The sequence below is a fragment of the Amblyraja radiata genome, chromosome 29 (genome assembly GCF_010909765.2).
Source record: "Amblyraja radiata isolate CabotCenter1 chromosome 29, sAmbRad1.1.pri, whole genome shotgun sequence".
Classification (NCBI taxonomy): domain Eukaryota; kingdom Metazoa; phylum Chordata; class Chondrichthyes; order Rajiformes; family Rajidae; genus Amblyraja; species Amblyraja radiata.
The window spans coordinates 11168529-11240617 of record NC_045984.1 but is presented as its reverse complement, the minus strand read 5'-3'; positions in this window follow the sequence as shown (position 1 = coordinate 11240617).

Here is a 72089-nt window from a genome sequence, read left to right as displayed (position 1 = left end):
CTTTCGCATCCACTCTCTACATGGTAGGTGCAATTTACAGAGATCAATTAACCTACAAACCCACATGTCTTTGGGATGTGGGAGGAAACCCGAAGCGCCCGAAGGAAACCCACATGGTCACAGGGAGAACATACAAACTCCACACAGACTGTGCCAACGGTCAAGATCAAACCTGCGTCTCTGGCGCTGTGAGCAGGCATCTCTACCAGCTGTATCTCTGTGCGAGGCATGGTTTTTTATACAGAGAGTGTTAGGTGCCTGGAACGCCTTGCAGGGGGAAGAGGTGGTAGCAGCTACGATAGCAATGATTGAGAGGCATTTGGACTACTGACTACGGGTGCTGTCTGTACGGAGTTGTACGTTATCCCCGTGACCGCGTGGATTTTCCGGTCTCCTCCCAAGCTACAAAGATGTACAGGTTTGTAGGTTAATTGACTTTGGGTAATAATGATAAGCCGTCTCTAGTGTGTCGGGTAGTGTCAGTGTATGGGGATCGCTGGTCAGCGCAGACACGGTGGCAGAGGACCTGTATCCTTAAACCAAACTAAACTAAACTAACCTAGACGTACACGTGGATAGGCAGACATGGAAGGATGTAGACCACATGCAAGCTGATGTGATTAGTTAAAATTGGCATCATGGTTGACACTGACATTGTGGGACAAAAAGCTTGTTTCTGTGGTCCATGTTCTAACTAAAATAGAAAGACTTGTAAAAAATCCCCTAAGTACATAGACATCTATCTGCATCATAGTCTACAAATTAAAAACTACCTGGAAGTTTAAAAATGTTCCTAAAAATACAAATGAGATTCACGTTCATTCAAGTCGCAGGTAAACGTAATAAACTTCCTTCAGGAGGATTTTGAGCTGTTTCATTTTTTTTTCTAACCTGCACAAATTTTCTCTTTGAAACCCCACTCTCACCTCAAGAGTCAAGTCAAGAGTCAAGAGAGTTTATTGTCATGTGTCCCAGATAGGACAATGACATTCTTGCTTGCTGCAGCACAACAGAATATTGTAAGCATAAATACAGAACAGTTTGGTCCAATACACACATAAATAAACAGATAAAGTGCAATAGGCTGTTACAGTTCAGAGTCTGTTTGTTGGCGAGTTAAATAGCCTGATGGCTGTGGGGAAGCAGCTGTTCCTGAACTTGGATGTAACAGATTTCAGGCTCCTGTACCTTCTACCCGATGGTAGTGGAGAGATGAGTGTGCGTGGCCAGGGTGGTGCGGGTCCTTGATGATGTTGGCAGCCTTTTTGAGGCAACGACTGAGATCGATCCCTTCGATGGTGGGGAGGTCAGAGCCGATGATGGACTGGGCAGTGGTCACAACTTTCTGCATTCTTTTCCGCTCCTGGACGCTCAAGTTGCCGAACCAAGCCGCGATGCAACCAGTCAGCATGCTCTCTACTGTGCACCTGTAGAAGTTCGAGAGAGTCCTCCTTAACATACCGACTCTCCGTAATCTTCTCAGGAAGTAGAGGCGCTGATGTGCTTTCTTGATAATTGCATCAGTGTGCTGAGACCAGGAAAGATCTTTGGAAATGTGCATGCCCAGAAATGTGAAGTTCTTGACCCTATCTACCCCTTCCAAAGTCCACAATCAGTTCCTTGGTTTTGCTGGTGTTGAGAGCCAGGTTATTGTGCTGGCACCATTTGGTCAATCGGTCGATCTCACTTTTATACTCGTCCCCATCAGTGATTCATCCCACAACAGTGGTGTCGTCGGCGAACTTGATGATGGAGTTCGCACTATGCCCGGCTACACAGTCATGAGTATAGAGTGAGTACAGCAGGGGGCTGAGCACGCAGCCTTGAGGTGCTCCCGAGCTGATTGTATCGAGGATGATACATTTCCACCAATATGGACAGACAGTGGTCTGTGGATGAGGAAGTCGAGGATCCAATTGCAGAGGGATGCGCAGAGATCCAGTTCTGAGAGCTTGGTAACCAGCTTGGAGGGGATGATTGCATTAAATGCCGAGCTGTAGTCAATGAATAACAGCCTGACATATGAGTTTTTGTTGTCCAAGTGGTCCAGAGCGGAGTGGAGAGCCAGCGAGATAGCATCCACCGTTGATCTGTTGTGGCAGTAAGCGAACTGCAGTGGGTTGAGGTTCTTGTCGAGGTAGGAGTTGATGTGCGCAATAATCAACCTCACAAAGCACTTCATCACCACAGACATTAATGCCACTGGTTGATAGTCATTGAGGCACATCACCTTGCCCTTCTTGGGCACTGGTGTTTGTGATGCCCTTTTAAAGCAGGTGGGAACCTCAGACCTCAGAAGTGAGAGGTTGAAAATATCCGTAAAAACTCCAGCCAGTTGGTCCGCACAGGTTTTTAGAACACGACCCGGTATACCATCAGGACCAGGCGTGTAAAGGTTTGTAAAACCTTTACGCTTTTACAAACTAGTAACCTTAGTAACTGCACACTTTGTAGAAACAAAGACAAACTTACTAACTGACCTATAAGGTGAAACCTCTACTTCATGTAGGAAGTGTTTCCATGGAGACCAAATGACTCAGCACAGCCAAGACGTAAAACTTACTTAGAACACTTGGGTTCTCAACCTCTGTTAGGTCTTTCTACACTAGTTACTGCCTGTAAATGAAGCTGTTTTTAAAAATCTTCCTGGCAGCCTTTTCAGGTGGGTTGAGCATATTACATGGCAATGTCTGAAGAGATATTGGGGCAGCATGGTGGCTCAGCGGTAGAACACCAGTGACCCAGGTTCGATCCTGACTACAGGTCCGGTTTGTACGGAGTTTGTACTTTCTCCCCTTGATGACGTGGGTTTTCCCCGTTTGCTCCCAAACTCCAAAGACGTACAGGTTTGTAGATTAATTCTTTCACACAGAGAGTGGTGAATCTCTGGAACTCTCTGCCACAGAAGGTAGTTGAGGCCAGTTCATTGGCTATATTTAAGAGGGAGTTAGATGTGGCCCTTGTGGCTAAAGGGATCAGGGGGTATGGAGAGAAAGCAGGTACAGGATACTGAGTTGGATGATCAGCCATGATCATATTGAATGGCGGTGCAGGCTCGAAGGGCCGAATGGCCTACTCCTGCACCTATTTTCTATGTTTCTATGTTTCTAATTGGCTTCAATAAAGATTGTTAATTGGCCCGTGTGTGTAGTGTATGGAGATTGCTGGTCGGCGCGGACTCGGTGGGCCGAAGGGCCTGTTTTCACTCTGTCTCTCTAAACTAAACTAAACTAAACTAAACTATAGAAAATACCCCTTGTTGGTAACAAGCTACTGATGATTGAGGGTGCTTGATGCTATGTCTTCTTAGTACATTCATAGTTAAGTGAAGCAACTTTTAATGACAACTCACTTGTGAAGGATGTTTCAGTGTCAGGGCAGGGTTATATAAGACACTCAAGATAGACACTAAAAGCTGGGGTAACTCAGCAGGACAGGCAACATCTTTGGAGAGAAGGAATGGGTGACGTTTCTGGTCAAGACCGTTGTTCAAACCCGAAACGTTACCCATTCCTTCTCTCCAGAGATGTTGCCTGTCCCGCTGAGTTACTCCAGCTTTGGCCCCATAACCGAAGCATCCACGTCGCGGGGCTGGAAACTGGAAGTATCCCGAGCTAATTCTGCTACCACCATCATCTATTGCAACAAGTGATGGCTGATTATCCCACGGATTGTCGCCGGAAGCTTGCGTCATTTTCAGGACGAATCATGACAGCGACGTCATCATTTGAAACATGGAAGATGGACACGAAAAAAGAACACTACATCTTTTTGTGTCTATCTTCGGTTTAAACCAGCATCTGCAGTTCCTTCCTGCACATTATATAAGACACTCACTATACACCCTGCCAATGATTCCAATACAAAGATAAATTATGTGGTGAGTATAGACACATCCTTGCCATTATTAACATTTGCCTCTCCACCCTTGGGAGTCTAACCTTGACATTCAATAAATGCGGAGTATTGCTTTGAATCAACTACATCCCCGGCTTCTTAGTTGCTTTTCTGCATTAAAGACCTTCGAATGTATTAATGTTACACAATATAAACATTGTACTAAAAAAGGAACAAATGCTTCCATTCATATAACGCCTCAAAATTTCTTGCTTTCAAATCACCTCACATGAAATTATCTTGACACACAGTCACTATTGTCATGGGAGCAAGAATGGCAGCTGTTCTGTCCTTGGACAAAAAAAAACCTTTAAGAAGTGTAAGGACAACTGAATACTTAGCCTTGTTTTTGTTGGCCATATCTGAGGGAGGAAAATTGACCAAGAAGAACTCCTTAGAACTCTCTGCACTCATCTCAACTGGATATTAATTTAACGCTTCTCTAACAAAGGAATTTTGGCTCAGTGTTTTTTTGGAGGATCAACTTGGATTGAGCCATGATGTGATATCTCTAAGTGCCCTGCACGACTGTCTAATTCACACAAATACTACTTGTGGAATGTGACAAGTACATGGTTGGGAAAAATTCTATTGACATTAATCAGCGTTCACTTGAAAGGATGTGGTGGAGTCGAGATTTTCATTTCTCTGGAGTTATTTATCTGGCTCATGAGAATAAAGGGTATAACGTTTAGTACACGATAAAGTCCAGTAAAGTCTGATTAAAGATAGTTCGAAGGCCTCCAGTGGGGTAGATGGGAGATCAGGGCTGCTCTCTAGTTGGTGATAGGATGGTTCAGTTGCCTGACAACAGTTGGGAAGACGCTGTCCCTGAATCTGGAGGTATATATTTTCAAACTTCTGTACCTCTTGCCTGATGGGAGATGGGAGAAGAGGGAGTGACCGAGGTAAGACTGGTCCAAGATTCTGCTGGTGGCCTTGCCGAACAAGCGTGATGTGTGGATGGAGTCAATGGATGGGACGTTGGTTTGGGTCATGGTCTGAGCTATGTTCACAACTCTCTGCGATTTCTCGTGGTCTTGGATCACAGCTGTTCCCAAACCATGCTGTGATGGATCCCGATAAAATGCTTTGGATCCCGATAAAATAACATCTGTGGAAGTTGGTAAAGGTTGTTGGGGATATGCCAAATTTCCTAAGCCTTCTGAGGAAGTACAGGCGTTGGCATGCTTTCTTGGCCATTGCTTCGATGTGGCCGGTCCAGGATAAACATAGAAACATAGAAACATCGGGAATAGGTGCAGGAGGAGGCCATTCGGCCCTTCGAGCCAGCACCGCCATTCATTGTGATCATGGCTGATCGTCCCCAATCAATATAGGGTTATTGATAGGGGACGATCAGCCATGATCACAATGAATGGCGGTGCTGGCTCCAAGGGCCGAATGGCCACCTCCTGCACCTATTTTCTATGTTTCTATGTAATAACTCGTGCCTGCCTTCTCCCCATATCCCTTGACTCCACGAGCCCCTGAAGCTCTATCTAACTCTCTCTTAAATCCATCCAGTGACTTGGCCTCCACTGCCCTCTGTGGCAGGGAATTCCATAAATTCACAGCTCTCTGGGTGAAAAAGTTTTTTCCTACCTCAGTCTTAAATGACCTCCCCTTTATTATAAGACTGTGGCCCTTGGTTCTGGATTCGCCCCACATTGGGAAAAAAAATTCTAGCTTGTCCAGTCCTTTTATAATGTTATATGTTTCTATAAGATACCCCCTCATCCTTCTAATCTCCAGTGAGCCTAGCCTTTTCAATCTTTCCTCATATGACAGTCCCGCCATCCCAGGGATCAATCTCGTGAACCTAAGCTGCACTGCCTCAATAAATTGCCAAGGCCACTGGACGTTAGTCATTAAGACATGAAATCTTGCATTTCCTTGGCATCGGTATGGTAGAGCTCTTCCTGAAGCAGGTAGGCACATCAGAACGGAATAGGGAGAGACTAAAGATGTGCATGAACACTCCTTCTAATTGGTCCACACAGTTTCTAAGGATGCAACCAGGGGCTCTGTCTGGTCCAGTTGCTTTCCATGGGTTCACCCTCAGGAAGGCCAATCTAACCTGCAACAGTGACCTTGGGAAGAGGCACACTTGAGTCTGATGGGTCTGATGTCAAAATGCTGTTGGCCTTCTGCTCAAAGTGAGCATAGATCGCAATGTTAATTGGATAGGGCCACACTATCACCAGCGATGCAGCTCGTTATAGTATTCAGGCCTTGCCACAGTCTGCGGGTGTCAGAATGATTATACTGGGACTCGAGTTTGTCCCGGTATTGTCTCTTGGCATCCATGAGGCAGAGCCACATGTAGCTGCTTGTGATGATGGGAAGGGGTGTACCCTTGATGGACCAGTTTACCTGTTGAAATAAAACCGTAGTAGGTGGCTGTTTTTTTTGGAAATGGCAAATGGGCAGATTTCTTTCTTTTGATGTCTATGAATGTAGATTGGACAATGGACACTGCCTAATAGGTGACTTGGACAATAGTGCGAAGATAGACACAAAAAGCTGGAGTAACTCAGCAGGTCAGACAGCATCTCTGGAGAAAAGGAATAGGTGACATTTCGGGGTCGAGACCCTTCTTCAGGCAGAATCGATCTGTCTCTAGACGTTCAATGCAAAACATCGCAAATTTATGAGACAAGAGAAAGAGCATTAAACGTGGCAATGAGCAAACGACATCAGCAGTTGAGGCCAGTTCATTGGCTATATTTAAGAGGGAGTTAGATGTGGCCCTTGTGGCTAAAGGGATCAGGGGGTATGGAGAGAAGGCAGGGGTGGGATACTGAGTTGGATGATCAGCCATGATCATATCAAAGGGCTGAATGGCCTACTCCTGCACCTATTTTCTATGTTTCTATGTTTCTATCAGTAGTAATGCCACACATTTTATTTTGTCAACATGCCCAGATCAAAGCTGGCCACGGTAGACTCCAGACCCAGCCCCCTCAAGTCTGAGCTCCTCAGATGCAGCACAATTTACGTAAGCTAACCGCTTTTCATGTCCCTGGCCAGACATGGAAACTGGTGGAGAAGGTCAAGCCAGACACAGCCCAGGATAGTGGGAAGACGTGTTGGACCGGTCCCAGTTTCCACTGTGTGGTCTGTGTCCTAGGATGAGAATCATTCAGACAGCTAGGGTGGAGGCTTGAGTGCATTCTGAGCACAAGGCAGACACAGCCTCGTCAATGAGACTTGCAAAGATTAAGCTCTGTCGGATTTTAAAAACATTTATGACTACACTCAACTATTTGTGGAACGTGTATTTTTCCCCACAAAGTGACCTTTCCGGAGTTCCTGTGGCTTCCCAAGAATTTCTGTCCTAATGAGTGCCTTGCTGTAAGAGACTTCCCCTCTCTGTTGGCAGGGGACGGCATTTGGAAAATGCTCCTGATTTCAACGGTTACTGCAGCCACTTTATTCACTGACTGGAATTGTTCCTTGTTGCCCGGCAATCGTTTTAATGCCACAAGTTCAGATATGCTTTTCTTTGCACAAAACTGAATGTTATCTGAGGACAGTACGGTGGCAAAGCAGTGGAGCTGCTACCTTACAGCGCCAGAGACCTGGGTTCGATCCTGACTATGGGTGATGTACATTCTCCCTGTGACCGCGTGGGTTTTCTCCAGGTACTTCGGTTTCCTCCCACACTCAAAAGACATACAGGTTTGCAGGATAATTGGCTTTGGCAAAATTGTAAATTGTCACTAGTGTGTTTAAATAGTGTAAGTGTGCGGGGATCGCTGGTCGGCGCAGACTTGGTGGGTTGAAGGGCCTGTTTCCGTGCTGTATCTCTAAATAAAATTAAATATTTTTTCCTTTTACTACCACCAGTTCTCTCCCTTCTACTTTCAGTCTGAAGAAGGGTCCTGACCTGAAACATCCGATACACACTAAGGACAATTTACAATTTTTTTCTACGGAAGCCACATCTTTGGAGTGTGGGAGGAAACCGGAGCAGCCGGAGAAAACCCACGTGGTCACAGGGAGTACCTGCAAACTCCGTACAGACAGCACCCGCAGTCAAGGTTTACCCATAGCTCTGGCGCTGTGAGGCAGGAACTCTACTGCTGCACCACTGTGCCACCCCTGAACAATCAGTTCAATGAATCAAAACAGCCTGGAATGCATATGTAGCAGACTTTCCAAAACTAAGAGAAATTAAAAGCTATCCCCTGCACTTGCTGGTTGGAGTGGCATTGGTCCAGGTTTGTGGCGATACCTTAAGTATATTTTCCCCTTCCCTCACTCTCCCACAGAGATAACAAGAGTAAGGCTGTTGGCCATCATGTGGTGTAGCAGCTGAATGTATTTGATCCATCTTGTGCGAGCCCAGACTGAGACAGTATTCAAATAAAGGCAGGATTACAGAGGCGGCTGCTCTGCCCTCATTTTCCAACCACGTGTCCTCTCTGACTAGAACTCATTCACCGGTGCTGGAGCAGGAAGGCTGGGTAGACCATTCACTTCCCAGAGGGCCGGTGATGGGAGCAGGGATCAAGGCAAGAGACAAGAGTGTTTTAATGTCACATGTCCCAGATAGAACAATGAAATTCTTACTTTCAGCAGCAGAACAGAATAAGGGCCTGTTTCCGCGCTGTATCTCTAAACTAAACTAAATGTACAAACTCCATACAGACAGCACCTAAAGTCAGGATCTGACCTGGGTCTCTCGCTCTGTAAGGCAGCAACTCTACTGCTGCATTACCGTGCCTGAACCTTAGTCTTTGATGCCTCAGTGTTCAAATGCCCATCCATAATACTTAAACCTACCTTCTCTAATTTGACAGGCCATGTGTCCAGATTTCAACCACTCTCTGGGGTTATGGCAGAGGTATTTTCGCTAGTGATATTTAAGAGACTTTTAAAAAGGTACACGTATATGCAGACGTTTAAGAAACATTTAGACAGGTACATGGATAGGACACGCTGAGAAGGATATGGGCCAAACGCAGGCAGGTGGGACTACTGTAGATGGGACATGTTGGCTGGTGTGGGCAAGTTGGGCCAATGGGCCTGTTTCCACGCTGTAAGACACTATGACTGGCATGGAGGGATATGAGTCATGTGTAGGCAAATGACATTGCTTTATCTTGGCATCCTGTTTGGCATGGACATTGTGGGCCAAATATCCTGTTCTTGTGCTGTACTTTTCTAAGTTCTAAGAATTCTTCTTCAGATCTTCACTAGACGCCCCACCCCCAACCTTAAACTTATGCTCTCTGGTTATGAGCACCACTGCCAAGGGGTAAGGTTTCCAACATCTGCTGCACATAATGTTGTACACCCCCACCAGCCAGCCTCGACCTCCTGTGCTCCAAGGAAAAGAAACTCAACCCATCCAGGTTCTCCGCATAACTGAAGCATTTCCATCCCTGACAACATCTTGGCAAACCTCCTCTGCACCCTCTCCAGTGTAATCACATCACTCGTACGTGGCAGAGGGGATCCGGGATCCTCCGCACGACAGTAGAAGTCTCCTTCATTGTGCTGCAGAGCTGGAACCTGCCCAGGAGACCCAGAGGTTGAATGAAGGGAGGCCTGTCAGGCTTTGGCCTGTAGAGGGGAAGCAGCCGAGCCCCCCCCATGGTCACGTGCGGGGGTAGACCTGGCTTGCCGCCATGAAGAAAGACCCGGCGGACCACGGCCTGCGGGGGGGGGGAGCTCGGAAGCCATCGGGCTCGGCCCCAACGACTGGAGAGTCGAGGAGGAGAGAGCAACGATGGATGCGAGGAGTGGGCTGGTAGGGTAGGGTCGGGGCTGGGACACAAAAGCAGACGGGCGAGGGGTAGTACGTAGGTTTGCTGGCCGAGCCGATCGAGGGCATCGGAGGAGGCCCTGAAGCAGCTCGGGGTTTACCTAGATCAGGAGCCGCTCCAGTATTCCGAGCGCGTGGACCGGACTTTGGAGTTTTTGTAAATGGTGCCAAAATATGGCGGCAATAAATTAATTCCGCAATGCACACGTAACAATAAAGCACGAATGATTCATTGAACCGTTGAGGCACAAGGAACTGCAGATGGTGACAAATACAAATTACTGGTGTAACCCAATAGGTCAGGCAGCATCTGCGGAAAGAATGGATGGTTCAGACCTGAAATGTCGTCTGTCCATTTCCACCGCAGATACTGCCTGACCAGAATACAGATACTGGCAACCAGAAATGCTCTGTGGCTGAACTAATGTTTGTAAAGTTGAATCATGGCAACTATGCTTCTGTACACTATGTTTAATTTAGTTTTGAAATACAGCATGAAAACAGGCTCTTCTACCCACTGAGCCCACGCTGACTATCGATCACCTGTTCACACTATTTCTATGTAATCACACTTTTGCATTGATTCCCTACTAAATTGGGAGGCGAATTGACTGACAAACTCCCACGTCTCTGGGATTTGTGAGGAAACTGGAGCACCCGGAGGAAACCCACGTGGTCCTTAGGAGAACATGCAAACTCTGCACAGACAGCAGCCGATGACAGGATTGAACCCGGGTCTCCGGCGCTGTGAGGCAGCGGCTTTACCAGTTGCGCCACTGTGCCGCCCACAGTTATGTGTTCCACAGACCTATGTTCTGGCTAATGAAGCCCAGTGTCCCATCAACACCAATAGTTTCTGGCCAACTGCGGACCTACTAATCATCCCTCCTGCATTCCACCATAGGATCTCAATGGCATTAAAAATAAAAGTTCTAAATGCAGAAGGTGTGCACGGACTGGATGCAGGGATGATGTTTCTTCTGGCTGCGGTGCCTAGAATGCGGGGTGGCAGTCTCAGTTTGCAGGGCAGAGATGTCAGTCTGGAATGACAAATGCCGAGACACAGTGGGTGATGAATGTCTAGATTTCACTTTTAGCCTTCGAATGTTTCTTCAATAAGCAGATGGATAAATCTCCAGACACAAAGAGCACCAAGAATCACGGAGCGAGTGGGAACATCGTAGAGAATGGGCTATGCTGGTATTGAACGGCAACACAGTAGAGAATGGGCTATGCTGGTATTGAACGGCAGCGCATGCTCGAAGGAGTAAAATGTCTTCTCCTGCTCTTACCTTATAGAATCAGAGTCATATAGCCTGGAAACAGGCCCTTCGGCCTAACTTGCCCACGCTGATCAACATGTCCCATCCACACTAGTTCTACCTGCCTGCTTTTGGCCCATATCCCTCTAAACCTACCCTATCCATGCATCTGTCTAAATGTTTCAGAAACGTTGCAACAGTACCTGCCTCAACTACTGTACCTCCTCTGGCATTCTGCAGCTTACATACGCAGCGTTACATACATCCCCTACATACACCCACTGTGTGAAAAAGTTATCTCTCAGCTTCCCATTAAATCTTTCTCCCCCTCACCTTAAACCCATGTTCTCTGGCTCTTCATTCCCCTACTCTGGGCAAAAGGCTGTGCATTTACCCAATCTATTCCCCTCATGTTTTTGTATCCATTTTAATTATTTATTTTATTTTAATTAAAAAAAATATTTATAGGCAGATGAAATCGGGACATGGATGTACGTAATCCATCCTTCTATGTTTCTTTGTTGCTCACCCTTGTAGGACCAACTGCGATCACGCAACGGACTCATCTGATCTCTTAGTGAGGTTTCTCCTTTTCTTATACAAAAGGTGGTGGGTGCATGGAACAAGCTGCTGGAGGAGGTGTTGTGGCAGGTACTATTGCAACATTTAAGAACCATTTAGACAGGTACACGGATAGAGTAGGTTTAGAGGGATCTGGGCCAAAAGTAGGCAAGTGGGGATGGTGCATGTTGGTCGGCTTGGGCAAATTGGGCCGAAGGGCCTGTTTCCACGCTGTATGACTATGACACTGGAACTCTATTACTTTATCAATCTCCACTTTAAAAATACCCAGTACCCAACCCCCAAAAATACCCAATCTACCATTGTTTGTGGTAATGAATTCCACAGATTCACCAAGCTCTGGCCAAAGAAATTCCACCATTCTACATGTCCATCCTTTTATTCCGAGGCTTTTGCCACTGATCCTAAACTCTCCAACTAATGGAAACATCCTCTCCACATCATTCCATCTAAGCCTGCATGGGCTGCATGTTCTTCCCACAATGATTCACCATGATCAATGAACCTTGTTCAGCATGGACATTGTGGGCCGAAGGGCCTGTAACTATGCTGTGCTGTTCTATAACCCATAAACCTGTGGCTTTCTTGTCCTGAGGCAGTGACTGCAGGAATTCCACAGTCTATGAATGCCTTGAAAAATAACAAGGTTGTGGTCTTTGTAAAACACACACTGCAGGTTCACAAGTGGGGGCCTGAATGCACCATTTCAAATGGCAAGGCCTATCCTCCTTTCGCGTTTCACTTATACATTTCTTGCCGTTACCTGATCTTCCTCCTGCTGGATTTTCCAGCCGATGAGGTCATTCCCCTATAATACCTTGTAAGAATTGGAAAATAGTGCACTAGTTAGTCATGCTTCCCTTCCCTGACTGAATATTTTCAGTATTTGCACAGGTGACAACCCTAACTGTCGGCAAATCCCCACGGCTGTTGGTCGGCACGGTGGCTCAGCGATAGAGTTGCTGTCTTTCAGCGCCAGAGACCCGGGATCGATCCTGACTACGGGTGATGTCTGCACGGAGTCTGCACACATTCTCCCTGTGTCTTGCGTGGGTTTTCTCCGGGAACTCCTGTTTCCTCCCACACTCCAAAGATGCGCGAGTTTGAAGGTTAATTGACTTGGTAAATTGTCCCTCGGTGGATGGAGGATAGTGTTAGTGTGCGAGGATCACTGGCTAGTGTGGGCTCGGTGGGCCGAAGGGCCTGTTTCCTCACTGTATCTCTAAACCAAACTGAATTAAACTGTTAGGATCTTTCCACACCCAGTTTTCCCTTTGGGGCAAAGTCTTGTGAAAGCACTCCTGCTCCCAATTTTCCCATCGGTTTTAATTTTTCCTTGCATGGTTAGAGAGACAGCATGGACACAGGCCCTTCGCTCCACCGTGTCCACACCGACCATCGATCAGCTGCTTATACTACTTCTATGTTATCCCGCTTTTGTTTCCATTCCCGACACACTAGGGGCAATTTACAGAGGCCAATTAACATACAAAGCTGCACGTCTTTCGGTTGTGGGAGGAAACTGGAGCAACCGGAGGAAGCCAGGCGGTCACAGGGAGAATGTGAAACTCCATGCAGACGTGACCCAAGGCCAGGATCGAACCTGGATCTCTGGAGCAGTGAGGCAGCAGCTGTAGCAGCTGCACCACTCTCTTGCAAGCACGTCATTGCAATGTGCATCCGGAATGTAAATGAATAGTCTTGTGTCCCAAAGTATTTCAAGGCATCACGGTGCTATAATTAATAGGGCAACACTTGCTCTGCACGTATGTCACAATCTCTCTGCATGTTTCCACTCACAGGGAGATGCGAGAGACCCATTTACAATCACTGGAGAAACAGTGTTGGCCATATCATCCATCGGCAGGTGGGAACATCTAATGGTAATATATTTTAGAGTCACAAGAAGCTGCAGATGCTGGAATATTGCGGCAAATACAAAGTGCTGGAGGAACTCATCAGACATCAGTGGAGGAAATGGACAGACGGCACTTCGGGTTGGGACCCTTCTTCTGAAGAATGGTCTGAAGAGTCTGAAGAAATGTCTTGACCAGAAACGTCATCTGTCTATTCCCTCCACAGATGTTGCCTGACCCGATGACTTACTCCACCACTTTGTTTGCTAATACATTTTACTTAATTTATATCCCTACATATCTGCAGTGCGCAGGCCTTCAGTAGACATATAGGTGTTGTGTATTCTATACCCATCTATTCCCCTTGTGATTTTATACATCTCTATACATCTCTATAAGATCACCCCTCAGCCTCCCGCCCTCCAAGGAAGGCCAAGCCTGTGCAACCTTTCCCAATAATTCATGTCCTGGCAACATCTTCGGAAATCATTTCTGCACTCTTTCCAGCTTAATGGCATCTTTCCTATATCAGGGCGAAAATGTTAATTGCAAATGTTAAAGTCCTGACTGTTAAAATTGTGCACCGGACAATAAAACGGCACGGTGGCGCAGCGGTAGAGTTGATGTCTTACAGCGCCAGAGCCCCCGGTTCGATCCTGACTATGGGTGCTTGTCTGTATGGTTCTCCCCGTGACCTGCGTGGGTTTTCCCCCGGGATCTTTAGTTAACTCCCACACTCCAAAGACGTACTTGGTAAAATGATGTCTTGGTAAAATTGTAAATTGTCCCTGGATAAGTGTGTAGGATAGTGTTAGTGCGCGGGGAGCGTGGACTCGGTGGGCTGATGGGCCTGTTTCCGCGCTGTATCTCTGAACTAAACGGACTCGGCGGGCTGATGGGCCTGTTTCCGCGCTGTATCTCTGAACTAAACTAACCGAAACCACCTAGTTATTTCAGGCTTGGATCGCAGCGAGACTTAAAAATTAAATCTTGCACCCTTAAACAAACCGGCAGCTGTTATGTAGCGGTGAGGCATTTTCCTCGCAGGAAAGCTGGCGTTCGCATGATTCTGTTTATACAATTTACACAAGAATTATCTGGAGGAAACGGAGATAAATATGCCACTCTGCGGAATTCTCTTTGTAGAGTTCCGTCAATACTTCTATAGGAAAATTAAACCTGTGCAAACATTTCCTGTGGGATCGGGTTAATGTTCCCCGGAAGGAGCCGTTGCCATGTTTTCTCTGCAAACACAGCCTTGCAATAATAGTACAGGGGCAAAAAATTTACTGAATGAACGGAGGAAGCTGCTCCTGGCAGGAAATTGTAATGTTGCCATGGAGACCCACACAGCTAAAAGCAACCGCCATTTGACGTCATTTCTCGTTGAGTAATTCTTACACGTAGAAGTAGAAGCACTTTGCAAAACAAATGATGAAACTCTTTGGCACGTTCTTCAACTCATTGCAGTTTTTGACCATCAATCTGGCTCTTGGGCTACTGAAAGGGGTTACAGTCGTGAAGTTTATTTCTCGTTATCATTTTTGACTGGATTTTTCAAATGAATTTTCATTTTAGCCTTAAAGAAAGACTTGCATTTAGTCAAGAATCATAAGTCAAGAATGTTTAATTGTCATATGTACCGGTAACGGAGCAATAACATTCTTACACACTGCAGCTTAACAGACAATTGATGCAACACACATAATCAATATTACAATAAATTAATAATCGGTAGTTAGTTAAGTTTAGTATATTGTCACATGTACCAAGGTACAGTGAAAAGCTTTAGTTGCATGCGAACCAGTCAGCGGAAAGACTACACTTGATATATATATAACCAAGTATAATGCGGTAAATGATTAATCAGTAGGTAGTTTAGTTTAGTTTAGTTGCTTTTTTGTTGCGTCGTTTCCAGTCAGCGGAAAGACATGATTACAACCAAGCCGCTGCAGTGTACAGATACAGGATAAAGATAATGACATTTAGTGCAAGATAAAGTCCAGTAAAGTCCGATTAAAGAAGAAGGGCATGGTTAAAGTAGGAAATGCTGGGGTTAGAGTAGAGCAGTAGAAGAGCGGAGTGATTGTAATGAGAGATTGCAGATCCACTTCTGGGACCATCACTCAGGCAGTCGCCTGGCTCGGGCGCCATCTTGGGTTGCACCTCTAGGGTTAATACTTGGTAACTGAAGTCCATAGTGCAGCCGAAAGCACAGTCTATAGAAGTTCATATTGCTGAGGTAGTGGTTAGCATGGTACAATGTTCAAGAGCCTGATGGCTGTTGCGATTGGAAGCTGTGTTTAGTTTAGATTCGAGATACAGCGCGGTAACAGGCCCTTTGGCCCACCAAGTATGCGCCGACCAGCAACCCCTGCACATTAACACTACCTTACATACATTAGGTGCAATGTACAGTTTTACCAAGCTAATTAACCTACAAACCTATACGTCTTTGTATGTCTTCTTGAACCCGGTGACAACACAGTTTCCAGGCTCCTGTACCTGCTTTCCAATAGTAGAAGCGGAATGAGACTGTGGCCAGGGTGGTGTTGGTTTTTGAGGATATTGGCTGTATTTTTGAGGCAGCGTCTCCGATAGATCCCCTGGACAGTGGGGAGGTCAGTACCTGCAATTGATGGGTATTGCCTAGTACTCTCTGCAGCCTTCTTTGTTCTTGGGCGTTCGAATTACTGCTGCAGGCCGTGAAGTAACCAGTCAGTATGCTCTCTACTGTACACCTGTAGAAGTTCAATAGAGTATTCAATGGCAGACTGAATCTCCTCAATCTTCTAAGGAAGTAGAGGCATTGAAGAGCTTTCTATGTGATTGCGTGAATGTGCTGCATACTGTGGAGGTTTCTCTTATGGGCTGTCAACTCACAACCTCCTGAGTTAAAAGGCTTGATGCCAAAAGGGCCAAGGCAGACACCATGAATCTGGAGTACATCTGAATGCTGGAGTAACTCAGTGAGACAGGCAGCATCTCTGGAGAGAAGGAATGGGTGACGTTTCGGGTCGAGACCCTTCTTGAGACTCAACCCGAAACATCACCCATTCCTTCTATCCAGAGATGCTGCCTGTCCCACTGAGTTTCTCCAGCATTTTGTGTCTATCTTTGGTTTAACCCAGCAACTGTAGTTCCTTCCTACACAAATATACAGAAGGCACAGATTGCTGGAGTAGCTCAGCGGGTCAAGCAGCATTTCAGGAGGATGTCCGGGTCAAGCCGCGGGTCAAACAGCATCTCAGGAGGCAATGTCTTCCTTTGTACTCATTAAAGGGCGAGACAGGAAGCTACCGACATGCTGGTCACTAATGCCAGCTCGTTGTAGGGGCAGTGATCCTCACTTCACAGTAAGAAAGATTTTAGGACATCAGAGCATGAGAAGAAAACCACATCCCCTCATCTATGACATCAATGCAGTGTACTGGCGTGCTGACGATGCTGTATTCGAAGGGGATGTGAAACCGTAAGTGAGTGTAGCAATGGGCTTGCAGCTCAAAGCACTGTATGTGTCAAACCACCAGACCAAAAGATCCCAGTTCGATTTCTGTGAAGTCGCAGGGTCAACTTTGTCACTCAGAGGGTCGGCCATATCTAGAATGAGCTGCTAGAGGAAATATAGAAGCAAATAAAATTATGACTTCTAATAGACATTTGGGCAGATAGATGGATAGGAAGGGCTTTCAGACTAATGGAACTAGCCCAATATGTCAACGTTCTGCATTGACAAGTTGGCCAAATGGCCTCTTTCCATGCCCTATGACTCTGGGACTCTATGACTCTGGGACTCTAAGTGATCTCAGCTGCACCAGCTCTTTGGGAACCTCAATTGCCTTCATACTGACAATACTATCTGTAGAGTAATGTTGTTGACCCAGCCATATAGTCACCCAGAGCACGCTAAAGGTCCTGTCCCACTATACGAGTTTACCCAAGAGCTCTCCTGAGTTAAAAAAAAAAATCAAACTCGTGGTAAGTACGTAGAATGTATGTAGCGGGGTACGTCGGAGCTCGGGATGTCTCTTAGCGACTCGCAACGGTAACAGCAGGCACTCGGGAAACGCGGTAAGCTCGTGAAGTTTTTTCAACATGTTGAAAAATGTCCACGAGAGCCCCGGGTACCTACGAGCGGCTATTACCGTAAATCTTTGAGTTCAAATCAGGGGAAACTCGGGAGAACTCTTGAATTACCGTGTACATTGGGACAGGCCCTTTAGTGTAAGTGTGGGTGAAATGCTATGAGGAAATACAGGTAAGTACAGCAATGGCATAACACTTTTATGTCTTTATACACTTTACTTAACATTTCAAAAGGACACCTTGATGCTGTTTGTGCAACATTTCCTGGTCTGACAGGGAACGCCTATGTGGGGTCTGAGAAACACTCATGACTTGCTATATGGAGCACAAAAAGCAATCTGGTTGAAAGAAGCCAGGCCGCGTCTGTGGAGGCATAAGGAAGGCCAAGATCTTTCAGGTTGATCCTGATGCCGAGTCTTGATCTGAAACGTTGCCCATCGTTTTGCCTCCACAGATGTTGCTTGATCCACTGAGTATCTCCAGCAGTTTATATTATGTTCATAAAATAACATATATTAGATACCAAGGGTTGTGTCCTCCAACTCTAGAGTTTACAACTAAGGGTCATAAGCTCAATAAGCTGATCACTTAAGACTGCGATGAGACGTTTCGTTGGTCACAGCTTCATGATTTTTGGATTGTAGACATCCATTCATTTGGTGTACAGAAGCCTGAGAGCGATAGGTTTTGAACAACAAGGGAATTAAGGGGTAGACACAAAAACTGCAGAAAAGGGCACAAAGTGTTGGAGTAATTCCACAGGTCAGGCAGCATCTCTGGAGAGCATGGATGAGCGACGTTTCAGGTCGGGACCCTTCTAAGGACCAGAAACATTGCCTATCCATGTTCCCCAGTGATGCTCAGGGTCCCACTGAGTTACTCCAGCACTTTGTTTCCACAAGAACTGCAGACCCTGGTTTACCAAAAAAGGCACAAAGTGTTGGAGTTACTCCAACAGTTTGTGTCTTTTAAGGGAGTTAAAAGGATAGTAATTCAGACCATAGGTAGACAAAAATGCTGGAGAAACTCAGCGGGTGAGGCAGCATCTATGGAGCGATGGAATAGGCAACGTTTCGGGTCAAGACTCTTCCTCAGATTCGGACCATGGTCGCCTTGAAAGGCAGGTCAGAGTTAAAGCCCTAATCCTGCTTCTTATTAGTTACGTCCTTGATTCTTAGACGGATAATATTCCACCTTCTACCAGGGTTATCTGCAAACAATGGCTGGTCATCTGCCTCAGATTCAGCCTATGGCGTCAGCATGCAACTACACCCTACAGGAACTGATCTCCACTTTATGCAACTCGGTGAGCGGTTCTAAGCAAATGTCTGTGCCTAACATCAAATCTTCCCACAAACGCACGTTGGAACATGATATGAGTTCAGTGCCAGCTGGTTGCAGCCTCTACCTGTGTGGTCTTGCAATCAAGGTGTGGTTTTCCACTCCTAGGCTCACTGGCGTATAGTTTTCCACCCGATGGAGGAAACATTAATCAACACACTGGGGGTAAGAGGGGTGAGCATGGGGAGGGGGAGTCACGAGTCAAGAGTGTGCTCTTGTCATATGTCCTGAATGGAAAAATGAAATTCTTACTTGCAGCAACACAGCAAATATGTAAACATATTATTCTGTAGACGCTGAAAAATACAATGAAAAAGTTCAGTATAAATAAACAATAATAGGGCAAGAAAAAAAAATCTACGCCCCCAAGTCTATGTAGTTCAGAGCTTATTTGGAGGTTGAGGTGTTTAATAGCCTGACGATTGCAGGGAGGAAGCTGCTGATGAACCTAGATGTTACAGTTTTCAGGCTCCTATATCTTCTTACCGATTGCAGCAGCGAAGTGAGAGTGTGGGTAGAGGCAAAATGTGAGTGTGATGGAAACCAGAGCATTTGGAAAAATCCCACATGGTAATTGGGAGAACGTTCAAACTCCATACAGACAGCACCCAGAGTTAGGATTGAACCCGGGTCTCTGGTGCTGTAAAGCAGCAGCACTATTGCAGCACCACCATGCCACCCCATGTTAAACATCAGGTGAAGAGGTTACAGTGGAAGGACTCCAACCCTGAGGACTGGATCCAGCACAGGAAGAGGTTTAATGATCTGATGCAAGCAGTTAAGGTCAGTGATATCTTGGCACTTTAAACTCTGAGATGCACACCTTATGCTCTGCTCAATGCAACCACCTTCTATTACTGCATATACTTTCAAACTGGGCTCAGTTGTAAGGCACCCAGACCACTATTACCATGCCACCATTCCAAGCCACACTGCCACCTCTCACAACTTCCACCACTCACCTGCATCGCCCAACACTCTTACGCTAGACAAGATTAGTTTAGTTTAGTTTAAAGTTACAGCGGAGAACCAGGCACTTCGGCCCACTGAGTCCACATCGACCAGCGATCCGCGCACACTATCACTATCCCACACACTAGGGGTAACTTACAATTTTTACTGAAGCCAAATTAACCTGCAAACCTGCACGTCTTTGGAGTGTGGGGGGGGGAAACCGGAGCACCCGGGAAAACCCACGCGCTCACGGAGAGAATGTATAAACTCCGTACCGACAGCACCCATATTCAGGATTAAACCTGGGTCTGAAGGAGGTTCCCAACCCAAAACAGCGCCTATCCAATTCCACCACAGGTGCATCACTGATGCTGCCTGGCCCACTGAGTCCCTCCATTACTTAGTGTTTTCTGACAGAGCTAGTTGGTATATCCTGTGTTTTTTTTCTAATAACTTTAGGGCGGCACAGTGGCGCAGCATTAGAGCTGTCTACGGGTTGACTACGGGTGCCGCCTGTACGGAGTTTGTACCTTCTCCCCATAACCTGCGTGAGGTTTCTCTGAGTGATCCTGTTTCCTCCCACACGCCAAAGGCATACAGGTTTGTGGGTTAATTGATTTGGTATAATTGTAAATTGATCCTAGTGTGTAGAATAGTGTTCGTGTGTGGGGATCACTGGTTAGCATGGACTCGGATGCCAAAGGGCCTGTTTCTATGCTGTACCTCTAAACTAGAAAAAACCTTAATATTTCTAAATATTCTCCAGCATTTGCCATTGGAATTGCTTCAAGAGAAATTATTCCTCGTTTAAGGACATCGCATGGATTATAAATAATGCAATGGACGAGAATGACCGAGTTCTCTTCCATTTAAACTGGTCCATATTACATATTCTGCAGCTCCACAACTTGTTGGAGCATTAACGAGCCTGGAGATTATGGTCCATTCATCAGGCTACATAGACGAAGGAATAAGCTAATGTTTTGTGTCATTGACGGTCTGGTAGACAATGAACATCCCAACATACTGCTAAGGCATGAAAAACCCACAAGAGCAGTTCAGCTGTCTGGTCCATGTGGGCTTGGCTGACCTCAGGGAGGTTGAGATATAAACTGAAATTATTAGTCAGAGAATCATAGAGTCATACAGTGTGGAAACAAACTCTTCTGCTCAGCTTTCCCACACCGACCAAACACTAGTCCCACCTGCCTGTGTTTGGTCCACTTCCCACTAAACTTATCCCTTCCTTGTGCCTGCCCAACTATTTGTTAAACGTTGCAATAGTACCAACCTCACCTACCTCCTCTGGCAGCTTGTTCCTTACACCCAGCACCCTTTGTGTGAAACAGTTATCCTCAGGTTCCTATTAACTCTTTCCTCCCTCACTTTAAACCTCTGACTTCTGGTTCACGATTCCCCTACACTGGGCAAAAGACTCTGTGCATTTACCCGATCTATTCCTCTAATGAATTTGTACACCATATAAGATCACCCCTCACCCTCTTGCACTCCAAGAAACAAGAGTTAAGAGTCAAGAGTGTTTTATTGTCATGTGGCCCAGAGAGAACAATGAAATTCTTACTTGCTGCAGCACAACAGAGCCCAAGCCTTCTCAACCTCTCCCTATTTTTCAGGCACTCGAGTCCTGACAACACCCTTGTAAATCTACACTGAACCCTTTCTGGGCTGACAACAACTTTCCTATAACATGGTGCCCAGAACTGAACACAATATGCGGGCACACGTTGATTTTTTCTCAAGGAAGCACACAGTACCTGCCTCTCTGGTTTAATAATGCAGTGCGATTTTTGTCTTATTGTTTGCCTTGATCCGGTATATGATGTGACCTCCAGAAATGTCTTTGCCTGAGGAAATGACACGCTTTGCTCTATATGACAATGCCTCTTCACAACAGCCTCCGGAAATATTCTAGCAATGTTATCAGTAAATAATTGGACATATCATCATGTGGCCACAACATCCACCAACACAAAGTCATAAGACAGGAGAACAGCATCCTATTGCTGGACAGAATGATAGGAATTTGCTCCAGAGCTGTCCCAGGTCAGAATGTGGTGAGGATACCGAAATCAAAGCAGTTTCATAAACAACAGAATATAATTTCTACACGTTTGAAAATGTACGACATCCATCCATCGATATGACTGTCCTGGATAGTGTAGTGTACACATCTTTAATAATGCAATCTGCAAAACATTTTGAAATGTGGGTTGCAGAAATCTTTAAACATATTAAGGAGGGATTTATTATATTGTAAAAGACAATTCATCAGTGTTGGTAATCTGAACAATAAGCAGAAATAAACAGCAGGTCAGTCAGCGTCTTGAAGTGAGTGTTACACTGTTTGAGGTTCCATTGTTTGGAAATAATAGTCATAGTCAGTGAAGATACAACAGGGAAACAGGCCTTTCGGCCCAACCTTTCAAAGCCAACCAAGGGGTCCCAACTAAGCTAGTCCAATTTGCCAGTTTGGTTCTTATCCTTCTAAACATTTCTTATCTATGTACCTGTACAGATGTAATTTGAATGTTGTTATTTACCTGGCTCTGCTACTTCCTCTGGCAGCTCGTTCCATATACCCACCAGCTTCTGAGTGAAAAGGTTGCCCTTCAGGCTCATGTTAAACCGTTCTCCTCACATCTTCAATCTATGCACTCTAGTTCCTGATTTCCCTACCCTGGGAAAATTATTCATCCTATCTATTCCCCTCCTGATTATATATGGCAATGAACTCCACAGATTCACCACCCTCTGACTAAAGAAATTCCTCCTCATCTCTTATCTAAAGGTACATCCTTTAATTCTGAGGCTGTGGCCTCTGATCCTAGACTCTCCCACTAGTGGAACATTACTGAAACATTTGACTGGGTCTGAATCTCATCGCAGTTTGTGGGAAGTGACTGTGTCCTGTCACCCGCATTACAGGTGCAAGTACAATTCAAATGTTCCCGACTCACTCTAAAGTGTTTTGGAACATTCTGGAAGGGGCGTGATAGGAGAAACGATGTGATATATTTTGGACAAAATTACAGAAGGGTTATTGGTATCTGTATGTCCACAATCAGCCCACACAAATCTGCATTTAAATTGTTAATTTGTCATCACAGCATCTAATAATATTGGAACAAGAATTCTTTCCAGCCCACTGTGTGCGTAGGGACATTATGGGCAATTTCAGACCATCAGAAATTGGCTGGAAAGGGAAAGTATTACCCGTGAGAGGGCATATCTCACTTTAATCTTGACACTTCCAAATTCAGTGCTGAATTATAGAATATTGAATAGTACACCTTGGCAACAGGCCCTTCAGTCCACTGACCATGAGCCGATCTGAACTAATTCCATATAGCAAGGAACTGCAGATGCTGGTTTACACTGACGATAGCCACGAAAATGCTGTAGTAACTCAACGGGTTAGGGTGCCTCTTTGGGGAAAAGGAATAGGCGATGTTTTTGATCGAGAACCTTCTTCATACTGAACTAATCCCAGCTGCCTGTCCATAGGACTCTATTCCCTGCTTGTTCATGTGTTGGTCCGAGTGCTTTTTAAACGCTGTTATCCTATCTGCTTCTTAGAGCACACTTATCAAAAAAGGACACAGTGCTTCTTTGGCCAATTGGTGCTAGCTCTTAATGATAAGGAAGAATCAAATAAGCCTCTGCCTGTCGGAATGTAGAATTCAATGATTCAATTATACATTATAGTCACATGTATGTACAGTAGGTATGGCAAAATGCTTTGTTTTGCATACAACCTGGTACAATCACACAGCAGACCTCACCAAGGCAGTACGCAAGTGTCGCCATGTTTCTGGCACCGACAAAAGTTACAAAATATGTCAGTAGTAATGTATAGGAAGGGACTGCGAATGCTGGTTTAAACCGAAGATAGGCACTAAAGCTGAAGTAACTCAACGGGTCAGACAGCATCTCTGGAGAAAAGGAATAGGGCCGACCCGAAACGCCACCTATTCCTTTTCTCCACCCGCTGAGTCACTCCAGCTTTTTGTGTCTATCTTTGGTGTCAGTGGTGATGTTGAGCTCTGCCAAGGTCCATCCTCATTCCAACGACTCACCAGTACTCACTTCAACCTCAGACAGTAACAACCAACCCAAGGAATTGGTTGGTTAAGTCCAGGAATGAACCTGCGACCTAACGCGACCTTACACCTCCAGGGACCGCCACGAGTCTCGGCAGTTTGCTGTTGGACATAAGTACTCGGTGGAAGAATGGGATTTGTTCGCAAAAATAGCAAACAATGTTCCCACAACTCCGCCACGAGTCAGACATCACCAGACAGGCTGGGGATCAGACCGGTTCCAAGGATCGCCTGCGTGGCCTCGGGGGTATCTGTCAAAATGCTCCGTATTCACCAGACAGAAATCAACAGCTGGAGAAACAGCCCCAGATCCCAGCACCAGCGATGAAAAATAACAAGAACGGAATAGCTGTGTTAAGGTACCGCTCTCAGGATCAGCTCCCCAGGCACACGGTTCATATAAAAAAAAGATGAGACCAATTTGCCAGAGAGATCTTGCTATGAATGGTCATGAATAAGGCAGTCTTGTACCAAACACAACATGCTGGAGTAACTCAGTGGGTCAGGCAACATCTCTGGAGGACATGGATCGGGGACGTTTCGTGTCGGGACCCCTCTTCAGACTGACTATGGTAGGCTGGGGAGCGGGACTAAGCCTGGGAAGCGATAGGTGGATACAAGTGGGGAGGGTGTGTCGGAAGGATCTGCAGATAGTGGTTTAGACTGAAAATAGACACAGAAACCTGGAGTAACTCAGCGGGACAGGCAGCATCTCTGGAAAGAAGGAATGGGTGATGTTTCGGGTCGAGTCTGAAGAAGGGACGACCCCAAAAGTCACCCATTCCTTTTATCCAGAGATGCTGCTTATCCCGCTGAGTTAATCCAGCATTTTAAGTCTATCTGCGAGTGAGGAGAGTTTGATTGGGTGGACAAAGGCTAAAGGGGCTAAAGGGGCTAAAGGGGCTAAAGGGTATTAGACAAGGAGGGGAGGAGTGTAATGTAATGCCAGAGGGAGGGATATAGGTGGAATAGGACAGGACAGGACGGGGGAGGGGGTGGGGGGGGGAGAGGGGAGTGAGAGAACAGGGGCAGGATAGTGGGAGAAATGTGCGCATATCAGGTTGGGGGGTGGGGGAGACAGGAAGAGAGGGGGGAAGGGAAGATATTACTTGACATTGGAAAATTCTATCCAAGTGGAATATGAGGTGCTGTTCCTCCGGTTTGCGTGTGGCGTCAATCTGGTAAAGCTATCTTGTACCTTGCCCGATATCCATTTTGAAAAGTGGTTGTAATGTGTTAAGGGATAAATGTCTGTAAATTAATGGCACGCATGTTACATGCGCACACAAACATGTATTGGCAGGTGACTGCGTGCAAGCAAAGAAGCATACATGCACGTACATTCATCTACTAATACGATAATGGTTGTCTCGTATCGCTCAGTTCAGCTCAGTTCAGTTTAGTATATTGTCACGTGAACCAACCTACAGTGTAAAGCTTTTGTTGCATGCTGACTTGTCAGCGGAACGACAATACATGATTACAATCGAACCATTCGCAATGTACAGATACAAGATAAGTGCAAAGTAAAGCCAGTAAAATCCGATCAAAGATAGTCCGAGAGTCCCCTATGAGGCAGAAAGTAGTTCAGGACTGCTCTCCGGTTGTGGTAGGATGGTTCAGTTGCCTGATAACAGCTGGGAAGAAACTGTCCCTGAATTTGGACCCGTGTGTTTCACACTTCTATACCTTTTACCTGATGGGAGAGGGGAGAAAAGGGAGTGGCCAGGGTGCGCCTCGTCCTTGATTATGCTGCTGGCCTTGCCGAGGGAACATGCTGCATGGTTCTGAGGCGATGGGGTGTACAGCATTGTCTGAAGCCAGTGATGCAAGCTCACATAGAAACATAGAAACATAGAAAATAGGTGCAGGAGTAGGCCATTCGGCCCTTCGAGCCTGCACCGCCGTTCAATATGATCATGGCTGATCATCCAACTCAGTATCCTGTACCTGCCTTCTCGCCATACCCCCTGCTCCCTTTAGCCACAAGGGCCACATCTAACTCCCTCTTAAATATAGCCAATGAACTGGCCTCAACTACCTTCTGTGGCAGAGAGTTCCAGAGATTCACCACGCTCTGTGTGAAAAATGTTTTCCTCACCTCGGTCCAAAAGGATTTCCACTCTATCCTCAAACTGTGACCCCTTGTCCTGGACTTGCGGGGCTGTGTCTGTGGCAGGGTTTTGAGGCCTCAAGCGATCTGGCATTAAATAAGTTGAGGGACCACCTTTTTTAAAATGCGTAAAACAGCTTGTCGGTTTAGCAGCAGTTTGACACTCTTTATCAACATGACAAGCTGGAAAGGGCGCAGAGAAGATTCACGAGGATGTTGCCAGAACTCAAGGGCCTGAGCTATAGGGAGAGGTTGTGCAGGCTAGGACTCTATTCCTGGGAGTGCAGGAGGATGAGGGGTGATCTTATAGGGGTGTACATAATCATGAGAGGAATAGATTGGTTAAACACACAGAGTCTCTTACCTAGAGTAGGGGAATCGAGAACCAGAGGGTATAGGTTTAAAGTGAGCGGGAATTGATTTAATAGGAACCTGAGTGGTAACTTTGTCACAGAAAGGGTGGTGAGTGTACAGACAATATCATTGAGTCATGTACTATAGCAACATTTAAGAAACATTTGGACAGGTACATGGATAAGATAGGTTTAGAAGGATATGAGACAAATTAAGGCAGGTGGGACTAGTGTAGATGGGACACTAGTTGGTCTGTGTGGGCAAGTTGGGCCGAAGGGCCTGTTTCCATGCTGTATGACTCTATGACTCCATGACTCTATGACCATATGAAATCAACAAATATTTGGGGGATCAGTGTAAAGAACAGTATTAAATTAAAGCAAGGGTTCCCATTCTTCCTCAATGTATCAATCAAAGTGTCAAAGTTCAAGTTAAAGTATGAGTCAGGCGAACACAGCACGGAAACAGGCCATTCAGCCCATCTTGTCCATGCCGACCAAGATGTCCATCTACGGTAATCCCATTTGCCCACATTAGCCTAGGTCCATATTCCACTAAACTTTTCTTATCCACGTATCTTCCAAATGGCTTTTAAATGTTATTGTACCAGTCTCAACCACTTCCTCTAGCAACTCATTCCATCTACGCATCCATCCTTTGTGCAAGATGCTCTAGCACTTTGTATCAATCTTCGGTATAAGCCAGCACCCGCTGTTCCTTCCTACACTCTGTGTGAAGAAGTTGCCCTTCAGGACCATTTAACATTTTTACCGTCTCATTTTAAACTTATGGCCTTTCACTTTTGATTTCTCTTCCCTGAGAAAAAAGACGGTGTGTATTATAAAGTAATGGAATCATACAGCACAGAAAATGCCCTTCAGCCCATCTTGTTCAATAAGAACCTATCCTAATCTCAGTTATCAGTGTTTAGTTTAGTTTAGAGATACAGCGCGGAAACAGGCCCTTCGCCCCCCCCCCCAGAGTCTGCGCCACTAATACTATCCCACACACACTAGAGACAATTTACATTTATACCAAGCCAAATAGCCTACAAACCTGTACGTCTTTGGAGTGTGGGAGGAAACCGAAGATCTCGGGAAAAAACCCATGCGGTCACGGGGAGAACGTGCAAACTCCGTACAGACAGCACCTGTAGTCAGGATCGAACCCGGGTCTCTGGCGCTGCAAGTGCTGTAAGGATGCAACTCTACCACTGTGCCACCGTGCCCCCCAGTGCTTGGACCTTTTCTTATTATGTTTTATTTAACTAAGTTTACACGCAAATATGCCACGTCAGAGTGACACTATTAAGGCTTAAGTTTTGGAAAAGCTCCATTCTGGCTCTTAAAAGTGTATTACTGGCAAACATTTTGTTGTAAAGGACTTTGTCTATATAAGGAAATGACAGCCATGTATGTTGTAAGGAAGGCACGTCAGCCACCATGTGGAAAAGTTGTGTTTACTTGTAAACACAAGGAAGCTGAAAAGACTTTGGCAGATGTCAGTGGCTTGGCGCCGGGGCCATAAAGGTAATGTGGAAACAGCAGAGAGGTGCCAACGGGAGCTCTTGTGAAAACGCTGCCAGAAAACCCAAGTGAGTGCTTCCATGTGTCTGTCCGGCAGCTGGGAATTTCACAGATGAAGTTTGGAAAATAGTTACATGCCGTGAAATACAGGTTCCATAAATCCTGAATCACTCACACCACCGGAGCAATAAATTTCCTTCAACTCAAGTCCGTTTTCCAATTTTGTAGTTGATCCAGTAAAGCTCATTTTTCCCCTGCCTTTAACTTGGAAGACAAGTTTCCAGGCCTGTGCATCAAACACTAAAACAACTCACATGCTGCCAGTCTGAACGACTGCCGGCTTTAAGGTCCCTATCCAGTTCCATGGTATGCCAGGGTAATTGGTTAAACTACATCCTGTTCTCATCACCATTATGCCATTGTTGCAGAACTTGGAAGAACTTGGAAGAACTTGGAAGAGTTTGGAAGGAGTGGAAGGTTGAGCAAAACACAAAATGCTGGAGTAACTCTGCGGGTCGGGCAGCATCTGCGGTGGTAATGGACAGACTACGTCTCAGATCGGGACCCTTCTTCAGAAAATTTGGAAGGTATTATTTTCATGGTAGAAACTCATGTATATATAGGAAACTGGTCCCTGCACAGTGACCATGCTATATTGAATAGGACAGTGCCCAGAACCATGAGGCAAGAAAAGACCTTGATAACTGGAGATCACCAACTTGCCACTTGTAGTCACCGCTTGCTTTCACAACCAAACATCCATTGGTGCGGAGTCTAACTGGCTGGGTTTGCTTCAGGCTTCATGTCCGTTCAAGAGTCAAGAATCAAGATTGTTTTATTGTCGTCCTGAAATGGAACAATGAAATTCTTACTTGCAGCAGCACAACAGAATCGTAATGGGCCTGTCCCACTTAGGCTATTTTTAGGCGACTGCCGGTGACTGTCATAATCGTAGCAGGTCGCCGAAAAACCGGCGACTGGACCCCCCCTTCGACATAAAATTTGAAATAGAATCATACTTTAGCAACAAAAAAATAACAAAGTCAGCACCGGCAACAACCTACGTCATCCTGGCATCAACCTACGACAGCACCTACAACAGGAGAAGTCAAGCTATGCTCATTGGCACCAAGCCAACTGTACATGACTGTCACCAACTGAGCAGGCTACTCACGACCATACAAGCAACACCCCGGCGACCATGTGGCGACAGCCTAGTCGTCTGTAGCCGCCTGAAAAAATGCCTAAGTGCGATAGGGGCATAAACATAATACTCTGTAAACGCCATGGCAGCCAAAACCTGTGCTCAGAGGCAGTTCTGATGATCAGAGTTTGTTTTCTTCCCAGACATTTGTGTCTTAATGTGATGCCAAATAATAAAACACCTTTGCGGGCTTGCGGGAGAGGCTAGATGTGCTGGGATCTTTTTCTTAGGATCACAGGATGCTAAAGGGTGACCTTACTGAGGTATACAAGATCACGAGGGGCTTGGATACGGTGAATATTCAGTCTCTTCCTCAGTGCAGGTGATTCTAAAACTAGAGGGCATAGGCTTATAACCATATAACCATATAACAATTACAGCACGGAAACAGGCCATCTCGACCCTTCTAGTCCGTGCCGAACACATAATCTCCCCTAGTCCCATCTACCTGCGCTCAGACCATAACCCTCCATTCCTTTCCCATCCATATAACTATCCAATTTATTTTTAAATGATAAAAACGAACCTGCCTCCACCACCTTCACTGGAAGCTCATTCCACACAGCCACCACTCTCTGAGTAAAGAAGTTCCCCCTCATGTTACCCCTAAACTTCAGTCCCTTAATTCTCAAGTCATGTCCCCTTGTTTGAATCTTCCCTACTCTCAGTGGGAAAAGCTTTTCCACGTCAACTCTGTCTATCCCTCTCATCATTTTAAAAACCTCTATCAAGTCCCCCCTTAACCTTCTGCGCTCCAAAGAATAAAGCCCTAACTTGTTCAACCTTTCTCTGTAACTTAGTTGCTGAAACCCAGGCAACATTCTAGTAAATCTCCTCTGTACTCTCTCTATTTTGTTGACATCCTTCCTATAATTAGGCGACCAAAATTGTACACCATACTCCAGAATTGGCCTCACCAATGCCTTGTACAATTTTAACATTACATCCCACCTTCTATACTCAATGCTCTGATTTATAAAGGCCAGCACACCAAAAGCTTTCTTTACCACCCTATCTACATGAGATTCCACTTTCATGGAACTGTGCACAGTTATTCCCAGATCCCTCTGTTCACCTACATTCTTCAATGGTGAGAGGGGAGGGCCGGAGATGACTTCTGGAGGTGCTGCTGCTGCAGACGCCTTCTGGAGGGGCCGCTGAGAAGCTGAGGCCGGAGCCTCGCGGGCCGGAGCCTCGCAGGTCGAATGTGGAGCCTCACGAGTCAACGAAGCCCGCAGCCAATGGACCCTGGGTCTGCGGAGCCCGTGGCTGGGGCTGGGCCGGCGTTATGGAGGCATCCAGAGAGGACCCGGCGGCAATAGTGGAGAGGTCGGGGCCGACCGACGGACGAGAACGGACCACGTGGATGTGAGGACATTTAGCCGCTGCTGGGGGAAGGGACAAAGGAGGACCCAGTGTGGGGGGGTGGGGGGGCGGGGGGACCGCCGTGAGGGAGTGGGAGGGGGGGGAGAACAAAGGAGGATCTGGCGTGGAGGTACTTTGTAACTTTGTAAGCGCCCTTTATGGGCGACTATTTGCATAACTTGGGTAAGCAAGCAAAGAATTTCACTGTGAGTTGTCACATGTGGCAATAAAGCATTCATTCATTCAGAGATTTAAGGGGCAACCTTTTCACTCAGAGGGTAGTCGGTATCTGGAATGACCAGCCAGAGGAAACGACAGCAGCGGATACAATTATGACTTTTAAAAGCGATATGGGCAGGCAAATAGGTCTAGTCCAATATGCCGACTAGTTTAGCATGGACAAGGGCCAAAGGGCCTGTATCCATACTGTACTGATCGATGTCTTGTGGGTCGGCCTTCATTCATGGTTGCATCAGTCATGGCAGCCTCGCCAACAGTCTGTCTGTCTTTTCGTCTTTTTTAGTGTGTTTTGAAAGTATGCGTTAATGTTCTTTGGTGTTTTTTATGTGGGGTGTGTGGGGGAGGGTGTCGGGGGAAAGTTTTTTAAATCTCTTACCTTGCCGGAGATGCGATTGTTTTCCGGATTGTATTTCCGATCGCACTGCGGCCTAACGTCATGGAGCTGGCAGCCTTCCTCAAGACTGACTTTGAGCCCCACTGCGCGGCTGTGGACTTACCATCGGAGCCTGCGATCCCTTGCCTGTGATCGATGCTCCAACCGCAGCCTGCGGATTCCAACATCGAGGAGCTCGCAGTGTCGGGAAGAGACTGATATCGGGAAGCTCCAAGCCGCAAGAGGTTCAACCAGCCCTGACTCGGGTCAGATCGCCCGGCGCGGGGAACTGAGAACCCCCCGATGCGGGAGCTTGATCGCCCCGATGCGAAGGGCTCGACCGCCAGCTGCAGGAGCCAAGATCGCCCCGACAACGGAAGGTTCGCGTGCCCCTACCGCGGGAGAACAAAGAAGAGAAGAAGTTGGAACTTTTTTTGCCTTCCATGACAGTGAGGAATGTGGTGGAGTCGCTGTGGTGGATGTTCATGTTAAACATATTTGGGTGTCTTGTCAATCTTTATTGGTATCTGTATGACAAATCATATGTTGCAAAACATACTTGGCTAATAAATTACTATGATTAGGATTATGACTATGATCAAATGAAATACTTTGGTATTGAAGCATAAAAATGTCAAACTTTGTGTTGACTGTTGCAAAACTTCTGAAATATTAAACATTAGAGGATATTGTTGGCAATTATTTTAATCAACAAATGAGGGTCATGGACAAAGTGGGCGGAAGATCCCGTTTCCAGGTCTATGACTCCCTGACCATTGAATCAAGGGACAATTCACTAACTTTTTCACAGAGGCTACTTTTCTTTAATCTGTGCTGTGTGGATCACTATGTCTGCCTGCTTGAATTATTTCTTGTCCCAGGGCCAGAAATGTTGTTGCCTCTGATGCAAATACCTAAAACTTCAGAAGATAATCTGGGTGGAGTTGTTCTTTAACACGTCAGGGCAGTTTTTTTCCACATGCTATCAATAGCAGTTTTGATTCAGTGCCAGCACGTAACAAATACATTTTCCTAGAAATTCATCCTAATCAGTAGCACTAATGGAGATATGTACATAGAACTGAAACACACTCATCTCTCCCTCATCAGAACTGATTATTGGTGCCAGATTGCAACGCACGGCCACGAGCATACATCACACTTTCTTTGTTACAGTCCAATTATTTCCATTGGATTCCATTTAAATGAACACATTCTCAAGAGGGAGGGTGAGCAGACAGAAGTTGTTCATAGCTGGGAATGGGTGACATAGGTAGGAAAAGCGTTGAGGTATTGCAGAGCGAGTTAGACACAAGGCTAAACAGTGATTTCTGGGCTCAGCGATCGTTTTGCTGAACACCTCCGCTCTACCTGCCTAGGCCTATGTGGTCTCCAGTTTGCTAAACACTTCCATTCCGACACTGACCTTTCTCCACTGTCAGAGTGAAGCCCAACGCAAATTGGAGGAACGGCACCTCATATTTCACCTGGGCAGCTTACACCCTAGTGGTATGAATATTGATTTCTCTAACTTCAAGTAACCCTTGCTTTCCCTCTCTCTCTGTCCCTCCCCACCCTAGTTTCTGACTAGTTTCGCTGTCCGTCTGATTAATTTTACTGATTGTATGCCACCTTCTCACCTTCCCCTCAGCTAACAATGAAACATTCTACATTTCCTTGACCATCGTCTGCTTTGATCTGTCATTTTCACACCTTACCCTTCCATATCTCTAGACTCCCTCTCCCCTGACTCTCAGTCTGAGGAAGGGGCTCGACCCGAAACATCATCCATTCCTTCTCTCCAGAGATGCTGCCTGTCCCGCTGAGTTACTCCAGCATTTGTGTCTATTTTCTGGATTACACCACTGGTGGACTGGCCCATTCCGGACTGCAGGAGTAGGTGCAGGGTCCATGGGGGAGGACCGCAGTCTGGGTGCATCCACTGCTGGACATAATAAAAGATGAACAAAAACATATTAATAAAAATAACAGGATTTGTTCTACAAAATTTGGATTCATTCAAAAGGCCGCACTTAATGGCCTAGAACGCCGTATGTGGCCTTGAGGCTGCAGGTTCCCTACCACTGGTATAGACTATTGGAAGTGTACACTGAGAATGTCCGTAGCATTTTTTTTGCACTATTTTTGTTTTATATCTTTTTATTCAGAATAAAGTTTATTTTCTGGGGAAAAAAACCACATGCTGGTGAGTACAGCAATAGGAACATTGGGTAGGAGTTGGTGCAGGGAGACGGGGTGAGGGAAGGGAATTCAGATTTTTATACCATTGGGATCTCCTGATGTGTATGCGTTGGTTGTGTGTGTGTGTGTGTGTGTGTGTGTGTGTGTGTGTGTGTGTGTGTGTGTGTGTGTGTGTGTGTGTGTGTGTGTGTGTTTGTGTGTGTGTGTGTGTGTGTGTGTGTGTGTGTGTGTGTGTGTGTGTGTGTGTGTGTGTTTGTGTGTGTGTGTGTGTGTGTTTGTGTGTGCGTGTGTGCGTGTGTGCGTGTGTATTTATGTCTATGTACAAATGTCGCGACAGTCAAGATATTTAATTGTCATATGGACCGGCAATATAACAATGACATTTTTATTTGCTGCAGCTTACAGGCCAGTAATGTAATAACACACAGATTAATATAAAATAATTATTAATACAATATATTAATAACTGTAATACTGGGTAACAATAATAGTGCAACTAAAGACCCAGTCCATAGGAGATCATAGCTGCTGAGGTAGTGGTCAGTGTGATGTAGTGCTCAAGAGCCTGATGGTTGCTGGGAAGATGTTGCTCATGAACTGTGTAGAAAAGAACTGTAGATGCTGGTTTACACCGAAGATAGACACAATATGCTGGAGTACGCGGGTCGGGCAGCATCTGTGGAGAGAAGGAATAGGTGAGGTTTTAGGTCGAGACCCTTCCTCGTGTGTATGTTTGTGTGCGTGTGTTTGTGTGTGCATGCACATTTGTGTGTGTGTGCGTGTGAATATGCCTGTTTTCCCTTAGTCAAAAGTGAACCAAGGTTCTCTTGCTCTTACTGAGCTCTTTCCAGGCTAAATGGCTCGCAGTTGGCGATGTTGTCATTGTTAAAACCCAACCTGATAGAGGACATATGAAAGACAGGATCATTTTAACTTTTTGTCCTGTCCATTTGAACTGATCTAAGCTCAAAAGGATCTTGACTTTGAAGCACTTTCGATATATCAAAGCGATCTTCTTTATTAGTACGGATGTCAGAGGATATGGGGAGAAGGCAGGAGAATGGGGTTAGGAGGGAGAGATAGATCAGCTATGATTGAATGGCAGAATAGACTTGATGGGCCGATTGGCCTAATTCTACTATCACTTATGATCTTATGATTTAAGTGATTGCATTTTAACTCCATCTTATCGGAACGTTGCATTAGAAATCAGTCCTATATGGGAACAGGGCAAAAGGGGCAGCTATAATGTTCCAGGGATAGTACCGGGGGCATTCCACAGGCTGACTAGACTCCCCACTTCACCAGGGATATCATTGCAGCATCTCTGTTATTTCTCTCTCAAAGTGCCACTAATAAAAACGTAAACCTACTCACAGTGTAAGAGCGGCTGCAGTGTATTGAAATGAAACATCACATTTAAAATTCCAAGTGCAGCTTCACACTCCTGAGTGTTACCAGAAATAATCATTTTGGCAACACACTGCAGAATTGTTCCTGTTTGAAATCTGTCAAGGGTTTCTCAGGTTATAAAATACGACAGAGACCAAAAACACCATTTACAATACAGATGGAATCCTTTGGAACAAATGCAATTAGGTGTATAATATAAAGGTCACTTCATTATTCATTGATTAAGTAATGATTGAATAAATAACATATAAATGTTAGGCATCGGCAACGCAATAATTTCAAAGATTAGGCCCTGTTTCCCGAAGGTCACATTTCTCTTCCTGCACAATTCCTGGAAGAGTGGCTAAGTTTCTGTTCTTCTCAAGAGAAACCTGTAGATTGCAGAGTTTGGATCATATTGACAACAATCTTCTTGCCCATGTTTATGGTGTTGTTATAAACACAAGCATAAAGTGGTCAAGAATATGTTTTTTTGCTGAAACCATATCGCGGTTTCTCCTTCTGCAGATGCTGCCTGATCTGCTGAGCATTTTCTGCATGGATCTTGTCTTTTTTCTCTCTCTCGGATTTTCAGCATCTGTAGGATTTTGCCTTTGCCATCCTAATCCACATTTCTGTTTTCTGGATTGAATGGGAGATGGGAAATGCAAATATCATAGTGCCCAGCTAACAAGGCTGGTGTGGACATTCTATTCATCTGGGCTGTCAGTTAAGCAACACTCAGATTCCATTAGATAGAAGGAATTGCAGATGCTGGTTTACGAAAAAAAAAAAGACATGGCACGGTGGCGCAGCACCATAGACCCAGGTTCAATCTTGACTGCGGATGCTGTCTGTATGGAACTTGTACATTCTCCCTGTGACTGCATGGGTTTTATCTGGGATCTCCGCTTTCCTCCCACACTCCAAAGATGTACAGGTTTGTAGGTTAAAATTGGCTTTGGTAAAGATTGTAAATTGTCCCTAATGTGCAAGATAGTGCCAGTGTGTGGGGATCGCTGGTTGGCCTGGACTCGGTGGGCCGAAGGGCCCGTTTCCAAGTTGCATCTCTAAACTAAATTGATCTAAACACAAAGTGTTGGAGTAATTCAGCGGGTCAGGCAGCAGCTCTGGAGAATTGGATAGGAGACATTACGGGTCAGGACACTTCTTCAGACCCAGGGCATGGAAAGAGAATTGTTGTGAGAAATGGTGGATTGATTAAAGGTACTCTAGTTCCTGTTTAGGCCCAAAGTGAAAACAGGGCCGGAAGCCACGTGGTACAAGATGGCGGCACAGGCAAGTGTTCAGGAAACACTTGTGGCTGTGGTGCTGAGTCCCGGTCAGAACATGGTTGGAGAACAGGAGAGCAGTGGGATTAAAGTGGGGGAGCAGTGAGAGAGTGTCTCACAGAACTCCCGTCCGAGGAAGAAGGAGAATCTCTTCAAAGTGGCCCTACCTCGAGGAGATTTTACGGAAGAGCAGTAAAATGTCAGAACTGCAGATGCTGGTTTACAAAAAAATACAGATTGCTGGAGTAACTCTGTCCATAAGGTCTGAAGTAGCTTATCAATAAAAAACATCACTTATCCATGTTCTGCAGAGAAGATCCTTGACCCACTGAGTTACTCCAGCACTTTGTGTCTTTTCTTAGATACCATTAGCCTAGTTTCGAGGCATGGGTGGCCTCTGGTAAACACAACCATTGTCATGAGTTAAGAGGCAAGAGTGTCTAATTGTCATATGTACCGGCAATGGAACAATGACATCCTTACTTGCTGCAGGTTAACAGGCCCATTAAGTTCATAAGTTCATAAGCGATAGGAGCAGAATTAGGCCATTTGGCCCATCAAGTTTATTCCGCCATTCAATAATGGCTGATTTCCCTCTCAACCACATTCTCTTGCCTTCTCCCCTTAACCCCTGACACCCGTACCAATCACGAATCTATCTATCTCTGCCTTCACACAGATAAATGTGTAATAATCAATAATGCTATAAACTAATAACCATATCGAAATCAAATTCAGTAGTGCAACTATTGAACAGTCCATTGAGGATCAAAGTTGCTGAGGTTAATGTTTTGCAGAGTTCAAGAGCTTGATGGTTGCTGTGAAGAAGCTGTTCTTGAACCTGGTGGTCCTGGTTTTCAGGCTCCTGTACCTTCTTCATGACAGTGGGTCAGGGTGGTGTGAGTCTTTAATGATATTGGCTGCCTTTTTGAGAGAGTGTTTCCTATAGATCCCTTCAGTGGTGAGGAGTTCAGTATCAGCAAATGGACCAGCAAATGCCACTCACTCTCTGCAGTCTCCTTAATTCCTGGGCATTCGAGTTAAGAAAAGAGGCAGGCTCTTCTTGGTGGCTCAAATCACTTAGAAGGGCTGGAGCCATGTGTGCTACATACACTTTTTAGTTTAGTTTAGAGATGCAGCACGGAAACAGGCCCTTCGGCCCACCAAGTCCGCACCAACCAGCGATTCCTGCACATTAAAGGCCCTGTCCCACGATGCGAGTTTACCCAAGAGTTCTCCCGAGTTAAAAAAAAAATCAAACTCGTGGTAAGTACATAGAATGTACATAGCGGGTACGTCAGAGCTCGTGGATGTCTCGTAGCGGCTAGTAATGCTAAGGGAAGGTACTCGGGAAACGGGGAAACTTGTGCAGTTTTTTCAACAGTGTGAAAAATTTCCAAGAGTAAAAAGATACTCGTGATGAAGTACCACGAGTTTGATTTTTTTTTAACTCGGTGGAGCTCTTGGGTGAAGTCACATCGTGGGGCAGGGACTTTACACCACCCTACACAAACTATGGACAATTTTACATTCTTGCATTTGTACCAAGCCAATTAACCTACAAACCTGGACATCTTTGGAGTGTGGGAGGAAACCGAAGATCATGGAGAAAACCCACGCACATCACGGGGAGAATGTACAAACTCCTTATAGACAAGCACCCATAGTCAGGATAACAGGGTCTCTGGTGCTGTAATGGGGTTGTCCCACTGTACGAGCCACTTCAAGAGTTCTCCTGAGTTTCCCCTGATTCGAACTCGGAGAATCACGGTGCTAGCTGCTCGTAGGTACTCGGGGCTCTCGTGGACATTTTTCAACATGTTGAAAAATCTTCACGAGTCTTCATGAGCTTACAGCATTTCCCGAGTACCTGCCGTTAGCGTTACGAGCCGCTAAGGGACGTCCCGAATTCCGACGCCCCCGCTACGTACATTCTAGGTGATTACCACGAGTTTGATTTTTTTTTAAACTCGGGAGAGCTCTTGAATTAGCTCGTACAGTGGGACAGCCCCTTTAGGCAGTAGCTCTACCGCTACACCACTGTGATGCCCTTTTTTTAATATGCTAAACATCTAGAAATTCACCCCTGGTCAGTGGCACTGAATATATGATTTTGCAATACAAGGTATTGTGCATTGCCTCTGAAATTTATTGAATTGAAATCAAAGGAACAAATTTTAAAATGAAATAGCTGAAGAATCTGTGGCAGATAGCTTTAATTTTATTAGTTTTAGTTTTAGAGATACGGCATGGAAACTGGTCTGCACCAACCTCCGCACATTAACACCACCCTACACACACTAGGGACGATTTACACACACATCAAGCCAATTAACCTACGTACCTGTAGGTCTTTGGAGTGTGGTAGGAAACCGAAGATCTCGGAGAAAATCCTCCCTTTCACGGGGAGAACGTACAAACTCCTTACAGACAGCACCCGTGGTCGGGATCGAATCGAGGTCTCTGGCGCTGCAAGCGCTGAAGGCAGCAACTCTACCGCTGTGCCAACGCACCGCCGCTTTTAGGGGCTTTAGACAACTTTCGCCAACCTGGCGAGTGGCTTCTTGCTGACACGTGCGGAGCAGAAACACTCCCTTCTTTGATCAGCTGCATTCCAATAATTGGGTTTGCTTTGGTGCCGGCACACCTATTTTCTCTGGAACTCATTTTCCTCTTGCAAGCTCAGGGAAGCTGAAAACAAATTGGCTGGCAGACTGCTGGAACGAGAACCAAGTGACTGAAGGTGGATAGCAAAGGAATACTGAACTTCAGGCAAGTTAGAGTTAAGGGCCTGTCCCACTTTCACGACCTAATTCACGGCCTTTTTTACTCATGGACATTTTTCACCAGGCTAGAAAAACGCTCCGACCTACTTGATGCCACGAGTACCTACGACTAGCATCACGGCCTGCTACGACCGACCTACGACCTCCTACGACCTCGTGACGACTATGCTGCGAGTATGAGTCAAGGGCAAACTCGGCAGAGGTCGTGAATTATTATTTATTTTTTAATTTATTTTTTTTAATAATATTTTTATTAGAAGTAGACATATTATAAAGTATAGTTACATATTATAGTAAAAAACTTTTCATATACATCAGTCATACATTATTAAAATTTTCAATTGTCGATTACTTCTGCTTCTAGTGTTTTTTTTATATAGAGAAAGAGAGAATAAAGAGTTACAAATATCAAAAAAACAAAAAAGGTGGAATGGATTACTTATAATACGTCATTGGAGATAGGTTCGTAGATTATAAAGTATGACTTTTCATCTAATCCTGAGTTCAAGTTTCAGTTGGGTTTTCGTGCTGGGCCAATCTATCCCGTCAGATAATTAATTAATGGAGCCCATATTTTATCAAAAAGTTCTTGTTTGTCCATTAAGACAAGTCTAATTCTTTCTAGATATAGGGTCTCCGACATTTCCACAATCCACATTTTAATTGTGGGTGTTGTAGGGCCTTTCCAAAATTTTAATATTAATTTTTTCCCGGTTATTATACTGTAGTCGAGGAAATTTCTTTGGCTTGTTGTGAGTGTTAAACTTTGCTCTGATATTCCAAGTATTATTAATTTTGAGTTTGGATCCAGTTTTGTATTAATAACCTGAAATTATTTCAAAAATATCAGTCCAGTAATTATACAATTTGCAAACGTATGTGTTAAATTAGCATCTAGATGTAGACATTTATCACAAATAGGAGAGATTTGTGGGAAGATTCTATTTAGTTTTATTTTAGAGTAGTGTAATCTATGTAAGACTTTAAATTGTATTAAAGCATGTCTGGCATTTAACGAACATTGATGTATATATTGTAATCTTTCGTCCCACAAATCTTTCGTTATAGGATGACCTAATTCATTTTCCCATGTGTGTCTATATGGTTCCGTCGGTGGTACCTCGTTGTTTAGGAGGGTGTTATAAATATAAGGTCGTGAATTAGGTCGTGAAAGTGGGGCAGGGCCTTTATTGCCACTCAGCAAGGAATTAAGTTTAGGTTAATTATGAGGTTGAATAAAACACTTTGCTTTATGTGCTATCTAAACTGATCAGATATACCATACTTAGATACAATCAAGTCAAACTCAAGCACATTAGAGCGAGCAAAAGGGGAAAATGCAGAGCACAGGTTATGGTTCCCATTATTGTTGCACATCAGTTCCACAGACAAAATCCAATTGGGACAGGTGAATTGGACAGTACCCTAGTTTATGGAAGGACTGTTCAGAAGCCTGATAACAGAGGTTAAGAATCTGTTTCTGAATCTGGTAGTACACGCTTCACATTGCTGATCAACCAATGCAGGTTACAGGTAGAACGCACAAACTCCAGACAGACAGCACCCGCCGTTAGGATCGAACCCTGGTCTCTGGCGCTGTAAGGCAGCAACTCTACCGTTGCATCACCATGCCGCCCATAATTGCCACTCTAATTGCAAAATATAATGAATAACCCATATTAGATACTCAAAAGGGGAATCGACCACCTCATAACTGGGAATACTCCGGTTGACAGTATATCGTGTCGTGATGTTGGAGGAATCCAGTACATAAGTTTTTTTTAACATGGGTGTTGTCTAATTGACCTTTTCCTGCTGATTTAATTACAGCTGGGCTTCCCAGTAAGAATAGTCACTGGTTTGTCATGAAATTCAAAATACTTAAATGCAAATGCCTAGGTTGCAAAATGTTTCAAAATCATTTACATAATATAACTGCGAAGATTCTGTGTGGGAAGTGAAAACAGGTTGTTCAGAATGAAGAAGTTTAGCAGCTTGCTTAGAACTTAGAACAGTACAGAAGACAGACACAAAAAGCTGGAGTAACTCAACAGTTCAGGCGGCATCTCCGGAAAGAAGGAACGATTTACGTTTTGGGTTGAGACCCTGCTTCAGCAGTCTGAAGAAGGGTCTCGCCCTGAAACGTCACCCATTCCTTTTCTCCAGAGATGCTGCCTGTCCCGCTGAGTTACTCAAGCTTTTTGTGTCTATCTTCGGTTTAAACCAGCATCAGCAGTTCCTTCCTACACATAGAACACTACAACACACGAACGGGCCATTTGGCCCACACTGTTTCAGTTGAACATGATGCCGAGTTAAAATGATCTCATCCGCCTGTATATGATCCATGCACTTCCATGTATTCCCTGCACTTCCATGTGCCTATTTAAAAGCTTCTTAAACACCGCTATCTGCCTCCACTACCGCCCCTGGCAATGTATTCCAGGCCCCCACCACTCTGTGGAAAAAACCTGCCCCACACATATAAATTAAACTTTCCCCCTCTCACCTTCTAGCTGACCTCTCTAGTGTTGGACATTTCCACCCTGGGAAAAAGGTGACTGTCTACTGAGGTTCTGACTGTGAAAACCCACGCAGTTCACGGGGAGAACGTACAAACTCCGTACAGACAGCACCCGAGGTCAGGATCGAACCCGGGTCTCTGGAGGTGCACGGCAGCAGCTTTACCGCTGCGCCACCGTGCCGCTTCTATCAAGTCTCCCCTCAGCCTCCGACGTTCCAGAGAAAATAATGCCTGACTATCCAACCTGTCCCTGTAGCTTCACAATGGAGAACAAAAATATGCTAAGTGAGAATTAAAGGTGTGGCAGGAGAAGAAATGATGATGTGTGTGTTACACTGTGCCAAACATGTGCATTGTTTGTTTTATGCAAATATTTAAGTATGCATTGATCTTTTTAATTCAATGCATTCATTAAAGGGATGTTTCAGGAAATTACATGGAAATTTATACATTGTAGTGTGGGCTCATCTGATGTTAAATTATGAGAACAGTAAACTGGAGAATTGAATTGTCAATTGGGATGAGTTCAAGTCCCGCCCTGGCAGGCAGGAACGAAAATCAATAAAGAACTGCAGACGCTGAAAGTCTGAAACAAAATGAAAGCGAGAAAATGGTGGAAACACTCAGCAGGTCAGGCAGGATCTGTGGAAATATTGATGCTGGTTTCTATTTCATTCATGCTGCCTGACCGACTGGAATTGTTTTGAAACCGGAGAACGTTACTTCAATTAATCAAACATACAAAAATAGTAAATAGACACAAAATGCTGGAGTAACTCAGCGGGACAGGCAGCATCTCTGGAGAGAAGGAATGGGTGTCGTTTCGGGTCAAGAAGGGTCTGAAAAAGGATCTCGACCCGAAACGTCACCCATTTTGAGTCTAACTTCGGTTGAAACCAGCGTCTGCAGTTCCTTCCTATACAATAATAGTACCAGGAATTATGACTGTAACAATCACATTTTCATAGAAGCCCAACTGGTTGCTTAAAGCCCTTGAGGAAGAAGAATCTGCTGTGTCTTCAGAACCAAGAACATGTAATTGACATAGTTACCCTTTAAAATGACTTATATGTCACTTAGCCTAAGAATAATTTGAGATTGACATTGAATAGAAGCCTCACCCATATTTGGCACGTAAATTAAAAAAAATGAGTGGGCCTCATCAGAAGAGTGCTCCAGGGTGTTTGTTGAAAGGGTGTTTGTTGAAAGGGAGTATGGACTATAAAAAGTATTAAGCTTCACCTGGACGTTACACCTACACAGGCTCCTGCACCTTCTTCCCAATGCTAGTAGTGAGATGAGAACAAGGCTCGGTTGTAATCATGTATTGTTTTTCTGCTGACTGGATAGCACGCAATGAAAAGAAAGTTTTCACTGTAACTCAGTACACGTGATGATAAACGAAACTGAACTAAACGAAATTGAACTGATCAGGTTGGTGTGGGTTTTTGATGATATTGGCTGCCTTTTTGAGGAAGCAACTCTTATAGATCACTTCGAAGGTGGAGTGGTCAGTGGCTGTGATGGACCAAGCTATGTCTATCACTTACTGAAGCCTCCTTTGTTCCTGGGCGTCCGAGATACCAAAACAGGCCTTGATGTCATCAGTCCATATGATCTCCACCTATCCCCCTGTAGAAGTTCGAGATAGAGTATTCGGTGACATACCAAATCTCCTCAATCTTCAATGGAATTAAAGGCGCAGGCGAAATTTCTTTGTGGGTTGCATCTTAAGAGGGATTGAGTGGACAGGGTGGACCTTAACGACTCTTTGAGACGGTGGTGTTTTGTGATATCGACAGTAGATAGACAGCAGCCATAGTCAGGATGGAACCCGGGTCTCTGGTGCTGTACGACAGCAACTCTACTGCAGCGCCACTGTGCCGCCCAGAACCGTAACCGTAACCTTAGACACCTTGACTAATCACGAACCTATCAATCTCCGCTTTAAAGTAGTTCTGGCCTTACTTGTAGTGCAGTTGTTGCCAAAGAAACTTTCAGAAATGTAACACAACACGGTGGGCACAGGCCAGAGGCATAACACTGTCACTGACTGGTCATATCTCAGGTTACTGCTGTGTTCTGCAAACCAACAACTGTAATCAACCACAAGTATAATCTTGACGTGGTTCCATTTCTCTTTTTATTTTACAGGAAGTACAGCCGCACGGGCTTCGCTGAACATTACTTTTGCACCACAGGAACACGTTGTTCTACAGGCTGCCAGCCCGTTGCTGCGATGTTGCCACTGGATTCACGTTTGTTGTTATAAGGGAAGCCTGCAGCAGTTGCCAATGTTGGGCAATAGAACAGAGGGGTGAAAGAGTGGCGCAGCTGGTAGAGCCCCTGAAGGGGAAAAGATTTAATAGGAATCCGAGGGGAAACGTTTTCACACAAAGGGTGGTGGGTGTACGCAACGAGCTGCCAGAGGAGGTGGTTGAGGCAGGGACTATTGCAACGTTTAAGAGACAATTGGACAGGTACATGGATAGGACAGGTTTGGAGGGATACGGGCCAAATGCAAGCAGGTGGGACTACTGTAGATGGGACATGTTGGTTGGTGTGGGCATGTTGGGCCGAGGGTCTTGATTCTACACTGTATGACTCTATGACACTGTGGAGTTTGTTGCCTCTGTGACTGCATGGGTTTCCTCATTGCAAGGATGTGTGAATTTGTAGGTTAATTGTTTTGTCATGTCCCACACTGACCAAGATCGCTCCCCGGGTAGTGCAGTTCGGAGGCAAACTTTCATGGCTTTTAACTTGTAGGTGGAATCTCCTGGTCAATGAACTATGATGGATTGAGTGTCCCTTTGTGACCCTCGCCCTTGGCCCTTATCTCTGTTTGCCCTTCCTCCTCGTGTAACATAACCCGGTGAGTCAATGCCTGCTGTGCAAACAATGGAGGCTTTACATGAAAGACCAGCGGGTACTCCGTCATAGTGTCCGCCCCATAACCATGACTCCAACTGATCCGCCAACAATGTTACGATATCTATGTTTAATTGAAGTCTGGTCATTCGGTGTTGACTTTGTCTGCAACATACGTGGTCACTGGATATGCCATTTCATGGAATGAAAAGGTCAGACCTGAGGTATTGTTTACCAGCTGGCTGCCCTCCATGCTAGCGAAGGTGACAAGTTTGACCATAGTGAAATCCCTGACTCTCCAGTGACCTCCACTCTTGTACCTTCGTTTTAGTGTTTTAGCTTCAGAGATACAGTGTAGAAACATGCCACCGAGCCCACACCACCCAGCGATCCCCGCGCCCTAACACTACCCTACACACACTCGGGACAATTTTACATTTATACCAAGCCAATTAACATACAAACCTGTACATGTATGGAGTGTGTGAAGAAACCGGAGCAGTCGGAGAAAACCCACACAGTCACGGGGAGAATGTAGAAACTCCGCACAGGCAAGCACTCATGGTCAGGATCGAACCCGGGTCCCTGGTGCTGTAATGGACTCCTGTATATACACAGCAATGCCTTTTCCAGACATTTTAAAGGAGTCGAAAGGACACAAAGTGCTGGGGTAACTCAATGGGTCAGGCAGCATCTCTGAAGATCATTCCATGTGTTGGTGGCTTATACGTGAAGGTGACGTTTCAGGTTGAGACTCTTCTGACTTCTCCTTGAAATGAACTGAAATTGAAATTGAATGAGTGTACAGGGTGATGGCTGGTCGGCGCAGACTCGGTGGGCACAAGGCCCTGTTTCCATGGTGTATCTCTATAGTCTAAAGTCGAAACTCCCTGAATAGACTTGAACCCCACTGTTGGCCAAATGCCAACCATGAAAGCATGGCAGAGCCTGTTATGCAACCTTAATCCCATGTAACTCACAGATATCTTTATTGTGCCATAAACTTTACAGAACACAAATGTTTGTTTTTCGAATTAAAACAAATGTTCAAGACGTACTGCCCAACAGACTCATGAGAGATTGATAGTCAGCATGAAGCAAACTTCTCAAATAAGGCATTGGCTTAGACACAAAGTGCTGGAGTAACTTAGCAGGTCAGGCAGCATCATAATTTAGTTTGGAGATACAGTGCGGAAACAGATCCTTCGGTCCAACGATCATCCCGTACACAAGCACGATCCAACACACGAGGGACAATTTACAATTTTACCGAAGCCAATTAAGTTACAAACCTGAGGTACACAAAAATGCTGGAGAAACTCAGCGGGTGCAGCAGCATCTATGGAGCGAAGGAAATAGGCAACGTTTCGGCCCGAAACGTTGCCTATTTCCTTCGCTCCATAGATGCTACTGCACCCGCTGAGTTTCTCCAGCATTTTTGTGTACCTTCGATTTTCCAGCATCTGCAGTTCCTTCTTAAACTTTAAGTTACAAACCTGTACGTCTTTGGAGTGTGGGAGGAAACCGGAGCATCCGAAGAAAACCCACGCGGTCACAGGGAGAACGTACAAACTCCGTGCAGACAGCACCCGTAGTCAGGATCAAACCCTGCAGGGAAGGGAGAGGGAATAAATGCGCAAACACTCAGAGCTTTGTTCATAACAAGCATTCATTCCATAGCCTGAGGGCTTTGTTTCTCAAACACCTTACTGCACCTCCACCTGCTTGTTGATGCAAGCCAGACAACTTCAACAGAGAACCTTTTGATTACCTTGGGAGGGGCCGGCCCTATTGTGCAAAGTTTTGAATACCGATGTCTTTTGTTACTTCACGTGCCTTAAAATGGCACACACGCAGGAGAAAATCAATCAGCTATCAATATACGAAAGGATAAATGTCAGGTTGCTGTGGATTACAAACAACAAAGCAGTGAATAACATGGGCTGCATAATCTGATTGCCACAGATGCAAGTAAATTATGTCATCTGTGTCAACAGAGGTTTAGTTTCCATAATCCAGCATTATCCTGGTGTGTTTTGGTTCACATTCCCTGGGGGTTCGTATGGTTAAATAAAGTGAAGGAGGTAAGAATTTGTGATTCACTTGGATCAGTATTTGATGGTGCTGAATGATATCGAAGATATGGTGGCTCAGTTTCTGCCTTGCAGCGCCAGAGACCCGGGTTCGATCCTGACTACGGGTGCTGTCTGTGTGGAGTTTGCACGTTCTCCCCGTCACCTATGTGGGTTTTTTTTTTCAGTTGTACCACTTTCCACCCACACTCTAAAGATGTACAGGCTTGTAGGCTAATTGCTTCGGTAAAATTGTAAAATGTCCCTAGTGTGTGTAGATAGTGTTAATGTGCGGGGATCGCTGGTCGGCATGGACTCGGTGGGTGGAAGGGACTGTTTCCGTGCTGTATCTCTAAACTAAGCCAAACACCGAGTCCATGGCAATCATCGATCACCCGTTCACACTAGTCCTATGCTATCCCACTTTTACATCCATTCTCTACACACAAGGGGCAATTTGCAGAGATCAATTAACCTACAAACTCGCACTTCTTGGGATGTGGGAGGAAACCAGAGCACCCGGAGGAAACCTAAACAGTCACAGGGAGAATGTGCAAACTTCACACACACAGCACCTAAGGTCAGGATTGAACCCGGCTCCCTGGCATTGTGAGGCAGCAGCTCTACCAGCTCTGCCATTTTGCTGCCCGTTCAGGACCAGGATTGTCATTGAAAACATCACTGATCTCCTCAAGATGAGACGGTACCGCCTGCATTAGGCAGGAGATGCCTCTGAAAAACACTTCAAACAGGCGCAGAGACTTTACTATATGCTGCATGTTGCACGGCCTTGCAAGCTAAAGCCAGCAGCTGGTGCCCAAGATAAAATAACAAAGGACATCAAGAGGCTGAGACTCTGCTCCAATTGTTACTACTAATGTCGAACACAAGTAATCAGACAGCAAGGCTATGAATAAAAATCCCTCACATCATTCTTTGTAGTTCTCCTACATAAATTCTAACATCTACGACCATGGAAGCAGAACTCAGCAAGGTACAGTGATCATCCTCCTTATGCCTTGTGATGGCAAGTAAAAGGTCAAAGAGTCAGACTGCAGATCAACATGCAGTCACCTTGCTCGAGAGTATGTGGATACAAAGAACGGCAGATGCTGGTTTATACCAAAGACAGACACAAAGTGCATCTTTGAAGGAAAAGGATAGGTAAGGGTTTTGGGTCGAGACCCTTCTTCAGCCTGAAGTTGTGTCCCGACCTGAAACCTATCCTTTTCCTCCAGAGATGCTGCCTGATCCACAGAGTTAATCCAGCATTTTGTGTCTAACCTTGCTCGAGAGGTTGGATGAAGTTGGGGCAGGGCCAGCAGTAGGTCACGAGGCTTCTTGCCCATTCATAAATTCATGTTCATAAATGATAGGAGCAGAATTAGGCCATTTGGCTCATCAAGTTTACTCTGCCATTCAATCATGTCTGATCTATCTTTCCCTATTCCCCCATTCTCCTGTCTTCTCCCCATAACCCCTGACACCCATAACAATCAAGAATCTCTCTATCTATCTATCTATCTATCTATCTATCTATCTATCTATCTATCTATCTATCTATCTATCTATCTATCTATCTATCTATCTATCTATCTATCTATCTATCTATCTATCTATCTATCTATCTATCTATCTATCTATCTATCTATCTATCTATCTATCTATCTATCTCCTCCTCAGCCTTCTGTGGCAAAGAATTCCACATATTCACCACCCTCTGACTAAAAAAATTCCTCCTCATCTCCTTCCTAAAGGAACGTCCTTTAATTCTGAGGCTATGACCTCTGGTCCTAAACTCTCCCACTAGTGGAAACATCCTCTCCACATCCACTCTATCCAGGCTTTTCACTATTCTCTCAGGAGGATCAAGGCCCATCTAATCTTGGTTACGGAAGAGGGATAACATAGAACTAGGGTGAACAGGTGATTGACGGTCAGTGTGGACTAGATGGGCCGAAGGGCCTGTTTCCATTCTGTATATTTCAATCAATCAGTTCAATCCTTGACTTCTCATAGTCCAGGTACCTGTCCATCGCAGGTTTGAATATTTTCAATGATTCACCCACTTTGGGAGTAAAGATTTCCTCGACTCTGAAGAAATAATTTCATCCTCATCTGCAAGTTAAAAAGGTGAACCACTATTTGAAACAATGGTTCTGCATTTCTGTTCTTGAAATAATTATCTTGGCATCTGCCAGTCAGGTCACATCATAATTTTCCATATTATATTCCTCACCTATCCTGTCAGTACTCAACACTAGCTCCATATTTATAACAGCCACTTATAAAATGTATCGCAAGACCCAGTGATATATATTTAGTTTAGTTTACAGTTACAGCATGGAAACAGGCCCTTCGGCCCACCACGTCCACACCGACCTGCGATCCCTGCACATTAACACTACCCTACACGCACCAGTGCCCATTTTGCATTTTATACAAAGCCAATTAACCTACAAACCTTTGGAGTGTGGGAGGAAGACAAGGATATCGGAGATAACCCACGCAGGTCATGGGGAGAATGTACAAACTTCGTAGAGACAAGCACCCGTAGTCAGGATCAAACCCGAGTCTCTGACACTGCAAGGAAGTAGCTTTACCGCCAAGTCACTGTGCCGTCCTAGATACATATATATACAGTATATCACCACTAACTGGAGAGCACGCAACCAAAGCTTTTCCCTGTACCTCGGTACGTGACAATAAACTGAACTAAACTAAACAGTAAACGCTGATCCACCACATTGAAGAGAGCAGTGAACGGTGGGATCATTTGATTTTGTGTAAAGAAGGAATTTTAAGCTGGTTTGGCAATGTTACACCACAATTCTATCATTTTCTGGCAAGCCTCCTGAATCTCCACATGTGTTGTATTAAAAAGTACTAATAAAGAATGCCAGCATTACCTCAGTGTTTCATTTGTACCGCCATCATCAAAAGCATAATTACAAATTTCAAATGGCTGCTGGATTATAAATGAAATCCTGCGTAAAATAAAACAAGTTGAAGCAAATCCTTAATTAAACATTATTCTAATCGCTGTCCCATTATGTGCAACTGCGCTGCAGGGGTGGATGGAAGGAAAGTAATATTGATATGTTTTAGTTGTACGAAATGTAAAGTGAAAGTGTGACAACTTTAGCCTGGTCCGGGAATGTGGGCCCCACAGGAACAAATGAAAGTTGGCAGTTGCGGGTAAAATGAATTGGCAGACACTTCCACATCATGTTTTGGCCACAAAGTTGCTGAGGCCAACAAACAATGTGGGGGATAAATGTTGAACCAAAAGTCCCAGAGCTTATAACAGACAATTTTTCCCACCCCTCGTGCTTCCAAGGTGCTTTCTGTTCTTTATTGTCCAACCCAACTAGTGTAAGGTAGATCATTATCATTTACAGTTAACAGATGTTTTGTGTTTTAAGGTATTGATTACGTTGGAGGGAAATGCTCATAAAGACAAGAGGGTGAGTGGGTGTGACGTGGTTCCTTACAAACTTTCTTGCATTTCCTCACATGTGTACTTGGATTCAGCTCTCAAAAAAAAACGGAATAAGAGTTTACGAAATGTGTAGGAAGGAACTGCAGGTGCTGGTTTAAATCAAAGATAGACAGAAAAAGCTGGATTATTCAACGGGTCAGACAGCATCTCTGGAGAAATCTCTCGTTTCCCTTTTTCCCCAGACTGAGTCTGACGAAGGGTCTCGACCTGAAACGTCACCTATTCCATTCCTGAAGAAGGGTTTTGGCCCGAAACGTTGCCTATTTCCTTCGCTCCATAAATGCTGCTGCACCCGCTGAGTTTCTCCAACATTTTTGTGTACCTCCAGAGATGCTGTCTGGCCCGCTGAGTTACTCCAGCTTTTTCTGTCCACCTCCGGAATGAGAGTTTAGTTTATATTAGAGATACAGTGTGGAACCAGGCCATTTGGCCCACCGTGTCCAGCGATCCCCGTATACTGACACGATCCTGCACACTGGGGACAAGTTTACATTTTTACCAAAGCCAATTAACCTGCAAACCTGTACGTCTTTAGACTGTGGGAGGAAACCGGAGCACCCGGAGAAAACCCACGCTGTCACAGGGAGAATGTACAAAAACACCGTACAGATTGAACCAGGGTCTCTGGTGCTGTAAGGCAGTAGCTCTACTGCTGCACCACCGTGCACCATTATTTTAAACACATTTTTTTCTACCTCCTGCAAGCTTTGTGTTTCAGAGCTAATGGCTTGCAAATTCAAACTGTGGGTGAGAGGTGGGCTTTATCAGCCCTGCTATCCATTGTACTGATACTCAATGGAGTTGAACATCAAAGGAGTGATTTACAGGCAACTGAGGCCATGATGTCTGTTTATCACTACTGCCCCACATTAATGCTCAGCGGATCAATAAGAGGTTGTTTTTGCAGGAACTCAGACAGGTTTTGTTGCCTCAGTCCAACAAATGGTCTGGAATCACAAGATAAGTGAGAGTGAAGCGTACTGAATGGTTGCATTCACAGCCTGGTTCAGCAACTCGAAACCCAAGAACAAAGGAGACTGCAGAGGGTTATACATAGCCCGGTCCATCGCAGGAACTGACCTGAGGGTGTGCAGCGTAGGTTCACCAGGTTAATTCCCGGGATGGCGGGACTGACATATGATGAAAGAATGGGTCAACTGGGCTTGTATTCACTGGAATTTAGAACGATGGGAGGGTTTCTTATAGAAACGTATAAAATTCTTAAGGGGTCAGACAGGCTAGATGCAGTAAAAATGTTCCCCATGTTGGGGGAGACCAGAACCAGAGGTCACAGTTTAAGAATAAGGGGTACGTCATTTAGGACTGAGATAGAAACATAGAAACATAGAAAATAGGTGCAGGAGGAGGTCATTCGGCCCTTCGGCCCTTCGAGCCAGCACCGCCATTCATTGTGATCATGGCTGATCGTCTCCAATCAATAACCCGTGCCTGCTTTCTCCCCATATCCCTTGATTCCACTAGCCCCTAGAGCTCTATCTAACTCTCTCTTAAATCCATCCGGTGATTTGGCATCCACTGCCCTCTGTGACAGGGAATTCCATAAATTCACAACTCTCTGGGTGAAAAAGTTTTTTCTCACCTCAGTCTTAAATGGCCTCCTCTTTATTCTAAGACTGTGGCCCCTGGTTCTGGACTCGCCCAACATTGGGAACATTTCTCCTGCATCTAGCTTGTCCAGTCCTTTTATAATTTTATATGTTTCTATAAGATCCCCCTCATCCTTCTAAACTCCAGTGAATACAAGCCTAGTCTTTTCAATCTTTCCTCATATGACTGTCCCGCCATCCCAGGGATCAATCTCGTGAACCTACGCTGCACTGCCTCAATCACAAGGATGTCCTTCCTCAAATTAGGAGACCAAAACTATACACAATACTCCAGATATGGTCTTACCAGAGCCCAATACAACTGCAGAAGAATGTCTCGACTCCTATACTGAAATCCTCTTGTTATGATGTCCAACATTCCATTAGCTTTCTTCACTGCCTGCTGTACCTGCACGCCAACTTTCAGTGACCGGTGCACAAGGACACCCAGGTCTCGCTGTACATCCACCTTACCTAACCTAACCCCATTGAGATAATGAGATGAGGAAAAACCTTTTCACCCCGAGAGTAGTGTATCTGTGGGATTCTCTGCCACATAAAGCAGTGGAGCCCAATTCACTGGATGTTTTCAAGAGAGTTAGATATCGGAATCAAGGCATATGGGGAGAAAGCAGGAACGGGGTACTGATTTTGGATGATCAGCCATGATCATATTGAATGACAGCTGGCTCGAAGGGCCGAATGGCCTTCTCCTGCACCTATTTTCTATGTTTTTATGTTTCTATGTTTCCTCATCATCGAAGGGATGTGTAAGAGGCACTGCCTCAATAAAACTGTCACTATCATCAAGACTCATCAACCTGGCCACACTCTCACTTTGCTACTATCATCGGGAAGAAAGTATAGAAGCCTGAAAACTGTGACCTTCAGGTTCAAAGCAACCATCTTGAACAGTGCATAACACTAACCTCACCAACAATTATCTGCTCAATTCTCAAAAAACAGATCTCTCATTTAAGCCCTGATTACCAGCCACTTGCATTTATTTTTGTTCAGTTTAGTTTAGTTTAGAGATACAGTGTGGAAACAGGCCCTTCGGCCCACCAAGTACGTGCCGACCAGCGATCACCCCCACATTAACACTACGCTACATACATAAATGTAAATGGACAATTTACATTAATACCGAGCTAATTAACTTACAAACCTATGCGTGGAGCGTGTAAGGAAACCAAAGATCTCGGAGGAAACCCAAGCAGTCACGGGGAGAAGGTACAAAGTCCGTACAGACAAGCACCCGTAGTCAGGATCGAACCGGGGTCTCTGGCGCTGTAAGGCAGCAACTCTATCGCTACGCCACCGTGCCGCCTACTTTTCTTCTTGTCTTCTTTTACTTACTGGGCCTCAGCATACAGGAAGTGGCTAAGGTGAGAAGTCTTGAAAGAAGATATTCAACATTTTGGACTTCCCTTGATCAGCTTGTTTACCTCACACATATTATTTTAATCACCTACTTGACACTTGACCAAAATTGGCCTGCTGCAAACAGCAGCACTCTCTGATCTCCTTCCTACCAAACATATAGGCATCTTGGAGATGCTGGAATCTTGAACAAAACACAAAGTGCTGGAGTAACTCAGTGGATCAGGCAGCATCTGTGAAGTTGAATGGATAGATGACATTTTAAGTCGGGATCTTCTTTATCAGACTGAGGCAAGAGAGCTTGAAAAGAGAGATGGGGGACAAAGCTTGGCAAGTGTAGGTGGATACATATACGAGAGGGTTTAGTTAGCAGATGGGTGGAGTAAGTGACATTTTTAATGGAACCGAAATGCTACAATGCTGCAAAACTATTTTTTGCACTGGTATTTATCTTGTTGCATTATCTACTGTACTTATGCATGGCTTGATTGCACTCACGTATAGTGTATAGACCAGTCTGAAGAAGGACCTCGACCCGAAACGTCACCTATTCCTTCGCTCCATAGATGCTGCCTAACCCGCTGAGTTTCTCCAGCATTTTTGTCTACTCCCGTATAGTTTGTTCTGATTTAATTGGATAGGCCACAAAATGCTTGTATCTCGTTAAAAATCACAATAATAAGCCAATACCAAGACTGAGACATTGGTTTTCTGTCTGTTAACAAATCTCTGCTGCCCAGCACTTGCTTCTATACCTAGACCTGCAAACAAATTGCAGAAAGTTAAAATAAAAATGCATGATGCAGGGACTAATGGAAGAAAAGACCCTGCTCAAAATATATTAAACTTGAATAGTTTGACAATTAGGTTGAATAGGTTACAAAAACTCTGACAAAATCTAGGTCAATGATTTTGGTTTTCTTTTCCCAACACAATGCCAATAAAAACGCTGATCCAAATTTCTGTTCTGCTGTTGTAGAGGAAACAAAACCAAGCCAAACCTAACTCTGCTTGCCTCTGTCTAAATATACCATTCAAATTCAGTGAGGCTTGATTTCAAAGGACATTCCTATTCCTGGTTCTGAGTGCCATTTGGTAGCGAGAAACGTAATTTGCTCAAAGAAATGAAAATAAGGAATTATAAGGAAAATAAGGAATAAGGAGCCTGAAGAAGGGTCCCCACCCGAAACATCACCCATTCCTTCTCTCCAGAGATGGTGCCTGTCCCGCTGAGTTACTCCAGCATTTTTGTGTCTATCTTCAGTGTAAACCAGCTCCTGCAGTTCCTTACTACACATGAGGAATTATATGTTGGCTTGGTTTTTATCTAGGTGCTTCTTCTGCTTCTTGCATATGGCGTGCACAGCCTAAAGTTGCAGGACAACTTGTTCGATTTGATCTTATTTGATGGTGCACGCCGGGTTGATTGCATTTGTCGAAACAGGGTGGACCACTTGAAGGTTGCAATCTTCAACCCTATCCAGGAGCTGAGGTGCATTATATCCCTGTAGTCGCCTTCTTACGCCCTATAACATCAACGTATAGAGACATAGAGTCATACAGCGTGGAAACAGGCCCTTCAGCCCAACTTCCCACACCGCCCAACATGTCCCATCTACAGTAGTCCCACTTGTCTATGTTTGGCCTGTATCCCTCTAAACCTGTCCTATCCATGTACCTGTCTAATTGCTTCTTAAATGTGTGATAGTCCCTGTCTCAATTATCTCCTCTGGCAGCTCGTTCCATACACCTTTCACCTTATACCTTTCCTCTCTGGTTCTTGTTTCTCCGACTCTGGGCAATAGACTCTGTGTGTTTCACCAACTCTGGGCAAGAGACTCTGTGTGTTTTGTACACCTCTATAAGATCACCCCTCATCCTCCTGCGCTCCAGGGAATAGAGACCCAGCCTGCTCATCCTCTTCCTATGACTCAGATTCTCGAGTCCTGTCAACATCCTTGTAAATTTGTCCTGCATCCTTTCCAGCTTGACAACATCTTTACTATAACATGGTGCCCAGAACTGAACACCATACTCTAAATGCAGCCTTACCAACGTATTATATAACTGCAGCATGACCTCCCACTTTTATATCTCATTTAATATTATGAGTTATTATTGGTTTTATTATTGCAACAGGAGACAAGGGACAACAGTGGCCATAGTTTTTCACTTGGATAGCTTACAACCCAATGGTACGAGCATTGATTTCTCCAATTTCTCCAATTTTAGGTAACCTCTACAAACACATCCCTTTCTCCTTCAACCCCCACTCCCCTCCCTCCTCCACCTCTCTCCCCATCCCTTCCCCCGTACCCCACCTGGACTCACACCATTTTCTCACCTCCCCCTTCCCCTTCTCACATATTCCTTCCTCTGGCTTCACAATTGTGGAGGGAATGACCAGGGTATCAGTGGTCCTTGGTTATGTTGCCTGCTATTTGAGGCAACGTGAAGTGTAGATGGAATCAATGGGAGGTGGAGGCTGGTTTGTTCGATGGACTAGGCTGCATTCACAACTCTCTCCAATGTCATGACATCTTGTGCAGAGCAGTTGCTTTGTGATGTGTGATGCATCTGTATAGAATGCCTTTCAATAGAAATTGTTGGAACTCATTGCAGACATGCTGAATTTTCTTAACCTTTAGACTTTAGAGATACAGTGGGGGAAACAGGTCCTTCGGCCCACCCAGTCTACACCGAATAGCGATCACCCCATACACTAGCACTACCCTACACATTAGGGACAATTTTACCATTTTTACCAAGCCAATTAACCTACAAACCTGTAAATCTTTGGAGTGTGGAAGGAAACCAGAGCATCCTGAGAAAATCCACATGGTCACAAGGACAAGGTACAAACCCCCATACAGGCAGCACCCATTGTCAGGATCGAACCCAGGTCTTTGGCGCTGTAAGGAAGTAACTCTACCGCTGCGCCACAGTGCTGATTTTACTGTATTAATGTGTATTCTTATCTGATCTGAACTGAACTGAATAGTATGTAAAACAAAGCTATTGGTTCACGATTCAGAACATTCTGAAGAAGTAAAGGTGTTGGTGGACTTTCTTGGCTGTTGCATCAATGTGGCCGAACCAGGGCAAAATGTTGGTGATATTTGTGCCTGAAAACTTGAATCTCTGGACCAAGTCCATTGCAGCATAGTTAATGCAGACTGCCCACCACCCCATATCCTGCAATCGATACGCAGCAGCTTCGTTTCGCTGACATTGCGGGAGAGGTTGTTGTCTTGACACCGTGCTAAGTTTTCTAATTCCTTCCTGACCCATCCAAGACTTTTTAAGGGATTGGACAGGAAAAATGTTTCTGATGTTGGGGAAGTCCAGGGGTCCCAGTTTGAGAATTAAGGGGTAGGCCATTTAGGACTCAGATGAGGAAAAACCTTTTCACCCAGAGAGTTGGGAATCTGTGGAATTCTCTGCCACGGAAGGCAGTGGAGGCCAATTCACTGGATGTTTTCAGGAGAGAGTTAGATTTAGCTCTTGGGGTTAAAGGAATCAAGGGATATGGGGGAAAAAGCAGGAACGGGGTATAGATTATGGATGATCAGCCATGATCATTTTGAATGGCGGTGCTGGCTCGAAGGTCCAAATGGACTACTCCTGCACCTATTTTCTAAGTTTCTATGTTTCCTCTTCCCTTGCATTCTAAAGCTTATTTTATCTCAAACTTTTCCCAGCTCTGATTAAAACTTCAATCTGAAATGTTAACTCCACTTTTAACTCCAACTGCTGCCTGATCTGCTAAGTATTTCCAATGTTTTCTGCCTTTTGTTTCATCGTTCCAACATTTTTCCATCGTGGGGCTGAGAGGGAAAGATAGAATGGCGGATTAGACGCGATGGGCCGATAGGGCTCATTCTGTTCCCATGCTCACGAACCCATGGACATTTGCCGTGTTTTACTTCAGTTGGTTTGTCTATCGCCTACGTTCTGCTCTACGGTGGCTTCGTGAGTGGCAGATGGAGAAGCATTTGGCAAATTGTGGTGTTTCCTGTAACTAGCAATATTTAGCAGCCTTAATGGAGGGAAAAGATGCTTAAGCCTGTGGTTGGGTTGAAGCATATGCACAGCATTTGAGTTGTGACTATAGATCAGTGGCTAACATCAAATGGAAAGTCTTCTGTTTCCCTTTCCCGAGCATGACTGATTTTAACCTCGTCCCGATTTCTGCACATGTATTCTTAGCAACATTTGTCGGAATCTGATAGTCTTGATCTGACAATTAGTCAAAGCTTTGCCCACGCTGCAATAAATATGGAAGTCGTACATAATTTAATATGTAACATCGACTCTAACATAGACTAAATCTGGTAGCTGTATCTAGTATAGAACTCTCCTTACAAAAACTAAGTACGCGTGTCCTTAGAAAAACGTTAAAAAATTGCTGCTTCCAACAAAACCAAAAGGCAGTGTATTTTTGATTGCAAAGGAATTCAAAGTTGTGCTGGAGGAAGTCAACAGGTCAGACAGCATCTGTGGAGGGAATGGACAGATGACATTTTGAGACAGGATCTTTCTTCAGGCTAGTTCTTGCATCTGCAGTTTCTTTTGTCTCTATGGATTAGTCTGAAGGAAAGTCTCAAACCGAAACATCATCTGTCCATTCCCTCCACCGATGCTGCCTGACCCGTTGAGATCCTCCAGCATTTTTATTTTAGACTTTACACTTTAAACTTTAGAGATACAGCATGGAAACTGGCCCTTAGGCCTGCCAAATCCACACCGATCAGTAATCACCCCGTACACTAGCACTATCCTACACACTTAGGACAATTTACAATTTTACCGAAGCCAATTAACCTACAAAACTGTACGTCTTTGGAGCCTGGGGGGAGACTGGAGCATCTAGAGAAGACCGATGCGGTCAGCGAGAGAACGCACTATGTCCATACAGACAGCACTCAGAGCCAGGATCGCACCCGGGGTGCTGACGCTGAAAGGCAGCAACTCTACCACTGTCCTCTCTGCTCAAGATCCCATCATTTGCACTTTCTTGCTCCTCCAAAGTTGTGTTCTTGTTTAAAATATCTTGCCGTCACTGACAGCTACAATTATTGATTCTGCATGTGTATGAATAAACCAGTTTAATAGTTTTGTCTGTTACTATCAATTCCTCCACTACTAATGATAATCATTCTCCGAAGAGAACGGGTGCAGAAATATTACATGCAGATTCCGTGGCAACTAGGAGATCGATTGATGATCCAAGGCATGGTATTCCAAATTAATTTATGCATCTCAGTTCATAAGTAGCTTGTGGGAATTGGCTTTGCACTGGACACAAGTTAATGAATGGTGAATCGTCAATGGTGATGATATCAACCAGAGGAGTTAGGTTTAAGATGAGAAGGAGCAAGATTTAATAGGAGTATATAGTAGGGGCACACAGTAGGGGCACACAGTGAGTGGTGGATAAATGGAACGAGCTGCCAGTGGAGAGGCAGATACTGCAACAGAATTAACAAGACACTTGGACTGGTACAAGGATAGGGAGGTTTAGAGGGGTATGGGCTTATGTGGGACATCTTTGCCAGCATGCATGAGTTGGGCCGAAGAGCCTGGCTGTATCTGCTGTATGATTCTGACTACGACAGATTTATATCTTTCCCCTGCATGGGTCGTCCAAAGCAGTGAAATGTTGAATTATGTTCAATGTTGCAATGTACAATAATTTTGCAACGAGCAGACTGGATGTGTAGGAAGGAACTGCAGATGCTGGTTTAAACCGAAGATAGACACAAAAGGCTGGAGTAACTCAGCATCTCTGGAGAGAAGGAATGGGTGACGTTTCGGGTCGAGACCCGTCTTCAGACAGATCTAGATGTTCTTCAGTTGGAACCAAAAGCATTGATCAAGCAAGAGTTGATGAAAACCCCCGCCCCCACAAAGTGCTGGAGTAGCTCAGTGGATCAGGCAGTATCTCTGGAGAACATAGATAGGTGTCATTTTGCGTCTGAACCTTTCTGCAGACTGATTGTGAAGGGGGTGGGGCGGGGGGGGGGGGGGGGGGGGTGGGGGCTGTCAGAGAGGAGGGGCAGGACAAAACTGGCAAATGATAGGCAGACACAGATCAGGAAGGGTTTGATAAGCAGATGGTTTGTCAAAGGCCAGAGATGGAAAGACATAAGGCATGAGATACGGATAGAAATGGTGTGAGTTTTGCAGCCAGAGGAAGGAATATAGATGGAAGGGGAGGGAGTTCTGGAGAAATGAATGTTCAGGTGGGGCACAAGGAAGAGGGGCGGGGTGGATAGATATGTGGAGGGTGGGAGGCTCTGTTTGTAGGATAGTTACCGAAAATTGGAAAATTCAATGTTCATACCATTAGTTTGTCAGGTCCCAAGAAGAATATGAGGAGTTATTTCTCCAATTTGTGCTTGACCTCAGTCTGGGAATGGAGAAAGCCCAGGACAGATAGATTGTTATAGGAATGGGAAAGGGTGATAAAATGGCTGGCAACCGGGAGATCCTGCAGGTCTGGGTGGACTGAATGCAAGTTTGTTGAAATGGTCGCAGAGTCTAAACTTGGTCTCGCCGATGTAAAGGGGGCCACATCAGGGATATGGGGAGAAAGCAGGAACGGGATACTGATTTTGGATGATCAGCCATGATCATATTGAATGGTGGTGCTGGCTTGGAGGGCTGAATGACATACTCGTGCACCTATTTTCTATGTTTCTACCAATGAGGTTGTTAAGTATCTGGATTTGACTTCCTAATCGAACTGTCATTCAAACATGTTTCTCTTCTTATTTATCTTTTGCACTGGCTTGAAGTTGGTGGTTGGATACATACTTGATGAGTTAAGATGAGTTAAGATCTGCAGTGCCTCAGCGGTGGAGAGGGCCCCTGGAAATGGACCAATTGTAATCATGTATTGCCTTTCTGCTGACTGATTAACACGCTGGTTAACAAAAGCTTATCACTGTACCTCGGTACACGTGACAATAAACTAAACTGAACTGAAAATGAACTAAACTGGAGGCCCTACAATAGCTGGGGTGTGGCTGGACCAGGCGCCGCTCTGAGAGGCTGAGCACGTGGACCGCACACGGCCTACGGCGGTGGAGGACACCACGGCTATGCTTGGCCAGGCCGACTCTGCAACACTGCCAGGACAACGGACCTTCATGGTCAGACCAAGACCCCTGCACTTACAACACCTGGGACTTGAAAATGGCACCAAACTGGCGACTCTGTATACAGTCTCATTGTGTTGTACTGCAATACACTTGTGCTGTATCTGAGATGCTTAACTAACATGTATCGAAGTGCTTAGGTATAATGATAGCAATACTGACTGTATTCAAAAATGAATTTATTTGTACCTCGGTACATGTGACAAATAAAGTACCAGAAACCATTCCATAAACCGTAACAAAGTACCATAAGTCTGCAGCATTGAAGGTAAAAAGGCAAGTGTGGCTGGAGTGCAGTAATAGGAGGAAGCTGAAAGTGAGACAGGCCATGAAATGTGTGACTAGGCAGGATTGTAATGTGTGCTGCAGGCGTGGAGTGTCAGTAGGGGGGGGGGGGTTGTGGGTGCGGTGGTGCTTGTTAGAGAATGGTTGACGCAAGCCGAATTGCGACATTTCAGGGAACTAGAAAGACGTTGCTTCAAGCAGATGTTTAAACTATCAGCAGTACTCTCTTATTTCTTCATTTCCCTTCCACAAGAAAGGGTACAAAAAGATGCAAGAGGAGCTCGAGGCAAGGCAGCGAAAGTACAAATTGTGTAAGAGCCTTCATGGATTAGCAGATCCATGAGTAGTGGGATCATACAGTTCACACAGGTCCAAGGTTTAAATCCATGTGCTCTGTTGTCTAATCTCATCCAGTCAGTATGAATATTGACCTCTAACTTCAAGTAACCCTTGCTTTTTCTCTCTCTCCATCCCTCCCCCTTCCTAGTTCTCTGACCAGTCTCACTGTCCCCTTGATTCAATTTTACCTCTTTAAGCTTCGTTGTCACCTTCCCCTGGCTAACAATGATCTGTTCTCCATTTTCCTTGTTCTCCATTCCCTTTGATGTCTTGTTTTCACACCTTGCACTTCCTTCTCTGTGTCTCCCTCTCCCCTGACTCCCAGTCTGAAGAAGGGTCGCAACCCGAAACGCCACCCATTCCTTCTATCCAGAGATGCTCTCTGTTCCGCTGAGTTACTCCAGCATTTTGTGTCTATCTTTGGTGTAAACCAGCATCTGTAATTCGTTTCTACACTGTCTTTTTTCTTGTTCAGCTGCAAGGTTGTTGCCAGAACTCGAGTGCCGGAGCTATAGGGAGAGGTTGGCTGCCTGGGACTTTGTTCCTGGGTCTGAATGAGTCTGAAGGGTGATCTGAAAGAACTGTAGAAATTCATGAGTGAAATAGATCGAGTGAATGCACAGTCTTTTATCTTGGGTCAGGGAAGCAAGAGCTTGAGGGCATATTTCAGTTTAGTTTAGAGCTACAGTGTGGAAACAGGCTCTTCGGTCTCCCGAGTCCGTGCCAACCACGATCACCCTCACACTAGTTCTATCCTACACAATAAGGGGAATTTACGGCAGCCAATTAACCTACAAACCTGCTCGTCTTTGGAATGTGGGTGGAAACCCGGAGAAAACCCACGCATTCGCAGGGAGAATGTACAAACTCTGTACAGACAGCACCCATAGTCAGGATCGAACCCGGACATCTGGGGCAACTCCACCGCTGATCTCTGTGCTACCCACAGGTTAGCACAGTGTAGAGAGTTAAGATATAATGGGAACCTTAAAGTTAATAGGATTCTGAGGGCCAACTTTTCACACACATCTTAGATAGATTAGATTAGATTAGATTAGATAGCCTTTATTGTCATTCAGACCGAAGTCTGAACGAAATTGAAGCAGTCATACATACAATACAATACAATAAAAAACAACAATAAACACATATTAACATCCACCACAGTGAGTCCACCCAACATCTCCTCACTGTGATGGAGGCAAAAGTCTTAGGTCTCCAGTCTCTTCCCTCCTCTTCTCCTTCTGCGCTGAGGCGATACCCCACGGGCGATGTTACAACTGTCCCGCGGCTCAAACACCGCGGCCCGGGGTGGTCGAAGCTGCCGCTCACCAGTCCTGCTGACGCAGCCGCTGGCCCGCGGCCGAACCCCGGACTCAGGCCACCGCCGCCAGAACACCGTGCAAGCCACCGGAGCACCGTTCCAGCCCCGAGCCGGATCGCCCTCACGTGAGTGCCGTTACCGTCTCAGCCTCGGGCTGGGCCGCCCCGACTGGGCGCCGCTCCTCCCTCGGGCTGGGCCGCCCCGACCGGGCACCATTCCTCCCTCGGGCTGGGCCGCCCCGACCGGGCGCCGCTCCTCCCTCGGGCTGGGCCGCCCCGACCGGGCGCCGCTCCTCCCTTGGGCTGGGCCGCCCCGACCGGGCGCCGCTCCTCCCTTGGGCTGGGAACGCCGTACCTCCCTGAGCTCGGCCACTCCGACGGGAGCACCGTTCCTTCCTCGGGCCGGCCGTCCTCACGGTAGCGTCCAGCCCCGAGCCGGGCCGTCCTCACGGGAGCGAGCTCAGTGCGAGTCCCGGCGGGCTCTGCCTCCTGAGCCTCGAGGTCGCCAGCTCCGCCATTAGGCCTCAGCGCAGACGGAGGCAGAGAAGGGGAATACGACATAAAAGTCGCATTCCCCCGCAGGGAGAGACAGCAAGCCCCGTTTCAACCCCCCCCCCCCAAACAGAAACTAAAAACCAAAACTAGACTAACCAAAACGAAAATAAACAACCCAAAAAACACAAAACAAACAGGACTGAGAGCCGCTGCAGCCAGAGCCGCGCCGCCACTAGGGTGGGTGTATGGAACGAGCTACCAGGGTAAGTAGTTGATGTTGGTACAATAACAACATTTAAAATATATTTGATCAGGCACATGGATTGGAAGGTTTAGGGGGATGTGGGTCAAATGCTGGAATAGTTTGGATGGGGCATGTATGTTGGTATGGGCGAGTTGGGCTGAATGACCTGTTTCCATGCTGTATCGCTCTATACACCTGAGTGGAAAAAACTTGGCATGGCATGTTGGTCCTGCACGCTATTCAATGATCTGTACTTCAAATGCATACAGTATATCTTATTGCTGAATGAGTTGAGAATTTGGCACCAATGCAGCTGAATGCACTGTCTGCAACAATGTGGATTTCAGCTTGACCTGTCACAATGCTGTGAATACGAGATCCACAATATTGCATCTCAATGGAGTCTTCATCAGTGTAGGCATGGGGCAATACAAAGGTCGTCAACAATGCAGATCGATGGAATCTCTGCAGAATGCAGGTTAAATTTCTAGGTCAGCAACAATTGGAGTCTGCAACAACACTGGTCAATCTGCGACAATGCAGCAAATATGGGTCTGCAGTAAAGCTAGTTAATATTTTGGGTATTCGAAGCCGGTTCATTCTATGCTCTACACTAGATCCACTAAGCATGTGTATAAATGCTGCAGTTAGACACAAAATGTTGGAGCAACTCAGCAGATCAGGCAGCATCTCTGAAATGAAGGCATAGTTGATGTTCCGGGTCAAGAGCCTTCTTCAGACCCGAAACGTCACCTATTCCTTTTCTCCAGAAATGCTGCCTGTCCCATTGAGGTACTCCAACAATTTGTGTCCATCTTCAGTGTAAAACAGCATCTGCAGTTCCTTCCTACTCACTGCATAATTTCTGCGTCAGCAACAATGTAACCAGCTCTTCAAAGGAAAAAGCGAATCAAGAATGTCCTATTCTTTTTTGGAAGCCTGTTTTCATTTAGCTACGCTTTCCGTCAACCATTCATTATGTTGAGAATCACTAGGAGCCTCGCGGGTTGAAGCCTGGCGGGTCGGAGCTTAGTGGTTGACAGCCTGGGTCACATGTGTCGGCGGAGCCCGTGGCTGAGGCCTGGGTCGGGGCCACAGAGGCATCAGGAGGGGAACCGGCAGCGATAGTGCAGAGGTCGGTGCGGCATTCGATGAGGACGCCGACCGACAGACGAGGACGGACCATGTGGGAATGAGGACAACACTGCCGGGGGGGAGGGGGGGGGAATCAAAGGAGGACCCAGCATGGTGGGGACCACCCTGAGGGAGGGGGAGGGCGGGGGGTAACAAAGGAGGACCTTGCGCGGTATACTTTGTAACTGTCAGCACCCTTAACTTGGCAACTATTTGCATACCTTGGATATGCAAGCAAAGAATTTCACTGTGACTTGTCACATGTGACAAAGTATTAATTAATTAATTAATTGTTTTTTTAATTAATTAATTCGTTATATGTTTGTAACTTCTGACTACTACTGGAATCCCCTCCTCCAAATCCTAATATTATCCAACTGAGGCTCACCAATGAATTGTCAGTATATTCATACTGGGACGTGGTTTTGTGCAGGTCTGTGTTGCTCAGCCACTCTCTGCTTCAACCTGTTAAGACAATAAAACAGCTCTGGAGTCAGATCGGGTTAGAGCTAATTAACGATGCAGAAATAACCTCAGTACTTATTTCATGCTGTACTATTGTACTGATTAATAGGCCAACACAAACACAGACACATAAACTCACAGAGCAGCGAGATGGGCAGCCTCTGAGGCAGAAGTAATTTGTATTACATGCACAGCATTAATTGGGATGTGGTCTGAGTTAACTGCTGATTCAATTTTAACAGGAGCTTGTAAATATGGAGACTCAGCAGAATTCAACCTCCTCAGCCACTGGATGGGATCCATACCTAATCTTCATAAATTTCCCCTTTAACCACGTCACAAGATGACCTGAAATGGGCCTAATGTTACAGCCAGCCTTGCAGGCTGAACACTGAAGGGAACATTTGGTGATGTTCCATTATTATTAGACTGAGAACTGATCTCAATCTTTCACTATTTTTTACATAAGCAATAACCATCCGAAAGCTTTAAAGGTCATTTGTCTGTGTGCAGGTGCTCATGCAGGGAACAAAGGGATATGGATCATGTTCAGGCAGGAGGGATTCGTTTAATTTGGCATCATGTTCAACACAGATATCATGGGCCAAGGGCCTGTTCCTGTGCCCTACTATTCTTAACTCTGCAAATTACTTTTGTGGGGAGTTTTGTCTCACCTTGGCTGATGTTTCTAACAATAACAGTGTGGAACAGAGACTCACCCAGACAAGACTCTGTGTTTATGCCATTTTAGGTCTTCTAGGATTTCGAAGAATTGGCTCAAGTTGAACATGAAGACTTGAGTCAGTTTTTAAACCATTTTGCCATCACCTTCATTATTTTCCAAGTGTTATTGAAGTACTATCAAATCACAATGTAAACTGCTGGAAACACAGGCAAAATCTATAGAATTAAATAAGAGTTTAGCATTTCAGGTCTTCAAAATGTACTCTTCTTTTCTCTGCACAGATGCTGCCTAACTTTCAGTTTTAGTTTTAGTTTTAGTTTTTAGACATACAGTGCGGAAACAGGCCCTTCGGCCCACCGAGTCCACACTGACCAGCCAATCCCACACACTAATACTATCTTACTCACACTAGGGGCAATTTTACATTTATACCAAGCCAATTAACTGATAAACCTGTACGTCTTTGGAGTGTGGGAGGAAACCGAAGATCTTGGAGAAAGCCCACGCGGTCACGGGGAGAACGTACAAACTCCGTACAGACGGCACCAGTCGTCGGGTTCAAACCTGGGTCTCTGGCGCTGTAAGTCAGTACCACTGCGCCACCGTGCTGCGTAGTTCCAGCATTTTCTCTTTTTTATTTCCCTGCAGGTCTATGAATTATGCAGAATCATAAAGAACCCCTCCTTCCTTCCAATGCCACCAACAGCATCATGTAAGCGAGGAAAAGGAGACAAAGATGGAGATTAGAAATGGAGATGGAGATTAGAGATTAGATAAATGAAACTAACCTAATAAATATAATCAGGGACAGGGGTGTAAAACTTCCTGGAAGATTTATATCTGACCTATTTTTCATTGCCATTGAATGTTTAATAACTCCCTTTGTTCTGAGTTGGATTACATATCTAAGCGCTCACGTTACTCTGGGTAGATTAGTTTGACCTTTTTTCATTCATGGGGTAGGAACAGATGTTGAAAGGCTGATTGTGGAGCACAGTTGCTGACTTTATAGCTTTGAGAAGTTTTGAAATTTGTTTTCGGTTTCTCAGCATTCTCGTTACAATTTTGTAAAATAAATAAGTTATGAATAGTAATGTGTCTCACTGTTTGTTTAGTTTGGTTTAGTTTAGTTTAGTTTTGATTAGTTTAGTTTTGTTTAGTTTGGTTTAGTTTGGTTTAGTTTGGTTTAGAGACCCAGTGCGGAAACAGGCCCTTCAGCCTCCGTGTCCACGCCCACTAGCGATCCCCGCACACTTACACTGTCCTATACACACTCGGGTCAATTTATAATTTTACCAAAGCCAATGAACCTACAAGCCTGTACATTTTTGGAGTGTGGGAGGAAAGTGGAGCAGGCAGGGAAAATCCACGGGGAGAATGTACAAACTCCATACAGACAGCACCCGTAGTCAGGATCAAACCTGGGTCTCTAAGGCAGCAACTCTACCACTCCACTACTGTTCTAGAGCAGAGACTGCGCTGCAGTTGGTGGGGTCAGCAATGGAGACACTTACAGACCGGTATTGTTGACGGATAAATTCAGACAGCCCTTGTGCTTGATCACAAGTAACTCGATTCAGATTTGGCTCGGGGAGCTGGAGGGGAGGTGACTAGTGTCTAACTGAAATTCCTTGGCCCCAGGCAGTTTAGTGGAGTCCACGTCCAATATTGTTCTGCACGGGACAAAAGTTCATGATTCCCGAGTTAAAGAACATAGAGGGACATAGTCTTGAAATTTATAGCGGTCTTGAAATTTATGGTGAAAACAAATCATTTAAAAATATTGTTCCAAGGATGCAGTTGACGCTGGAAACATTGCATTGGAATGAGCTGTTGCCTCACTGTTCCAGTGAACTGGGTATAATCATGAGCTTCGGTGCTGTCCATGTGGAGTTTGCACAGTCTCCCTACGCCTACATGGGTTTCATCTGGGAGTTTCATTTCTCTCCCACATCCCAAAGACATGCAGGTTGTTAGGTTAACTGGCGACTGTAAATTGCTCCTAGTGGGCAGGTAAGTGGTGGAGATGGAAGAGATAATTGGGAATGTGATGAAGATAGCTGATGGGAAAGTTACTGGAGATTAGGATTGCTCCATCATGAGCCGGCATTGACACAAATGGTCAAATTGATCTCCTTCACCGTCAAATGAAACGTAGCAGAGAGGATGGCCAATTCTAGTTCAATATCAATAATGTGCATGGTGCAGGAAGTTATAGGTGAAGTCTAGATGAGCACTTTTCATCAGTATTCATAAAGGAAACAGACTTTGTAGTTGAAGAATTCAATGAAGGGGTGGGTGAAAGTCTAGTTCAGGTCTCCATTAATAAAGAGGAGGTGCTCGACCTTGGAAAGTTTAACAATGGAGAAATCCCCAGGACCAGATGGGCTTTTTACCCAAGCCTGTTTCAAGAAGCAAAGGAAGAGATTGTTGGGGTTTTGTCTGAGATTTTTAAATCTTCACTGACGACTCGTGAAGTAGCAGATGGCTGTGGGACTGCAGATCTGGTCGAACCTAATATGATTTACATGGAGTTTAGTAAAGTCTTTGACTAGGTCCCACTTGGGAGGCTGGTTCAAAAGGTTACAGTCCAATGCAAGTTGGCAAAGAGGATCCTAAACAGGCATGGCAATAGGAGACGGAGAGTAATGGTTGCCTTTGTGATCGGATGACTGTTACTATGGGCATCCTCAGGGATCAGTGGTGGGACTCTTGCTGTTTGTAACACACCTGAATGACTTGGATGTGGGTGTGGAAGGCACGATCTGTAAGTTCACCGTGACACACAGATTGGCAGGGTTGTGGAAGGTAACTATAGGCTGCAGATAGATATCAATGTGTTGCTGAAATGGGCTGATATGCGATCTCCGAGTTTCCAAACATTTTAACTCCCCTCCCCACTCCCACACTGACCTTTCCGTCTTGCGCGCCCACCACTGTCAGAGTGAGGCCATTGGATGAACAGCACCTCCTATTTTGCTTGGGCAGCTCACAACCCAGCGGTATGAATGTTGATTTCTCTAATTTTAAGTAACCCCTGCATTTCCTTTCTCCCCCCCCCCCCCCCTCCTCTCCCACCCTAATAATTCCACTAGTTCCACTGATTGCAACTTTGCAACTTTGTATTCCTCTTATCACCTGTTCCCCAGCCAACAATGGGCTTCCCCTTTCTTTGGTCATAAGTTCATTAGTCCATAAGTGATAGGAACAGAATTAGGCCATATGGCCCGTCAAGACTACTCCGCCATTCAATCATGGCTGATATACCTCTCCCTCCTAACTCCATTCTCCTGCCTTCTCCCCATAACCCCTGACACCCGTACTAATCAAGAATCTATCTATTTTTGCCTTAAAAATATCCATTGACTTGGCATCCACAGCCTTCCGTGGGAATGAACTCCACAGATTCACCACCCTCTGACTAAATACATTCCTCCTCATCTCCTTCCTAAAGGAACATCCTTTTATTCTGAGGCTATGACCTCTGATCCTACACTCTCCCACTAGTGGAAGCATCCTCTCCACATCAACTCGATCCAAGCCTTTCACTATTTGGTAAGTAATGTTGCCGGCACTGCCTTGTTCTGGTCTTTTCTTACCTCCAGTTCCCCCCCCCCCGTCTACTTTCAGTCTGAAGAAGCATCCTGAGATGGGAAAACATCCCAAAACGAGGTCAACTTGCTCTTAGCAGCAGAAAAAAACTGGCATCAAGAGCCAATCACCCCGGAGACACTGGTGTTATTGAACGAATAAATTAATCCATTCAACAGTTTGGTTTAGATATCACGAATATGTTCATAATTAATGAGTGTCATTTCAACTCTAATTTATAAAAATATATTTCAAGGGGGATTTCATTTCCTTGATTGCAGCCATATGCTTCAAGGAGACCAATAATGGTCTTGCAGAGAAATAAGAGAACACAAAATAGTAAAGCAGGAGCAATGTAGGCCATCCGACCTCTCATATCTACGCTGCCATGTTATAAGATCAAGACTAATCTGATTCTAAACGAACAGCTTCTTCCCAGCAACCATCATGCTCTAGAACACTACACAACATTGACCTCAGCCACTGATCATCTAGCATTGTGTCTTTGTTTGCACTGGGCTTCAGTTTTGCACTGTCATGGGTCCCTTGTATCATGATTGTTAGTTTATTGTACTATTGATTATTTTTAGCTTAGTTTAGAGATACAGCACGAAACAGGCCCTTTGGCCAACCGAGTCCTCACCGACCTGCGTTCCCCGCACACTAACACCACCCCACGCACACTGGGGACGATTACATCTACACCAAGCCAATTAACCTGCAAACCTGTACGCCTTTGTAGTGTGGGAAAAAAAACGAAGATCTCGGAGAAAACCTGCGCAGGTCATGGGGAGAATGTACAAACTCCGTACAGACAAACACCCGTAGTCAGGATCAAACCCATGGTCTCTGGCGCTGTAAGGCAGTAGCTCTACTGCTGCGCTACTGTACCACCCTTACATTCTATAATATATATTCAATATTTGTTTGCATGTTATTGCATTAACACACCTGTTAAGCTGCAGCAAGCAAGAATTTAATTGTTCTGTTGCCAGTTGCAACGTTGCCTATTCCTTTAGTCACACTATAACTGATTCACATAATGGAAACACTCTGGAGTCTCTTGATGGAATGATACTTTGGGGCTCTCAAGTGTGGGAAGCTATGTTTAATTCCAGCCATAATTTAATGTTCCCTTATCATGTTTGGGTGTTTCTGATTCCTATTCCTGGAAACAAAGCGGGCGGGAATGCAGATGCCGGAGTTCAGTTCACAGGGGCTCACAAGGTACTTGCTATGGGTGTGCGGTTTACTGGATCGTTTATTTACCCTTCTGGTTTCCCTTACTCCGCCCTGTGCAGAGTGTAACAGGCTCATATCCTGCACCGCCCTTGATAGCTGCTGCTCTTGAACATCCTCTAGTATCGGGGCTGGGGTGGCTTTATAACACAATGGGTGTGGACGCTGTGGCTACCTTCACCACAATTTATAGTTTCGTATAGTTTAGAGATACTGCGCGGAAACAGGCCCTCCGGCCCACCAAGTCCGCTCCGACCTGCAATCACCACACATTAACACTATCCTACACACACTGGGGACAATTCACACTTATACCAAGCCAAGGCAAAAGAATTTCACTACACCTAGGTGTATGTGACAATAAATACAACCTTTGAACTTTTGAATTAACCTACAAATCTGTACATTTTTGGAGAGTGGGAGGAAACCTAAGATCTCGGAGAAAACCCACGCAGTCACGGGGAGAATGTACAAACTCCGTACAGACAGCACCTGTAGTCAGGATTGAACTCGGGTCTCCAGAGTTGCAAGTGCTGTAAGGCAGCAATTCTACCGCTGCACCACCGCTGCACCACTGGAGTCTTCAGGGAGAGCTCTCTCAGCAAAGTGCCTCACAAGGGCCATTAACACAAGGAAGATAAACTTACTTCATGAACCTCTGCTGTTAATAACTTCTGGTTCCTTATACCAGCAGTGAGAAGTGAAACAGTTTCAATAGCAATTGATAACACTTTGTGACGAGTCTGTCCAAAGTACAGGTATCTCTGCTGCAATGCATTCCCACAATGTGAATTGGTTACAATGCAACTCATGGATTAGAGAGCACAATTTGCTTTAAACCATAGACTTTTTCCAAGAGTAGAGGATAGGGGATTCTAAATCCAGAGGGCACAGGTTTAAGGTGAGAGGAGAAAGATTTAAGAGGAACCTCATGGGCCACATTTCCACACAGAGGGCAGTCCATATCTGGAATAAATTGCCAGAGGAAGCTATAGAAGTGGATACAATTACACCTTCTTAAAAGCATAGGATAGATATATGTTTCGGAAGGGTTTAGAGGAATATGGACCAAATGCAGGTAAATGGGACTCGCCTGATATGCAACATGGTTTGCACGAATAAGGTGGGCTGAAGAGCCATTTTCCATGCTGTACAGTTCTATGACTTGCTTCTTATCAAGTCCACACACAAGATTAGAAGTTGTTCAGCCAGAGCTGAACACACTTCTCAGCATCTGCACAATGGCGTCTGTCTTGTGCTTCTTGTTCTTCTTGTATGTGGTGGTGGAAAGATTGGTGAAAACAGGGCCACGATGTGAATGCTCTTTCATTGACCCCTCTATGACTTTGTAACTCAATGACATGGGCCACATTGGTTATGTTCAACTGGTAAAACCTGTTTAACTCTGTGCTTTTTGCACAATTACAGCTTGTCCTCTACAACGTTACTTTCTACAATGCAAGTTTTCTTAAGAATGTAATTCTCACACAATAGCAGAACGACCTGTATTTAATAATCGGCAGCTCTGGAAAGCTTTGAAATTCATTTCATGTGGAGGAAGCTCAAGAACAACCTCATGAAAGGACTAATTGATGAGCACTCTGTATAATAACCGTTTGATTCTTGCTGATCTATTGAACTGGCCTCTTAAGACACATTTCATAAAGAAGACATTGGAATCTGAGGAAGAAGCTAAGATAATGCGGCTGCTTTATCCAAGGGCCCACACCGGCACAATGGGCCAACTGGTCCCCTTTGTTATGAGATTCGATGATCAGGGATTTCAACTCATCTGATTGGCCCAGTTTCTAAAGTCAAATTGAAACTAAACATTTTTTTTAATTGATTTCATGATCTTGATCTCATTAACATCATCCCTCGCCTCCTCTGCAAGAAAGAAAAATATCTGAGGCTATTCAACCATCCAACCTCTTTCTATAAATCAAGCCCACAAGCCCTAGTGAATCTCTTCTGCACTCTCACCAACTGACCCTGCAAGTTGTTCCTCTGTTTCTGATAGTGTCCGACGCATAGTGTATAGACCGAGTTATAATATTAGACAAAGAATAGCTGAGGCACTGAAAATTATTTCTATGGGATGTGGCCTCTCCACGTTAAATGATTTCACGCAATGGCATCTTATTCTGAGAGCGTGAGTGGGACCTAGTTATCCTTGGCCACAGGGGACTAACAGATAAGACGAAGAAGATATCATAACGAAATGTGAAACTGAGGCTTTGCCTGTTTTCGGAGACAGAAGATGTCATTTTGAAGATGAGCAGGAGATTATTTCTAGGTATCTTGGCCAATATTTACTCCTTGATAGGGATTCTTAACAAGGTAATTAGTGCATTGTTACTTTTGAACTTGGTGAAGGATGGAGGAACTCAAACTCCAGTCTGAACAAGGGTCCCAACATAAAACATCATCTATCCATTCCATACC